Source organism: Emydura macquarii, unplaced genomic scaffold, assembly GCF_026122565.2.
Source record: "Emydura macquarii macquarii isolate MOO-44397 ecotype Brisbane River unplaced genomic scaffold, CSIRO-AGI_Emac_v2 contig_1363, whole genome shotgun sequence".
Taxonomy (NCBI): domain Eukaryota; kingdom Metazoa; phylum Chordata; order Testudines; family Chelidae; genus Emydura; species Emydura macquarii.
Genome location: NW_027131500.1, coordinates 17,289,625 through 17,361,713, shown reverse-complemented (window position 1 = coordinate 17,361,713; position 72,089 = coordinate 17,289,625). Strand labels below are relative to the sequence as shown.

Sequence of the window (72,089 nt, the reverse complement as noted above, 5' to 3'; positions counted from 1 at the left end):
CTCTCCTTCCTGCTTCTTAGACAAATTCACAGGAAGAACAAATATACTCCCACTGTAATCTGAACTTCTCTGTAATTGGATGCCACTAAAGGAACTAGTGAAGATTATAGAGTGGACTGACATCCTAGGTGAATGCATCCTATGCTAACTCAAAGCATGAGGCAAATAGGATGCACCACATTCAATGCATTCTAAAATATAATTTTGATTATTTTTTTAAATCTTTTGGCTAGCTGGAATCTAGCACCTACCTCAAGAGATGTGTCTTCCTACCTCCTCCCTTAAATTGAAATGCTTCCATGATATGTTTCTTGTTCATATTTGGTTTTAACAAAACCATAATTGCTCATATTTTATGTCAGTATGTCATAATGCAATATGAGGTGATATAACCCAATCTAAAGTGTAAAAGGCCTTTTACTAAAATATTGATTATTACTGCCAGTGTTACAAATCTAGCTGCAAATATTTCAGTACTTGCATTAAAAGACTACGGATGCCTCAGGGAGATGGGAATCTTACTTTATGCTTTTACTTTTATTTCTCATAAAATACAATGACTTTATCAAAATACTTTGTGACATTTTCAAGGTATAAGAATTGATTCTCATTTACACTAAAGTCCCTTTAAGCCATTCTGGCAATGCATAATGGACATAAAATGGATGTAATGTATATCCATTAGGACCCTTTCATGATACCAGGGTGGTATAAAGAACCTTTAGGGTAAGTGAGAATTAGAGAATCATAGCGTTTGTGTATAACAGTCTTTAGGCGGTCAGTTAAAATCATATTCAGAATGAGGATAAAACAAATAAGCTATCATACAGGGATCTGACAGGAATGCATCTTTAGTGACTTTGACATGTACAATATTTAGTTCTCGCACAATAATTTAAAAATTATACCCTCTTTCCTCCAGCAGGTTAGGAGTTATAAAAATGACTGTTAATGATCTGTCTCTAAATAAGATCCTTTCTTTCAAGGAGCATGGAACCTCTAAAACTCATGGGGGACTTAGTAATATGTTTGCTTTCTCCTCAGGTGAAATTCCAAAGGAGGAACTTTAATCCTGTTTGTGGGAAAATGGATTGAACAAAATGAAAAACACTTGTTAGAACAACAGTATACGAAGGCACATGACTGACACTGGCAATAACAGAATGGAAAGGACAGAAGCTGGGAAATGTCTCTTGGAAGAAATGTAATGAAAGTACAGACAGACAGCACCATCCTTCATACCAGCATGCTGGGACCTGCACACAAGACAAAAAGACAAAACAGTCTGTTTCAGAGGCCCAGAGCAACAGGAGACGGCCTAATTAGAACCAAAGTGACACCACTGAAAGACTAACAAATTAAGAGAGAAGTACAATGGTTTTTAAATGGTGTTTCACTTTTCCCTGAAAAGTCAAACAAATCTATTCAGATGTATATGCAGACCCAATGGAATGGTTTTGAGATTAACGATGGGAAAAATTAATTCCCCCCCTCCCATCCTCTGCAACCTATGGGCTAGAATAACAGCTGCTGCCATTCTGTACCTCTGTTTTCTGCATGATCTCTGCAGCCTCACCTTCTATCCCTCCAGCCTGCCTTCAAATACCCCTTATGCACTGGCGCATTTGAGACTAGCAGGTAGACTTCTTCTGCAGTGTACAGAAAAGGCAGAACTTTCTCCTCACGCCTGTGCTTCCTCTGTTACTGCATGCCCCAGTGCAATATCACGGCATAGCATGAATACACCAGAAATCCCATGCAAGGCCTTCCATGGCCCTGGTGCATTTCACCCGCCATTGTTAATTTACGTTTTGTGGAATCAAAAGCCTTCATAGAATTATTAAGAAACCTTAATTCTGGGAGATCTGTGTTGCTAACAGAGGAAAGCAAAGGTTCCAGTACTGAGAAAGCAGTATTAATTCAGTCACATTGCACACAATGAGCTAGATTCTCCTCCCACTTACTGTGGTCTATGTTTAGAATAAGTCAAATGAAACCAATGGAATTACACTAGTGTAAAACAAGCTTAAATGAGAGGAGATCAAGCCCAGTGTATGTAATCCTTAGCACTTATATAGCACCCTAATTAAGTATATAACTAACCTGGAAATGAAAACACTGCATGCATACATAGCTGAGTTCATGTTGCTAAGATGCTGCACCAGTAGTCATTAATGGCCCTTGCTAACAATACTTGGTTTCTAGCTGTCTGTACTTTAGCTATAGTCATCCAAACCTATAAAATAAATTAGGGAAAGAAGGAAGTAGTAAGCAACCCAACACAAATTCACTCAACATCCTAAAATATTTACCTGCCCCGTCATGCTGCAATTGCAAGAATTTATAAGAGCTAGGCAAAAGTTTTTGCACAATTTCTTTTTCTTTCAGAGAAAAATGCAGATTCAGCAGCACTGAAACATTTGTAAATTTGCATCTATTTCACCAAACTGTTCAAGTTTTTTTTTTTTTAAACCCTAAAAAATATCAAATTATTTCATTTTGGCATATTCAGAATGAAATGTTTGGAATTTTTTATTTGAAGTATTTTTGTTTTTCTTTAAAAGTTTCCTTTAATTTTATTAACAACCAATAAAAAACTGATTTAAACTTGTCAAAATCTAAACCGAATATTTCAATTTTGTCAGAAGAAAATGTGTTGAACCTGAAATGAATTTTATTTTATTTTTTGGAAATGGTCTCTGTATAATGATTTTATATAACCATATTAAAGTACCATGATATCAGATTTGACACTATTAAAGTCCAAAGTATTATATTACAATAAACCCAATAATCTCAATCCTACTTCCATTGATTTCAATGCAAGTTCTCATTGATTTGAGTGAAAGCCGAACAGGGCCTAAAGTTAGTTTGCTTATGTAAGCTCTCTATTGACCCTGAACGTCTACAAAAGAGCTCTTAGAGCTAAAATGCAATGAATATAACACTCTTGCATGAGATTATTTATTGATGATAAAGTCAAAAGCAATTTTAAGTAAATTGTCAAGAACAGAATTAGGCCAGAAGAAAAGAAAAGAAAGTAAAATACTTATAATAGGGTTAAAAAATACCAGAAGTGAACAAAATAGTCATATGATGTAGAAATAGGTAATTACTGGCAGTGACTCAGATGTTAATGATAGAGACTGGTAGATATCTAGGGCAGAAAGTAACTTTCAGCTCCCTCTTAACACATCGAGTTAGCATTAAATCTGTTCCCTAGTGATTCGTTTTTACAAAGTAGAAAATAAAAAGCAAGAGAGTTGCCTGTGAATTTTAGATTAAAATAAGGCCTTTTGAAAAGGAGTAACGTGGAGACTAGGCAGGTTGTGTAAACAGGGTCAAACTCAAAACAAGGTTGGTTTGGTTTTTTTTAAATCAACACGGAGAGTACTCAGAATATTGCACAAGGAGATAAAAGTCAAAATGTATTACTAATTTCAGACTTCAGCTGCATTCTTTTGATGGGGCTCTTTATTATCTTGGTAGGCTTGGGGTGGGGGAACATGTTGTGGACCTGGGACCTAACCCACCACCATACTAAATTAGCATTGACCAGCCTTGGGTGAAACTCAGGGAGGAATTCACAACTAAAATTGAAGAGAGCAGGGGGAAGAGAGAAAGAATGCTCTGCTCCCCACCTCAGGAATGCCCCTAACAAGAGACACACAGGCACTGGAAGTTTTAGGGAGGAGGATACAGAGAAACTTAAAAAAAACAGATAGTAGATGATAAGCTTTGATGAGCAAATTTATGCTAACCATCTGCACAAACAGGGAAGATCATAAATAAGTTACAATTTGGGCATGAGAGATAAGACCTGGGCAGGGAGAAGGAAACATTGGTGCCAGTGTGTGATTGGTTAAATTTTGTTACCTAGGAGTGTTGAATAATATGATAGGTTTAGTAGAAATAAAGGGGGTAAGTAGTTTTACCTATATAAGGTAAATGAAAAACAAGCTTTTTGGGGAACTTCAGAGTGCAGTTCTACAACAAGCTGCTAGAACTCATTCCTAGTATGACTTGTGATGTGCAGAGGCACCAGAACCTTCCCACAAGTGGATTCCGACTGGCCATTGGGTGAGATTAGTCTTATATTGAGAGTGATGAGCATAATAGCTTTGCTTGGCATATGTATTCTGTAAGGGTTGCTAATAAATGGATATTTAGAACACAGCTATGTAAGGCTCTTTCACTGGTAAAAGGTCCGCAAACCCATAGATCCCTGAGCCCCAGACAGGTGAGGGTGGGTGCCTTATGCCCTGAGCCCATCGAAGGGAAAGGGTGGGAGTGCCTAAATTGACCAGGTCAAGCCTTGAGCCCTTGGTAGGGTAAAGGCATGGTGCCCTAAATTGAGCGAGTAACAATCTAAAGTTCTTTGGATCATACTGTGTCTTTCAAAATGTCTGCCTGATTTAAACAAATAAATAAACAAATAAAGCAAAAACATAATTTTTTAAAAAAAAAATCTACCTAGGTAGCCAAATGTTCAAGATCAGGATAAAAATAAAGTTGTTTCTGCCTTGACTTGTTTGTTCATGTTTGCTATCAAGAATGTCACTGTGTATAAAACGACTCCAAATTATTCTGCCTGACAACCCAGTTTGCCACAAAACGGGTACGCCATATCCTCTAGCTGATTACATAATGGGAGACCTTACGAGTCTTTGCAGTTGGCTTGAGATAAACAATTAGTTCAACTGCTAGGTAGCACAGGTTGATCTGAACTGAACAAGTTACACCTGTTTGCTTTCTAAAGCTACTAGTGTACCTTCATTTTCTTTTTTTGCAGGAAGGACTAGGGACCCTGAGCAACTCATTTTCTTTCATCTGTGTCTTTAGAGAAAGTTGTTCCCTGAAGCACTGAGTCAGGATTATCAATTTGTCTAAGCAGAAATTGTAGCACATCCATTCACCGTGTCATAATTTGGTGATATTTTTTCCTCTTATGATTCTGTCTCTTAGCAGCAGCATTAACCCTAAGATCTGGAGAGCATTTATAATATCAGAGGCTGTCACTCTCCATAGCTGTCAATATCAGCAGGCTGTCACTCATCACTCTGTAGATCATTAATATGAACACCAAAGCTGCAAAGGCAGTGCAATCTGCCTGACTCTTTTCCCTAGAGAGCAAGTGCTCCACTTCTGCAGAACTCTTAACTCAATAATGATCGTAGCTTATTATAAGAAATGGATAGAAAACAGAAGGATCTTACAAACAATATTCAAACCTTGCATCACCATGGTCATAGAGGCCCAGGCTTTTAGAAGGATTTAGGTGTTGTTCGGATGAGTACAGCTCTGCCTAAACCCTTGGCCACCCACTGCTTAGTGGAATTTTCAGTCCCGTGTCTGCTCCATGCCCCCTCAGCTACCTCTAGAATGCATGGGGAGAGTTAATCACTTAAAAGAGATTTTCAGAAGCTGGCGAGCTGAATGAGGAGCCACCTACGAAAACCAGGAGTGAGGTGCCAAGGAGAGGAGCGTGGGTGCTTAAGCATTTGATCTGGTGAACCTGGCTGATGAGCCAGGGATAGACACCTCGCTCCACTCAAGATCCTCAGCTGCAAACTTTTCCTGGAGTTAGGCACCTAAGCCAGTTCATCTGCTTAGGTAGCCCATGCGCAGGCAAAACCATCTCTCTATTTTCTGCTCATGCTCAGTGCTCCTCTCACGATCAACCTACATTTCTCTGTGCTCCAAAATGCCTTTGGGGGGAGAGAAGGGGGGCCATAGTGTATCCCTTAAAATTACTGAACAAGCATACTGCAAAAGCACCTCATGAATGGAAGGTGTCCAAGGTCTTTTCATTGATGCCAATAGATAGAGTTCAAGGCTAACATCATAATTATGGTCTTTGGAGTGCAATGAGATTTAGTTAAATATTGCAACAACTATAATACAGTGACGAATTTTTAACATGCCATTTTCTTTTTTTCATTATACACTTTGTTGGAAGAATGAGCTGCCAGAATTTCTTGCATTTGATAATACACTTCATATAAGGGATTAGTATATAGTGCTGCTTTTTACCAATTTTTATTTGATCAGTTAACGAGCCAGGGTTCTACCTGGTCTCAGCTTTGCTTTTCTATAAGGTGATTGTGAAGTGTATAGCCAATCATGTTTCAGAACAACATATGCTTTAACAGATGACAAAAGATTAGAATCTTTTCACTTAATTTAAACATACATTTTTATGCAGTTCTCTCACCAGCACCACACGTGAAAACGACAGGTTGCTATACTGAATATGATTCACATCTTGGCAATCAGAAGCTCTCTGTAAATTATTCAACTCAAGCCACAAAAGTACTCCCAGGAAGTCTGGGCTCAGTATCTAGCTGTGCCATAGATTTCCTGCAGGATCTTGGGCAAATCACTTAATATCTCTGTGCTTCTATTTTTCAGCTGTAAAATTGAGATTAAACCACCTTTCTTCCACCTGTGTCCATTTTGTATATGTAGTTTATAGGTTCTTTCTTAGATTACAAGATCCTTGAGTAGTGACCATGCTTTGTTGTATGACCATAGAATCCCTATCATAATGAAACCCTGATCTTTGTTGAGGTCTCTAGAAAATTGCTGTAATACAAATATGAGCAGAGAATATCCTTGGTTTGATTAGTATACTCACAGGGTGAAATTCTGGCCACTTTCAACGGGAGTTCTATCATTGACTTCAATGGAGCAGGATTTCATCCTTGTAACCTTAAAATCCATAGGGATCACTGTGATCATTTAGTGTGACTTCCTGCATCACCCAGGCCAAAGAATTTCACCAAGTGATTTCTGCATGAAACTCAGAATGGCTGATTGAAAGATGTGCTCAATCTCAGTAAGAGCTGAGCAGTATCCAACCATGTTTTATGATGAAATTTCAGTACCACAAACTGACTTATGACTTGTACCACCTGGACAGCAACAAGATTTTTCAAGCTGTTTTTTCTGGTCACCTGGTAAGATGTATGGTGGGAAGCCTACCCCGATGTGATCAGAGGAGCCTCATGTGATCAGGGGTATTAGCTTACCTCACTGGAATCAATTTTCAGCTAATTTCTGGAGGAAAGAGATGGAAATAGAGGCTCCACTTCAGCTGAACTCTCTGAGGCAGCTGGAAAAAGTCCAGATTTTTTTTTTTTTTAATTATAGGCACCAGTGTTCTACAAACATCTGAATCTGTCCATTTCTAGACGCTGCTTTGCCTCCAGTCCCTTCCCTGCCCCCTCTCTCTTGCTTACATAGTCTTCAAATTAAAAATGATCAGGGGACTGGATGGCTTATGAGACTGGTAATGGAAGTCTCCATCACCATCTAATGGTTCCATGGTGGCCCGGAGCATATAACATATGATTTGGTGGTTTCAGTCCAGTTCCTGAATGTTAGTTGTAATGTCAGTCCATTAATTGGTCCCATAAGCCACCACCATAATTGACACTAATTGGCTGATAAAGGCCAATTTACATGCAGATTGAGCTACCCTCTCCTTTTATGAAATTGTTTCTACTAAATCAGGGATGAGGCCAATTGCAGGCATCATGGAGAAACTTGCAATGCAGTTTCCCCTGCTGTACCTGGTAAGTGGTTAAACAGAGGACTTTATTATGCAGAGCAGTAAATCTAGCACATTCACAAGCATTTCATTTATTTTTGAAATGATTAAGCAAAGTTATTTCCAAATTTTGTGTTTTAAAAAGAAGTCAGTGCTGGTCCCTTGCAAGCCAAGGTTCAGCTCAAAACATTTTATGGTTCAGTTGTTATGAACCCTGGATGTTAAGGATTTATAATGCAAATGCTGACACAACCTTAACTTTGGCCCTGTGAGTGGCACCATTATAATTAGATGACAATTTAATTATTTCAGCTGCAGCTGAACTGAACAAGCAGTGCAAGAAAACAAAACCAACGGCAGAATTTATAAAATCGATAGGTGAAACAAACTAGTAGCAAACCAAGGTGCACGCACGTACAAAACCTGACAGAAATCTTTTTGGGGAAAAAAGAAAACCTCTTCAAGAATCACTGACGCAAGAAGAACTTAGGAAATGAATAAATGACACTCAGGCCTGCTTTTGGTGTGGAATAGAAGAAAAAATCGTAATGCAGTTACCTTGTCCTTTTATTCTTCTCCATCTGAGAAGAATTTGAGGCCATCCTGAGCAACACAGGCTATGTTAAACTAGAGACCAGTGAGTGACTCATCAATAGATAAAAATAGATTTAAACTGAGAAACAAAAGCTGAGAAAAATGGGCTTGGTATTGGGTGGCAAATGAAAAAAAATCAAGACAGATGAGAAAAGTTAAAGAAAGAAGTAGGAGGAGGTGCTGTTTCCTCCCCTTTCCATTATTCTACACCCAATGTTAAATAGAATATTATATATCATGCTATTAATTATGTATAATATTGAAATAATAAAGATGATCCTGTACTGTTTGCAGTTTTGTCACTATGGCACTTACAGACAAAATTCCCATTTAGTGGGTATGAATGACATTAAAAGGCTCCTGCAATATAAGAGGAAGCAAATATTACCATGAGCATTATCTTTAACATTGCCAGAGGAAAATTCCTTTTCAGACTAATCACTAGCATAATTTGAGCTAATATTAAATATTTTTAAAATTATTTTTAGTATGTTTAGTGTGTTATTGTATTTGTAGTATGTCTGACATGTTGTACATGGTTTCGTAGAATGGAAATCTAAATGGAATCTCTGCTTTGGCACACAATATAGGGTGAATGTGTCATTTAGTACTATAGGTGCAAACCACAATGAATTTTCACACTCTGGGTTTGAAACTGAGTGGTAAGTGGCAATCTCTCCCTTTCAGGAAAAGGTGATTAAGAAAGCATGGTTCATCCAACACAGGCATAACTGGAAAGCAAGGACATTGTAAGTAGGTTCTAATCAGAGTTCAAACCTTCCTTTGGAGTTGAAAGGGGATTTAGATTAATAGATTTTAAAGGCAAGAACAGACAGTTGTATTTCATGTAGTCTGACCTCCTTTATAAACACAGGCAATAGAACTTCCCTGAAATAATTCCTGTTTTAATGAGAGCCTTTGTCATGATCTCCTGTAAGATTTACATCTATCTCAGCGAGCTACTTTGACATAACTTTGAGCCACTTTAGAATATTGCCGGTGTATATGAAAGAGTTGTCCAGTAGTTAGAAAGTAGTTAGTCCAGTTCTTAGAAAAGAAAAGTAAATTCATGGTGATGGTCAAGTGTGTTGATGTGGCATTTCCCAAAGTTCCATTCTATCTCACCTGTTGTTCAGTGTGTGTAATCTGAGGCCTTTTGACAATGTCATTTCTAATTCCATCTACAATATCCTTAGCAGCTCGATTAGATGAGTAAAAACCCTACCTAATTGAAATCCACATTGGGCACGGATTCTAAAATAAAAGAGGGCACACGCACAGACTTGTGCCAAAATAGGTGTGCATTGACATATGTTGTCCCAGAGCACACTTACCACCACCCTCTAGCCCAGGATGGCCTAGCAGGCAACCTGCTCTCAGTCTCCCCTCACCTCCACACAGTCCCTTAGCTTTTTGCAATTATTTATACTCATGCCATGGGGTCCTATTTACTTGGTCTTTTCCAAATACAGACTCTCTTGAGGACCTCAGGACCAACCCTTGTCCTTTGGTCAGGAGCCCCACAACTCTCCTTCTCAAGGCTGTTCTCATTCAGGTCAGCTATAACCTTAAACCCGCTTCATACAGCTGGCCCCTTTTTACTTAGTTCTTTTCCTTCCAAGGCTGAGAGAGGTCAGTAATCCTTCCCCTATTGGTATCTCCCTTGCTATGAGGGAAGAAGCAGAATAGACACAGCTCTCTTTCCTCTTCTTCTGGTTGGCTGGGAGAAACAGGAGCCTTGCGCCACCCTACATTACTAGATTCCTACTTCCTGGCCCATAAAGAGCAGCCTGTCCTCCCCCCTCCCCCCCCAATCCCACAAACACTAACTAGTCCCCTGGGACCACTTCCTCTCCCCCAACACTTGCCTCTGCCAATTCTTTTAGTCTAGGCTTACTTGGTCCTGCCTCAGTGCAAGGGGCTGGATTTGAGTTCTCAAAGTCCCTTCCAACCCTATATTTCTGTGAGTATCTAGGCCTTTGTCCACTGCAGAATTCCAAGAACTGTAAAGGCCCATGTCATGGAACAAGAGTTGGCTGACCCCTAAATCCCCACTCCCTTAAAGGGGACAGTCCTCTGTGTTGCCATGTGAATTAAAACACAGTTATTTCAGTTCCAGTTTGAGTGTAGACAATCCGTTAGCACAACTTACAACCTTGCCCTTTCCAATGGAAAACCATGTTTCATATGTATGACAAGATCCTTTCAGCTACATAATTTCCAATATTAGTTGTGCAAGGAACCCTCATTTTATTTAATCCATGGTGACCTCACAACTACAACTCTCACCCTCAGGATCACAATACTTGGTAACTGTAACTCCTTCTAACAGGGCTTCTCCAGTAATGGCAGCTTGTTCAGAATACATCAGCACATTTGTTCACATGGTTGAGTACTCTGATCATATTAAGGCGGCATTCTTTCTTTTCTTTTCTTTTCTATTCAGATTTTATTTTACCATGGATATGTTTAAACCAGCAGTGGTGATTTTTAGTTTTTTATTTTAATAGTCTAGGCCAAAGACTATCATCTTTGAGCCTGGGCCTGAAACACAGAGCCCAAATGTTTGTCATTTCCATTCACCTCTTATGAATCCATCCTTTGCATTTTAGATCAAGAGGTTGTGCCTTTTTTGTTTTAGGTACAAAAACTCGTATAAGATCTGATCCTCCACCATTAAAGTCAAAGTCATTGATTTTGGAGAATGTAACATCAAGCCTATGCTGAAATTTGTTATCCCCTTGTTTTCTCTCTCTCAAGGGGGAGATTTTCAAAGGCACAATAGATTAATTGGCACCCAGGCTCCGATCCACAAAGGGATTTAGACATTGCAATCCTAAAAACCTTGATGCCTGAGAAATCATAGGAAAAACACAGTGATCCACAAAGCCTAAGTAAGTTAGGCTCCGTATACAATAATGGGGGGAGAGGTGCCTTAGACCGCAATCCACAAAGCCAATTCTCTAGCCCATAGCAGATTCCAACAAGAGGGTTGTGTGCGAAACCCCACTTCTCTCTAACCACTGAGCACTATAGTCTCTCAGTACCAATGATTATTTCAGTGTTTGTCTTTAGTTGAACAGTCACTGGGCCAGAGAGAATGAATGAATGCATCTATATCTTGGTGGTTAGTTCCCCAACCTAGGAGGTGGGAAATTCAGGGTCCAGTCCCTCGTTCAGTATTTATCCACAGTGGGACAACTTCAATGGGAGAGATTAAGTGAGGCCCACAGCAGACTATTTCAGAGCTCAGTGGTTAGAGCACCCTCTCTGAGAGGTGGGAGACCCCTGTTCAAATCATTTTCCCCCCTCTGGCGGGGAGGCGGAGGGGAGAAGAAGGGTTAAACCTGAGTGTCCCACATCTCAAATGAGCTATCTCACCACTTAGCTAAAAGTTTAAGGTAGGCACCACCTTGTCCTTGGGATAGTTTGAATGGGACTCAATCTGGTAGGTGGCCTCTGAGCACACCTACCAAGTTGGGCACCACGTGTGAGATTGCATTCGTCCACCTGTCTTTCTCCAGTTCAAGAGTTGCTCTGTGGCTTAGGCAGGAAATAAGCATCCGGATACCTCAAGCACAGTTTCTCAACCTGTGGTACACGTACCCCTGGGGATACGTGAGACACAGGCAGGGGGTACGCAGCGAAAAATTCAGTGAAGGGAGATGAGTGGCAGTCGCTGACTTCTGGGGAAGTCAGGTTGCAGCCGCCTGCTTCCTGGCCAGTCCCAGCTCCCAGCTGGGAGGTAGATGGCAGCTGCCCCAGTCTTAGGAAGCTGAGCGGCAGCGGCCAGCTTTTTGGGATGCCAGGCGGCAGCCGGAGGCTTGGGCAGCAGCCACTGGCTTTTTGGGAGGCTGGGCGGCAGCTGTCCGATCCTGCCTGGTCCCAGCTCCCAGGTGGGAGCCCAGTGGCAGCATCCTGCACATTGTAAGCTGGGCTTGCAGATGGGTGGATGCCACCCACGCCCCGGCTCTGAGCTGAGAGACAGCCTCCCGTGCCCCAGTTTGAAGACAGGCAGCAGCTGCCTGCCCACATCCCCGGATCCCAGCCTGCACGGAAGCCTCCTCTGCCCCAGCTCGGAGCAGGTGGCAGTCGCCCACCTCCAGAGCTGTCAGCCAGGTGGCAGCTGACTACAACTTGCCCAGGGGGCAGCTCCCCTCCTCAGCTGAAAGGCCAGTGCCCAGAAAGCCAGTTGGAGAGCCCAACGGCTTGCCCAGTTCTGGAGCTGGGCTCTACCTGGCAGGCTTACTTGTCAATTTCACTGTTCTAGTTGAACAGTGAAGTTGACAACTATGATAGCCCCAGATTTTACCTGTATAAAAATGTTAAGAGGGGCTCATACAGTGTGATTTGCCCTAGGCCAGCACCCCCCAGGGATGGCCATGGGGAACGCTGCTATCCACTCTGGTGGGCTGCTAGTGCCTGCTCATACCTCACAAGTTCCCAACTATGTGAGGAGAACACCACATGACCCCACCATCAGCCCATAGTGATTGGCTGGCATTGATCTTTGCTCCTATATGGAGGAAGGGGAGAAGGAAGGAGGGGAGAAACAGCAGGGGGGGGTTGTGATCTGCCACAGCACTGCAGAACTCAGAACTCTCCTGCTTTACGAGAAATACAGTTGTCTAGTGGTAAAGGGGGAAAAGATTGCATTTCTCAGAGTTGGAGTACTTATTACAATTTTCAGAAGTTAGGAGGTACTTACTACTTAAAAGGTTGAGAAATACTGGCCTAGAGAGAGATAATGTACATGTCTGAGGCAGAAACTCAGGGGCCACATGTGTTTAGGCACACAGAGGGTGCAGCAGGAGTTCTATGGATTGCAGTGGAGCATAAAACTGAGATGTAGGCAGGGGTATACATTTGTGGATTGAGGCCCCAACTTCCACTGACATGCAATGCGAGTTGGATGCCTGAACATTCCTTTGTCCCTTTGAAAATCATCCCCTTCATCTTTTCTACTTTAAAAAAAGAAATGCAAAACTAAGTCTTTTCCAAACACGGGGCTTTGTTTATTGTTTTAGCTCAATATCCATTACTGTCATCTGCCACTTTATTTTCCTCTTTCTTCTTATATTTAGACCCCTTTCATTGGCTTTGCATACATTTTATATGAGAAGATTTTTATTTTTATATTTCATTTGCTTTTATCATTATGATTCTTAGCATTTCATAGAGCATGTCCCATTCCAGGGACTCAAAGTACTCAAATATTTAGGGCCAGATGATTCCTTTAAGGCACCATTTAGGTTGCCCCCTGGCCAGTTTTTATTGGCCCTGACTGGTTATTGTACTGCCTTGCCAGTTAAAAGATTTAATGTGCTGGGTTGTTATTCAGCTGGGACACATTCGAGCACTCTACAATTCACACTTCCATAGCCTGGACTACAGAACCATTTGGAAAAGTTAAGAAAAATGATAACATAAAAATGCATGTGAGAAAAAGAGTTCTTTAAAATATTTTAGTAATAATTCACTATGGTTAGCCCTAGAACCCTTTTTGTCGGTGGGGGGACAGTGGCTGTGTTATTCTGTATCTCACAGGGGCAGCCCTAACCATACCAAGATGCAGTGCACAGCTGTACTACTCTAGGAAGAGCATGATGTGTCCTAGAGCTTTCTGGCACACTAGGGGAGGACACCCAATGCAAAACAACTTAGAAGGGTGTTACATACTCTCCCCTGTAGATCCATTCAGCTCTACCGGCCATTGCACCAGAGTGTGGCTCCATGTGCTCCCTAACCCCACTTAGGTGACTAACAGGGAATGGTAGAAGGAAGCAGTTCCTGAGCTCAGGAGAGAACAGGGACTGCATTTGTGCTTGATATCTCCATGTTGGAAGAGAAGGAAGAGAAAGCTCTCTGCACCTTCTTCCTCTCTTAAAAAGCCCACAGACCTGCATATGACAGAATAAACTGGAATAGAACAACAAAGAGTCAGTGTGTGCCTAATATATTGAGCCTCAACACCTGACAATGTAATGATCATGGTAAATATTATTGCCATTTTACAACTGTGGCAAATTAGATGCAGAAAGGTTAAGTACAATTTGTTCAGTCACACACTTATTCAGTGTCAGTGATGGAATTTTAATCTGTCTCCCTCCCCCCCATTGGTTTGATTTGCTAGTCGCTCGACAACACTGCTTCCTTTTTTCATGTTGTAAAGCACTTGAAATGGAGGGAGGTTATTTATTATGAAAAAATTAGAACCCAAACTGTATATTGCTTTCCTGGATCAATCTAAACAACAACAATATCTATGCAACACTGGCCATCCTGGTGGGGATGAACTTAAAGCTGCATTAAAAAACATCAGTGTGACTATAGGCATTAGTGCCACATGGCAGATTAAATTACTGATGAACAATAAATTGAAAAGGTAAAGATAGCAATATAAATTATAAGTGGCAGATCATTGATTAGATTATGATCACTTCCAGGCTAACAGGTACATAATTAGAGAGAGCAGTCAGTCAGCATGAATGAACAGTAGCAGAATGAACAGCAAGCCACAGGGGGGAAAAGGGTGTGCATGAATAAGTACTGAATAAGGTGTTGGAAAAGCCAGTAGTACACGTTGTACAGTTCAACCTGCTCCTCAAGTCATAAAGGAAAAAAGAAAGGTGGAACAAACGTACAATGGCACAATGTAATCATTCAAGTGCTATTTTGGACACACACTTTCCCATCTCTTCTTTCCATTTCTCTTTCAGCCTCTCAGACACAGCATATGTCTCAACTGCAATGTAAGCCCAAGCTCAAGCCTAACACCCCTTGCATCTACACTGCAATTGCACTAACCGAGGGCTTGCACCCAGGGTCCCAGGGCCCTGAAGGATAGAGGATCCAAAGCCCAAGTCAAACTGGGACCAAGGGTCTGAGCCCTATGGTTCTGCAATGTAGATGCAGCCCTCCTTGACCCAGGTCCTCCTGGGTTTGCCGTGGAGAGTGAAATAATCAAGCCTTTTTACAAAGTGAGCTGCTTCACGGCCATGGAAGCACAGCCACATTTTGGTGAATCTCTGGTGCAAGGCCAGTAAAATGATGGACTTTAGCAAAAGTACCAGGAATGACCATGCGTACCAGCGGATAGCTAAAAAAAACTGGAGTTTAAGAGTACTGGAAGACCAGGAAGAGGAGCTCAAGCAATTTGCAAACATACCCATTTTACGACCACTTTGACCAAGTTCTGAGCACTGCACCCAAGATGGAGCCAGCTGTGCTGCCTGCCCTGATGGCCCCTGAATGCAGCATGGGAACTGATGGGAGCCAGTCCCAGAGCAGGCTGTGGACCAGGATTGACAGCAAATATTTAGTCCCTAACTGGAAGAGCTGTTTCATTCCTCCCTCCACTCCCTCCCGCAGCAACAGCCTGTGGCCGAACCTGCAGAGAACCCAATGCAGACAGAAGCCTCCCCAGAGCCCAGTAAGTGTATGACTCAAATTTCGAGTTTATTATTACAGTAATGGGAGGGATTTCTGCTCTAAGAAGTAATGCAAAAATGATAAGTTCTGGCTAGCAGCATTTGGCAAATTGTATCAGAGCCGAGGTGCCCCCCCGGACCTCCACCACAAGGAGGTCAAAATGGTGACTTAGAATTCCAAACATTCATGAACTGTCAAGGTTATTTTAACTGTTAAGTCTCAGATGTTTGATTGGGTCATTCTTGTTTTCCTTTTCAGTAATAAGAAATTTGCCACTCTGTACTCCTCCTGGGTCTATGGGGCCACTTGTAAACAGCGAACGGAGCATGTGTGTTTGGGGAAACAGTATTCTACTTCCCAATCTAGTCTATTTCAGTTAGCGGTTATCCATGTAGTCTGCAGGTCACAAAATCATTTCTCCAAAGCATGAATGTGGTGTCAGTTTTTCCCCAGAACGGTACTGGATGTGGACTGGAGTAAAGCTAAATATTTAAGCCATGTGTGAGGTAACGCAGCATCATGTTAATCCTCTCATGGATTAAGATCCAATCCTGGCTGCTGATAGCTGCAGACTTTTCCTGAACCAACAACTTCAGATAGTCAGTCACCTTGCGGGGAAGGGTGTATTTTCCAGCCCCTGCACCTCTTCCCATATAGTTAACAAGTCCATAATGACTGCAAGAGCACCAGGTTCTGCTACCTCCCCAACACCACAGCATGATCATCCTGCAACATACCCTCAGTCTAGCAGTAGCTTGCACATCTCCATGTCAGAGAAGCCCATGCATTCAGGACTCATGAGCAGCTGGCTGGGCAGGGCAACTACACCTTCCTTCTTCAATCCCTCTTTTGTGGAAACCTCCACTCACCTCTCCTGCTGCCAACTGAGGGGAAAATGTGCCAAGAAGGGACAGGAGAACATCAGGCGAGGGGACATGTAGTGGTAGGGGATTGTGTTGAATATTAAGTATTTCCTGCCGTGTGTGTGTGGTTTTGTAATGGCAGCTGGCCTACTGAAGACTGAGTGTTTTAATCTTTTAAGACATGTTTGCAATTGAAGCATGTTATGATTTCAGGAAAGATTATTGCTATCACTGCATCACATACAATCACGATTTGAGTTAATACAGCTAAAAAACACATTCAGGAGCAATTAAGCATTAGTAAGCAAGCAAGCCGTATTCCTCTATTTAACTAGGTACAGCCATTCACATTTCTATATATTCCATCTGTACACCTGTTCGGCCCTTCCTAACCAAATTAATTATTCATCATGTCATTCAGACTTACATTGCATGGCAAACAAGCCTACACCCCTCTCAAGCACTGCCCCTCCTCCCCAAATGAACCACTTATCCCCCACACAAGCAAGTTTGCCCCTTTTCCATTGGGTCATGCAAGATCCATAATGTGAGAACACAAAACATCTCTGACTTCTGCTGCCTGTGTGCAACCTGCTCCCACAGTGGCAGCTGCACTTTCTGGCTAAGGGAACCGACCCAGTGTCTCTTCACTGTCAGGGGGAAATGGCTCACCTCTGGCTTCACAAAAGTTGTGAAGGGTACAGCAAGCCACAGTAATGCAGATGGCATTGATGACACTGGCATCCAAACAGGTTTGTAGACACCTCTGATATGATTTTAATCGTCCAAAAGTACATTCAGCAACCATTCTGCACCTGCTAATTAAACCTTTTTTTTCCAGGGCCTCTGAAATCCAGGTACAGTTTCATAAGCCAAGGCAAAAGGGAGTACGCAGGATCCCCCCAGAATAACACTGGGGACAGTAACACTATTTATGTCAATGTCATTTGGTGGGAACCGTGTCCCATCCTGTCTATGAATGTAGATTCCTGCATGATGAAAAATTTTGGCATTGTGAACTTTTCTTGTACAGCCCACATTGACATTCATAAAAATGCCTCTCTGGTCCACTAGTGCCTGCATAACAATGGAGTAGTGTTTGTGTGTTTATGTACTCATGCTTCTTGAGGAGGGCAAACTATGGGCACACGGGTCCCCTCAATAGCCCTGGCACAGTTAGGAAACCCCATTTCTCAAAACTAGCAATTACCTCCAGAATTTATTGAATGCCTGTCACCCTGGGGTAAACCATATGCCTGATTGCCTCAGAAACTTCTGCCACCACTTCACCCACAGTCAGCTTTCCAACCCCAAATTGTTTAGCAACAGACCTGTAGCAGCCTGCGGTAGCCAACCTCCGGATGGCTATAGCAACCCACTTCTGGGCTGGCAAAGGTGACCTCAGAAGGGTCTCTTTACACTAGAAGGTGGTAGCAAGCTGCTCACAAAGAACTTTTTTCATGCAGAAGTTCTGGACCCACTGCCAGATATCCCAGATCTGCATGATGATGTGGTCCCATCTGTCTGTGCTTGTGGCCCTGTGGGAGTCTACATAAGGGGCACCAGTGGCTATGCCAATTATACTGAGCAGCATCTTCCAGTGAGAGTCTGTAGTGCCAGGGTATTACTCCTCCTCTAGTTCCTCCTCTTCCTGCTGCTCCATCATGAAAGCCATCAGATACATCTTGTGGGACAGAAAAGAACATTGAAATGTCCATCAGTGACTTGCAAATGCTCTGACAGTTTCCCGCCACAGGAGTGAAAGCGAAAGCAAGGGAAGTTCATCAAAAGGCACCTCCTCCATGATGCTGGCTCCAGTAGCTGGGAGTGCACTGACCAAAATGACTGCTCAGCAGGCTGTGTTGATGTGCATGGTGGGCAGTAAAGTTTTCCCGTAGTGCACCATGTTCCCAGGGCTAGAGTGGGCACATTTCAGGAGAAGGCACAAGGGACTCTGGGATATGGCTGCTTTCACTCAGGTCTGTGCATTGAAGTGTGGACACCAAAGCCCTAGGTTTAAGCACAGGTTAAAAAAGTCTTAATTTAGGGTTAAAATACAGTGGAGACACTTAAACCCAAGGTTCCCTCACACAGGCCAGTTGACTCGAATCCCACCAGCCCTGGAATTACATGGCTGTGGGTATGTCTACCCTGCAACCTAAGGCTTACCTAACACAACAAAACAAAACCCCATTCAGTTGGCATTATTGTACCATGGTTCACATATGCAAGTTGTGTTTTAAGAGCTCCGCTGGGTCCTCTGTTTAAAAATGCATGTTTCCTTCTCTCTCAATATACTGATTTTTCAAGGATTCTTTTAGACTTCTGAAGAATCAATTGGACAAATAAAAAATGGAAGCATAATCTACTGGCTAAAAACAGATGACTGAGATCTAGGGCTCTTGGGTTTGATCCTGGCTCTACTTTTAATACTCTGTGTTATTTTAAGTAAGTCCCTGTTTCAATTTACCTATCTATGATACGAGAATATTACTATTTCGTTATCGCAAAGGAATGTCAAAGCTTAATTAAGTTTGTAAAATGCTTTGTGATCTCTCAGATAAAACATGCTATATGGATGTAAAATAATGACAGCAGGCTTTGAGTGATTTGATCTCATGTTAAGAATACAGAGAAAAGTATTTCACCTACAGAAATTAATGCCTGTGTGTGTGTAATTTGCACACATGGTATTTTATATTCTGAAATTTCTAATGATTCTTTTCCCCAATACCAGTTCATAGGATTATTAGAGGTAAAATCAATAGCCATATGTTTATCTGCTTGTCTTTAGCTTGCTCTTGCTGTTATTTATCCAAAACTCCCATTGACTCGGATAGGAATTTTGAGTTAGCTATGGACTAGAGTGCGATTAACAGTGCAAAATGTAGCAATAATTATCTATACAAAATGTTCCCAGAAAACTGCTCAGTTTCACAATGAAAATGACATTTCCTTATCAATCTTGTAACTCCACCAATTTTGTGTATAGTATAAACTGCATTTGCAGACATTCATAAAACAAATATACATGAAGGGATTAATTTTCAGAGATACAACTGGCACTTAGCTTACCTAAATGCCAGTTGTACCTCTGAAATTTTCCCACTGTTTAAACCTAATAGGCATATGCAAAGCAAATATCATTGACTACATTTCCATTCACAGATATGATCGTTTAGCTCCTTGTTTAAATATTTTTTACTCAAACTCTACAGTGACTGTCTACTTAAATGAATTTTCAATTAGTAATACCAATTTACAATTGTTTCTTACTGATGGAAATGAAAAAACCCCTCATCTAATTTGATAAAAAGTGTAACCAGGATATTATATCTCTTGCAATAGTTTGACAGGATTGAACTAACATGGTTTTCTTAATATCCTTCCTAATTATCCCTTCTTGATGTAAATGAAGATGAATCCCACTGTTTTTTACCCTGGTTAATTTTTCATTCCTCTATGTTTGCTACTGGTTCTCGGCAGATTTTACTAATCAAAATGCACATATCTTAATCTCTTAGGCTAGCATTTTTGTCAAAGTTGTCACTTGTCAGAACTAAAAGTCATAGTTTTAAGTGTATATATTCTTGCACTTTAAGGAAGAAAATACCATTAAGAATTAACAGTTGTATGACTTAGAGTTGGTCAAAAAAATAATGAAATTACATGGATGAACATTTTCTGAACAGCTCCATTTTATCTTAGAGGCAGCAATTTCATTCACCAGTCTCTTTTACTAGTCTAAGACCTAGACCTTCAGCCTCATTCTCAGTTATTCCATCCCTGTACTTATGGACCAAAGCTTTAAGCCCCCACTGTGCTCTTCATATTCTAGAACCCCCTACTTCCTGTGGCCCCTAGAAAGTAGAGGGGTTCTAGAATAGTGTAGTCTGGTCACATCCAAAACAGCTCCACACAACAGGCCTTTCATTGGCTTTTCACTAGTTAAAGGAGGACCTGCATGGGGGTGTTTGCAGAGACCCATTTCCATCCACCTTGAGACCCTTTTGTAGTGCCATAATAGCATACAAAAGACCTTTGCATAAATGAGAATAAGGCCCACTGTCCAAAGCTAAAGGTTCCCAACCTCTGATTAGACCCTGTGCAAATCAATCAGTGCCACCAATCTGCCTCAATGGGTGGAAAACGTGTTGAGGCCCACAGCAACTGGGACAACCCCAGTTGAAAAGGCGAGGAGAACACATTCTGAGAAGTTCCCCTTTCCCTTCAGAGTCTTTAGTAACTCATTGGTAAGCCTGGAAAGGAAGATAGCTGATTGGTCCCTTGCCCTCTACCCATTAATTTAAACCCTAGCATAGGCTATGTGGAGCCTCTTTTTGCTTCATTCTAGGAGCAGCAAGATTTGCCTTTGGTTGGCTTCTTTTCAGGTTCCCAGGTCCAGGATACCAGGACAAAGATATTGAGGTGGGCTCTGCCCCTAGAAGAAGCAGTGCCAGGAGAGTAGATAGAAGCACTGGGACTCCCCCCTCCCATGTATGTGGGATGCATTCCAGTGGAGGGGTCTCTGGCCTAGTGCAGTCTCAGTCACACTAACTTTGGTACACATTTTTTCAGGACTGAGACAGCAACATTGGGAGCAGTGGAGGATTTTGACTCTTGCCAGGTTCAGGCAATAGGACACTGGGAATCTAATTGTTACAGAACTTATGTCTGCCCCAGAGGAAAGGTTACTGGAAATGATAATAAGTGTAACTAGTCCTGTCTGTTTCTGATTCCAGGGGATATACAAAGCACACTCAATGTTTGGATTTGCAAGAGCTTCATAGCCCATTGGACTCACAAGAAGGTGACTAATCTGCAGGTGGTTCACAGCTGCACTTCAAAGCTGAAGGTTTACAATTTCAGTGGTTCGGCAGAAGAGGAATGCTGTGGAATCAGCTCTGCCGCTCCTGCACTCCGTGAGGAGTAATACACTCCCACCTAAAGTCCTGGTTAGTCATCTTGAGGATAATCTTGAGACCTGCATGAGAGTCAAGTTGAGGAACAGAACTTAGGGGTATGTTGGACTAATTAAGCAACCGGGTCCAGAAATGCTCACAGAAATGCGGGTTTGGCTGGAAGCTGTCAAGTCAGCCCATGTGGATAAGTCAGAAGAAGGTGAGCTGTGAGGTTACCAAAATATTCTTGGAGACTGGTTGTTTTGTGGTCCAGCATAGGGACTAACCAGCCTGAGTTTCTAGGTTCGATTGAGTACGTTTGTTGGATGCAGGGGCTGACCCCTGGCTCAGAAGTGTGAGAGAATGGATCAGGCAGATATTGTGAAATGTGTGTGTGTGTGTATGGGAGAATGCAACCAAACTACTCACTGGCACCTTTCCCCCTCCACCCTCGGTGACCTGTTTCCAGTGTGGTTAAAAGGAGCAGTTCCCAGAAGTGAAAGACCTGGTATTTTACTGTTGTGCTTTGTGCATATGGGAGAAGAGAAGACCTTGTGGGCCTTTGTGGGCCAGGGTCCCCTCTGTCCCCCTCATGGAAGTGGGAGCAGGGTGTAGGACTCAGAAGAGTAAGCGGAGTCCTTGTGTCTCTCACCAACAGAAATTGGTCCAATAAAAATATTCCCTCACCCACCTTGTCTCTATCATAATTAGGCTGTTTTTAAAGTCCTTAAAAGCATATTTACATAATAGACCATTATGGCTCTAAAGCATTCATTTAGATCTACCACAAAACAAAATGCTTTTCATGATATGCACTTACCAAACTGGCTCGACATGCATTGATAAGTCTGCCACGGCCATTATGATCTGTTATCAGATAAATGGGGTGAGGTTTTGTTTTGGTTGCTAATTTTTGCACCGCTGAGAAGACAGCAGAGTAGTTATTATATTTCCTATGTATCATCTACCCACAATGACCCAGTTGAGTAGTTAGTACCCACACAAGTTAGCATGGAGGGAGTAGTGGTGAAGGAGGGAGTCTGTATATAACAGCCTTAATGCTAACATCTGTCTTGACTTTTCATGTGATCTCCAATTTTGGGTTTTATAATCACACATTTCAGTTGGCAAGACACAATGAGTTCTCCATGATGTCCACTTGGAAAGCAAACAGAAATACAATGTTGTAGAGGGTTTGTTTTTTTAAAAATAGATATTATTCTCATAGTGCAAAGCACTATAAAAATCACATCACATCACAACAAACAGTAAACACAACATAGGGCAATCATCTTCCTCCACATTTCAAGCACACCATACCAAATCCAATCTAGTCAGCCACATTGTCAAACCTCATGCACCATTGGCATTCACTCCCCTAGCATCTGTCCCTAGCATCAGACCCACACGTCCGGCAAACTCAAGTTTTCTTCATCGGATCATCTTGATGATGTCAGGTCTCACTCTGGCTCTGCTGTACATTTGGATGATTACCGCTTCATTGATCATGTGAAAGATATAGCTAATGTGCCACAATTGCCTGTAGCATTGCAGTTTGAAGGAAGTCCAGCTTCCTTAGCACAAGTCTCTCATGTGTATTGGGAAAAACAAGAGACTGAAGCAATTTCATTTTTCAGTTCATAGTAATACGTTTGCCTCTTTGACTGGGGCTGAGCATTGCTAGAACGGCAGTCACGAATCTAATTTTATGCAGGATCTCAAAGGGATGTTTAGCAGTCCTTGTAGTCATGCTACCCAGATAATTGAAGTGCTCAGTGCACTTTGATGCCTCCTCAGATTAAAGTAGGAATAGCTTTGCCTTTTCGACCGTCTTAAATGTCACCATAGTCTTTGTCTTTTCATGTGATATCTTTAGATACAACTTCTTTGCTTTCACCACTTTCTAGCAAATTTTGCACCTCTTCTTACAATGACCCAATCAGGTCAATATCATCGCAAAGCACAGATGACTAATTTTTCCATCCAGGAACATGTATATTCTCATGTAGGTTTCCATCAGTGGCTCCTCTTAAGATTTGTTCAAGATAATAGTTGAAAAGGATCAGTGATAGCATGCAGCCCTGCCTGACACCTGTCTTCAAGTCAAACCAAACTACTTTGCTCACACTCCACAAAAACTGAAGTCGTTTCCACATAGATTTTGTATCAGCCTTATTATATTTTCACCAACTCCAGCCAGACACAGGATTGGCCAAAGAGGTTTGAGCCATATACTGTGAAATGCCTCAGCAAAATCCACGAAGACATAGACCACCATCATTCTCCAACACTTATGTATCACAGGCAGATTGAATATTTGCTGTACTTCACCTCTTTTGGCTCTAATATACTTAAAACCATGTATTTTAATACATTCAAAACATAATAAAAAGGAGCAGGGAAAAACACGTCTTAAAATATTTGGACAAATTTTCAGAATACACTTGTAAGTTTTTTAAATTAATCTGAAATCATTTCAGAAAAATATATTTTAGGCTGAATCATTTTACAACGTTAGCCCTATATTCTATGAATAGTTCCCAATTAAAAGTTGATCATTTCTTCTAGTGTTATTCTCTGCACTTATAGGAGGATATTTGTTAAAGGGCAGCTGACCTCAGTAAATGAAGTAGGTCCAACTTCCCAGTGCATGAGCAGGTGCTCCATTTGGCCAATTAAGAGGGTGGGGCAGCACTTGAGGGCTATAAAGGATCAAGGGAGAGACCCAATGAAGGGAAGCCAGGAGACTCAGTGAGAGACAGACCTGGTGAATCAAAATCAGTCAGGAAAAGGCAGGTGAGAGCTGCCTGGCAGTGAAGGAGGAGGCAGGTGAAAGCTGCCAGAGACTATATGATTGGGATCTTGGAGAAGACTGAAGTCAGGAGAACAGCAAGAGGGGATTGCTGGATGGTGTCCCCAAGCCAGAGAGCCAGGGCCAGAGGGCTGAAGGCAAGAGGAGCAGCAGCTGCAGAGGAAGATGCCTGCTGGCTATAAGCAGACAGCTGGAGCAGGGACCCAGAGAGGGCTAAAGGCAGGGAAGCAGTTGAGGAGTTTACTTGGACTTCTCCAGTGACAGAAAGCTAGACCCAGAAGAACTCTGACAGAGGGATGTGGGAAATGAGGGCTGCTCCCCTGGCAAGAATGCTCCTCAGCAGAGAGACTGGGGTGGGGGGTTGTCACCAAGAAGATCAGACTTGCACTTCAGTAGGAAGAGCTGGGGTAGCTGCCCTGGTAAAACGACAGGTGAGGACTGAGTGTCCAGACATGGTCAATGGCACTAGTGTGAAATGTGGAGCATCTTGGGACAGATGTTGGGTGACTTTAATGACTGTTGTACTAAGTAATGATTGAACGATATGTTTGGGACTTTCATTATGAACTGACTTGAATTATTTTCTGATAGTAAGCCATGTTGATGGACCTGGAGTTATTAGGTAATCTGAGAGAGGAAATTGAGACAGGTGTACCTGTTGTGCCATCAGCTGCTGCATAAGGGTGCTCGAAGTCAGGCCTCCCAATTACAGTTCTTTTAGAGAACAAAATCCTATAGCTAATCTTCAGGCCACTCACCTAGGTGTGATGGGGTATAAAGTTCTGGACATGTTGAATAACTTGAAGAAAGATTCCTTTACCAAGATGTCCACTATAAAAGTAGAATAATATAGATCTGAGGCCTGATTCTCCATTTACTTATGTCTGTTTTCCCTAGGGTAATTCCACTGCCTCCAGTGGAGTTACTCTTAGATTTTCAATGAATTTACTTAGATTTCAATGCAAGTTGGAACAGAATAAGAGCCCTGCTCTTTTAGGACATATTTTCAGAGAATGGGTTATATATACTAGTCTGTGACACTATTTTAAATACAGTCACTTCAGTGAGGTCAGTGGAGTCACTCCATACTTACACTGGGCAGAGTTTGGCCCAATAGTTTATGTAAACTTCTTCCAAAACAATTTTAATATTCATTTAAAAATCATCTGTATAAAATAGATTCAAAGTAATTTTGTATGCGCTTGGGTGGCTTTTCCATTCAAGAAGCACTCTGTAAGTGGTCTTCACAATGTATATCTGAAAGGTTTTTGTATTTTCATTGAACCTTTTAACAATTGTGTCCTCTAATTGCAAGTGTCTTCTATTATGTTTGATAGAACTCCAGAACTGGCGGGATTGAATTCCAACTTTTCATCTTTTCCTGAAGTGAGTGAGTCAGTCAGACAGCAGCTAGTAGATACTAATGGGCCACTGACAGGGCAGTTATCTATTGCAGTTGGTTCTAGGTTTTGATCAGTGACTAGCATTCCTGGTTTGGACCATCCATCCATTTGTATGAAAGTAAACTATTTGGCAAATGCCTTCATTACATTTCTCTGACTTGATTCTTTTTTGTTAGATTCTTCTACTCCTGTTTACTGGGTTTCAGCTGGTGTGGTATTCAAAGTTTACTTAGATTTAGATATGGGCTGAACTTGTTTAAAAAAGCTTGCTTATATAAACATATTACAGGGCATCATTTCTGACTTCCCAACAGTACTTCTGAAGCATTAAGCATAAGTCAAAAATTGGCCTACACTGATTTAAATACAGACTGTTTTTACAGTCTTCCATGTATAGCATAAAAAAAGCCCACTACCCCATTGTTATACTGGAAATTTGGAGGGCACACAAGCAGCTGGATATTTCAATCCCAGCTCTTTTCTTCCCTCATCTTGTTAGTATGATAGGATGGAAATTTCAAAAGGATCTAAGGGAATGAACAGTTAAAAGACATTATCTATTTTAAAATCTACATATGTGGGGGAAGTTGTTTCCATGTAATATGTTTTATGATAGTTGGAAGGAAGCTTATTAGAGTGAGTTTATTGTGTAGACAGGGACAAAAGGAAGGTCAACCTTTTATTGAAAGGACTCCTGTACTGGGAGTGAGAAGCCCAGCTAGAGCAAACTCTCCCCCCAGCACCACCTGCATCCCAAAATGTGCAGGGGAGACTCCTTCTTCTCTGGGGACATTAAGACCCTCTCCCCACCCCAGGTGGCCTTGTGGGAAAAAACTGCAGAGACACCCAGAAGCTCCAGCTGATAGGAGCAGCTGCAGAAGCTTTCAAAGCAGGATCCTTCAGTCATTCAGAGAATTTTCCACCATTTTAATTGGACTCTCTGCCCTTGGCTGATGGGTTGTTTACTCCAACCCTTCTCCTCCTTCAGTCTCTTCACATTAGATTCATTCCACACCTACATTTGGTTTCCCCCCCCCCCCAGCCCCTTTCCCTTCCCATGTATCTGTTCCCCTCCTAACTAAACCCCTCTCTAAATAAAGTCATGGAACTAATATGACAGTTGCTGCCATCACATTGCTCGCTCTGCCTGTGTGTTCTACTCCTTCCACCTCCCTGTGTCAGTCTTGTCTATTTAGATTGTAAGCCCTTCAGGACAGGGACTGTCTGCTATTCTGTGTCTGCCCAGTGCCTTCCATAATGGGGCCCCATTCTTGGTTGGTCCTGAGGCACTACTATCATAAAAGTGACTAGTAAACAACATTTTACTAGTCTAGGGGCCAGAATCATCCCTCATGTAACTCTGACTGCCGTGGAATAATACCCGGAATGAATTTGTCTCAGTAGCTTTTTGCTGGCTTGTTTACTAATACCAGTGAGCTAAAATGGAATATGACAAAATACAGTCAGAGACTTCTCCATTGACAAGAAATGCAATCAATAAGAACTCACCAATTTAATTATGAAAAAGTTGACATACATGGAAGGTGAACAATGAAGGTTAAACAGCGTTGGCAAAGTCCCAACAGCCTGAAATGCACCATGAAGATGCTTCACAGGTTCTGTTTAGATAGGTGATTGGGCTACAGCTAAGCCAACATTCCTATTAATATTTTTAGCACCGGTAACACTTCTGGCAGAGAAGCAGTGCTAGCTTTCTGCTTTGCATCTTTTTTAAAACCATCTTGACCTACTGTTAAGATATTTCTTACATTTTAGAGTTAGATACTGATATATACACACATCTATATCCTGTCCTCCACTGCTGAAAAATAAAATAGTTTCCATGAGGTCAACAATTTTCTATTTCATCTAATTTATGCACAAAAAACATTCCATATATACTCACTCAAAGAGTTATTGGTCAAGACAAAAGTAACCATGACTAACTGGTCTGGTTTTTACAAGGTACTCCCTGTAAAAGTTTCTTGCATTTGGAACTCACTTCCCTTCCCACCTTTGTTAACCTACTAGACATGTTGCAAACAACATGATGGTAACATACTGTATGTAAAACTGTTACTGTTAACAAAACTGATACAGTTGACAACTTTTTTGTTCTTACTGGGAACAGAACTGGGGCTAAAGTGCCTATAATTTAGATTTTACTAATATATTGCAGGGTAACCAAAGACATTTGAAAGGCATCCATTGTAGCAAACAAACAATTGCAGATTCTGAAAACTAATGAATTCAAATGTAATTGGCATAGTTCATTTAATGTCATGTGATGAACAGACATTCTCCTATAACAGGCAAAGTCTCCTTTGAGACTACTTCTGTCCATCGTGTTTAAAGGCCAAGTCAGTCTCCATATTGACTTTATCAGCACAGATGGACCTTTCAAGGATTGTCACAATATTTTTCTTTTTTGCTATTAATTCATTCATTATAAAAATGTCAAGTCAATTACTTGAGCAGAGCCGGTAAATAAGATTCATAGTGAATCTAGACCTTTTTCCTGTTCACAAACCAATCTTGCTTTCTCATAGCATATTCTGTGTATGTAAGTATTTGCCCAATAGCATATGTAACTTTTCATTCTATAGGCGGTTCACAAACTATTCCTTTGGACTATTTGCTATTTATGGTATCTGACTGGTCACTTAAATCATATGGTATAGCTTCTGCTCACTCATTAGATGACTGAAACTTACTATTTGATTTCTATTAAATGATGCACTTCCAGTCCACATTTTTAAAATAGTTAATTCATAAATTAACTCCCAAATAACACTCATTCCAGCCCACTTAATATCCACTCCACCTAATTACGTGATTACCTCTATCAATCAATCTATCCTCTTAGAAAAAGCTTCGGAAGGTATATAGATTGCTATAATGGGGCAAAGAAGCCTCCATCTGCCAGTGACCAGGACATGGGTGATCGTGCCTAGGGGTCAGAGCCAGAGTTAATAACCCAGAAATTGGAGCTCAGGGTCACAGCTGGAGTCAGAGTTCAGGTGACAGAGCCATGGGTCAGAACCAGGTTACCTGGAGTGAGGCAGGGTAGGACTAATCCAAGGCTGGGAACAAGCAGGCGCTATCGGACTTCTGGGTGACTGCTTTGAGCAGCTGCTAGACTAGTGCTCCTGGGTTTAAGAGCTAGTCTGCTGATTCTTCCAACCAATCAGGCTGTCTAGCCAGTCGGGCAGACTACTACAGGCCAGCTGTCCTCATGAGGTTGCCTGGAGACTATCTTTGCTGCAGGTATGGTGTCAGGAATCAGGACAAGGCAGGAAGGGATTGATGGGCTACTGACGATCCAATTAGCTCAAATTAAGACACAGCAGGCTTCCCTGGAGAGGTTTAAAATGAAAAACCCTTAGAGCAAAGCAGGCAAAGAGGCTACATGTAGAGCTCTCACTGTGGGACAGCAAGCTGGTTAAGGCCAGAGGCTGGCATAGACTGGTGCGTAGCAGATCTCATGGAGCATAGAGAAGAATTTACGTTTATTCTGACTTGTTTTGGACTTTGAGTACCCCGAAAAGGATAGAACTGTAAGTGGCCCAGCAGGAGGGATGAGTCTCTGCAAGGCAGAAGGCACTGGACACTGGGTTGAAAGAGCAGCTGGGAAACTGATGCTGAGTAGCCCTTGCACCCCACAATGCTACAAGCGGGTGTTCTGAGAAGGGTGCCCTAGAAGAACTATGCTCGTTGCTAGAGCTTTCTAGATGACAACACTGTTTCACAGCAACTTTTGAGGAAGTGAAATACTTGGTTTTGTTTTGCAGGGCAATGAAAACAAAACCCTTTGAATGTTTTCATGGAATAGAAGTGTGTGGAAACATCCACAGAAACCTGGGTTCTTTGGTTCAGGTTTTTTTCTCTCTCTCTCATATCAGATGTAACCAGAGAGCTCTGGACCAAAAACTTTTTCCTGGCAAAAATTTCATTGAAACAAAGTCTCTGGGTAACATTCTGGCTTTGATGAAGTGGCATACTTCGATGAAATTTCATTTAATCAAAAATGTCCGCTGAGTTGTTACCTCATTATCTAATTTCACAGTTAATGGATTTAACAGCCTGTTCTGGAGGTCAAGAAGTTTGGGCTCAGTATGACTAAAATGGGGAGTAAATTCCAGAGTCAAGGATGCATCATTCATGCTTCAAACTGCTACAGGTTGGTATCTGTGATGATTGTGTTGCTTTTTACAAGTATCTGGGCCCTAAAGATTAAAACCAAAACCTCAAATTTTACCCACCAGGTAACTGAAAACCAGTGCACAGAACAGAGCTCTAGTGGTCTCCTTGATTTAAAACACTAACAATTAACATCTGCATTTGTAAAAGCTGAAATTTTCTAGTCATCTCTTGATACAGCTTCATGTTGAATACATTTTTGTAATCCATTTTTGAGGTGACAAAAGCATAAGTAGTTGCAATGTTCTCTTTGATGTGAATCATGATACAATCTTATTGCCAAGTGCAAATGAAAAATAAACTGTTATTGGCTACTGCTTTAATTTGAACATTCAGAAACTGAGGATCCAACAGGATCGCTAGATTGCAGATCTGAGTAATAGTAGGTATACTCCTTCAGTTGAAGAATATTTGTGGTTGTTTCCCTAAATCTCAGTTGTTATGCAGAATAAGTCCCATCCAGCTAGATCTCATCCAAGCTCCAGCCGCAGCTAGACACCTACTAAAGTATTCAGGGTCCTTTCTGGGTCTGATGTCATAGAAATGGAGAGCTTTATAATTGCTAGGCATTTTGCTGAAGAAAGAATGGACATGAGTGGACTTGAAGAGCTAATGCAGCTTTTCAGTCCTTTTGAGAGCTGGAGACTTGCCTTCCTCTAAAGCAATGAACAGGGATCACTATTGCATAGGATTAGGTGAGTATCCTTTTCCTCTGATGGCTGAGGTTGGATTCTGGAAGGCTCTATTCCAATCATCTACTTCTTCTACTCTCTTAATGATGTTATGCATTCTTCTACAAAAAGGTCCTGAAGACAATTGCTACTTCAAATTAGCATTGACATTTTATATCAGCGTCTGTGTTTTTCTTAGGTATTCAGTCTGTATGACATTATTTCACTGCCCTATGGTAAAAAATTATATATATTTCACTGATCTTCCTACTGTTGCACTAAAACCATAATACTCTGTTTCCTACTGCCAGTTTAAAAGTGAGATTGCAATAAAACACTATTTTTCAGCTAAGCATATTTAAATATTGCATGAACCTGGCTCCTGTCCAAAGCACATTTTATTAAAACCAGCTGTGAGGTAATTATTGAACATGCTAAAAATGGCTTTTGAGAACAGAATATATGAGTTTTGTTCATTTTCAATTCACAGGCTGAGCTTTGACTAAATTTCATATTCCAGGAATTCACTAGCCTCTCACAGCAGATCAGCTTTATACACTGAAGCCTCTGAACGACTTCAGAAACATCATTTCTGAGAACTGCAGGAAATCTAGGTCAAGGTCTGATTGTAACAGAATTTGCTTACATGAAGGAGTGTGCTCTTTATGAAATAAATAATATGTATACAATCTTTACTGAAGCCAGAGTGCTGAATAAAAGCTAAGTAATGCAATTATATTTTAAAATAAAATTATACAAATAGGAAAACTAAATTTATATACATAAATTGTCTGATGTTCTGAAAGTAAAACATCTTCTTTTGGATTTGTAGCCTAGGCATAATCTCAAATACGTTTCCTCCATTTCTGATGAATTGACCACCTGTTATATTTTACAAAAATTCTTATTCATCTTCCTATAGCATACAAAGTTCTAGGAGGCACTTTCATCAGTGTCTCCAAGACATTCAAATTTATGTACATCAAATAAGCTATTTTCTCTGGGGACAGCATAATTTAATTTTGACTTCTTTATGATTACTCATTTGCAAAAAATAATCTGAATAATTCTAACAAGGTTATATATGGGTCTGCATTTGCATACAAATGGACAACAGTATTTCAATTTTTACAGCTATCTTACTTGCTGGATACAGCCCACCTGCTCAATGTCAAATACGTTGATTAGAAAATAATATTACTGCATTCACAACATGAGAATTGTAATATATGGATAAACATCATTCCCAAGGGAAGCATGCTTGTGAATACTGTATGTAATTAGTGCTCAAGGGGAACAATGTAAGAAGAGGGAAAAAATACTGCAGCTGAATGCATTCTGCAGTTGTGTTGTTGTTAAAGACAGACTAATGGTATGTATTCGTCTAGTCAGCAGAATCTGTGACTCGGCAGTAATGGTGCACAGAGAAGATCTGGGATCTGAAGTAAACTGGGGCTACTCCGAAAGAGTTCTATGCAGTTCTATTTATTGTTTTATGCTATGCCGATCACCATAGTATTTTAGCCCCTTCATATATATAGATAATCTTTGTACTATATAGTTTCCTTTTCCCACAATAGTAATGCATATGATCTCAAGAAGAGGCTTGCACCAGCATTCCCACCAACCATATTGGGTGACTTCTGTTGATGCTGCTACTCTGTGTTCCCAACCAATATAAAATTTGGAGCTAGAAATTGCATACCAAAGCTAGAAGAACAATATCTGATAAAGAGTTGAATGAACCCCCTGAATTCAAAGCTATTGTCCAAAATAATTCTCTTGCCATATGGCCTTGATTTGTAATGTAGAGGTCCACTTTGAAACACTATGCTTAAAATAAAGTATCGTCGTAACATACAGCACACTACTAACACACTAGAAAATGGAGTCTAGCATATGCAGTGTTCAATGTTTCAAAGTACATCTGTAGATTCTTGTCAGATCCTGCTTCCTATCCTATTGCAATGAAATTACTGTTGATATGAAGAGGGGAAGGGTAAATCCACTACATTGCCGCCTGTTGTAACTGTATGAGCCAAATCCTGGCCTCCAAGGAGGCTGCTCTAACCCAGCATTCCACTGGTACAGGAGAATCCCCAGCTAAGGTATACCTGGCTGTATTCCGCTCCTCCCAGGTCTGCTGGGGAGCAGGCATGTTGGGAACAAAGGGATCATGTCTTGAGCATCCTAAGTTCCAGCCACCCTTGGCCTCAGTAAAGGCAACCTAACCATTAGGGGAGCTCAAAGTATCTTAGATACCTTTGTCCCCTTCTTCAATGGCACCATGCAGAGCTCTGACATAGCTGAGATTTTGCGTCTATATATATCTTTAAAATTTCAGTCTACAGCTCTGAACAACTTGTATACCCAAGAGGATAAATTTCAGCTGTTGAATAAGATCTGATGTGGACACTAATTAAAAAAAAAGGTTATTTTTGTTTTTTCCAAATCCCTGTGAGGACTTATTTTTCCCTGAAAACACAAATTACAATTCTGCAAAAATATCAGAGGATTCAGCCCAATTGTACTCTCTCGCTCCCACACACGCCTCTTTTTCCTCCCTATAATGAAGTTATCATGAGTTTTGATTGAGTAAAAACTACAGGATCCTACGTTAGTGAATACAGAAATAGCTTCTCAATATTTAAAAACTAAAGACTGACATATGACAACAAAAATTAACGAAAATAAATCTTTAGATTGCCACTTAGAGAGAAGAGTGGATAGTTATGTTTGCTTTAGAGAGTATCAATTCTGGCATCTGATGAAAGTCATGGGAGCAATAATAATAAGTCGAGGAAAGACCCTTTTGTGGTCCCATTAATCTTCTGCTGCATTTGTTTTATATTAAAAACTAAGCTTTCTCAGCAGAAAAGCAGGTCTTTAAAAATGTGAAATAAATGAAGGAGGGCAGTTTTTTTAATACACAAATGTTGTCCCCATTATTTACTCAAATATGTACCAGCCTTATCTGGAACACACTGAATCCACTAATATAAAAAAGTTTCCTAAAGTTCACTTATTTTCTGTTTTTCACTTCCCCAGTATATGAAAATATAAATAAAAAGTACTTTGTCCAAAAAGGAAGAGAAAATTGCCAATAATATAATTTTCTGCTAACATTTTTGTTTGGGGGGAAAAAAAAAAGGCTATATTCATTCTAATAGTTGGGATGAAAAATTTCATCCCGTTCTAATGGTTAAGTGATAAGAACACTCAGGCAAAAAGGAGACTCTTTTGACCCAAGGAACCTATCTATTTTTAGTATGCCAGTCACGATGTTCCTGAGGCACCAATGGCTCCGACCACTGATAGACTGTGAGTAAGAAGAAGTCAAGTCACTTTATCTCTCTGTCTCAATACCCTTATTAGAAAAGCTAAACTAGTAATATTTACCTATCTTTTAAGAGAGCTGGGGGAATTAAGTAGTTCACATTTGTATAGTGCTTTGTACATGTAAAGTGCCATATAAATATTAAGTACTATAAATTATGTTTAGCATTGACTTTATAGTGATTGTCATCATATGTCATCACCTTTTTCCTCCCCTTGCACTGTTTTGAGGATGTAATATTTCTTGGTCACAGACTTTCAGGACAAAACAGATAGTAATCTGACATGGCTAATTGCTGGTTTGGATGCTACAGAAAATAAAATTAAGCTGCAAAACATTTTTTCCATCCCACATAGAAACAATCAGTTTATAAGTAAATAATACATATGTTCCTTAAACAATAAAAGGGCTTTTCCTGCCCTCTTGCCACAACTAATTGCTGAACTTCTCAAATGAAAGAAGGTGTCAGATATTGATTTAACTGGCATCTGAGTTCAACTGCAACCAAAAAAACATGCCATTTTTGTTAGACGTTATCCCAAAATGGGGAAGCTGTAACATGCACTACTAAGACCAACACATTTCATGACTATGGCAAGTATCAATTACATGCCTCGGACTTTCACATCTTATTAAGATCTGTTTGGGGAGAAGTATATATCATAAGCCTTTTTTATTTTTGGCCTATAGCCAGTCCAAAACGATTCTTTAAGGTATTGAGCATCCCAAAACAAAACCAAGTTTCCATATTTTTGGACATTCTACCTAAAAAAATAGAATAGGAAGTGTCTTTTGCAAACCAGAAGCTCACAGTTTGGGAAAACAAATTTAAAAGGGTTGTGTCTGATTTTTATTAAGCTTTTTTTTTTTTTTTTGCTTGCTTTTTTTAAACACAAAAATGGCTATGTGGCTGTTGTTTTTTGACAAGGCACAATTTGACTGATTAAACTAGGCTGCTGCACATATAATATGCAGCCAGTTACTATAGCAACAGTTTTACTGTGACACACAGCTTAGCTTTTTTTAAAGAACATACCCTGTTATGCCAATTCTGAACATCAGCATTTTTTCTCTCAAAAGAAACGCAAGAATAAAAATTTAAATTAGTTCAAGAACAAAACCTAAGATGGATCCAGCATCTTAGTAAATCACATAAATTAGAGCTGGAAAGGCCTATTAGGCCATCTATTCCATCACCTTGCCAGTGCAGGTTTAGTTCCTGCTAAATATCACAATTCCATTAACGTTTTATTTCTTAAATGCAATAAATTGCATCTGTATCAACACCATGTAATGGATGTACATAGTACGTCAGGTAGTTCAAAGTTATGGTTCCCTCAACAACTGTAACTCAACTGTAACTCAGCCCCCTTCTATTGCTTGCCTAAATATGTACAATATGATACAGGTACATTTATCTGGAAATCACAAGTTTTTTAATTTGACTTGTGTATATCATCTCATCTATAGCTTACCATTAATGTATAAATAAATCAAATAAAACTTGATTGACACAATGTTAGAACCAAAGTTCATAATGAAATAAGAATTAAAGATTCATTTTGATTCCACTCAAAAGGCAAATATAGATTTGCTTTCTAACAGATGAAGTTTCAGTACTTAATCCAGGTTTTCTAGCACATTACTCCCATCCTGAAAAAAACAAACAATGTAGGGGAGGGAAAAAGCAAGGAAAATTTATGGTTATAGAGGGACCATCTTGAATTAATCCTTAGATTTAAGGATTATTACCCCAGAGATGAAAATTCTAACTAAAGTTTTATGTTGAGCCATGGAGAACCATCAGCCTTGATCTCTGAAATACACCAGATTGGAAGGAAATGTACCTGCACTAGCTATTTTAGAATCCTACAATTTATACTTTAGTCTTCTCCATGGTAGTACTCACAAACCACCAATATATGGTCACAAGAGACATGAACATGCCAACATGGATGAAATAAGAACTGACACCAATCTCTTTGTTGCAGAAAAACTGAACCAAATCCTAAACTGAGTTTTTAAAAAGTTCATACACTTGTTCAACAGTGAAGATGGGGCAGCAAAGTTGACGACAACTCTGGATGTATCCACTTTTGAAGATTTCCTCTTGCCCTAATTCTCCAACCATCTGCTCCGCTCATGGAGTCCTGACTTAAAGGAGGGCCTTCTGAAGGGCCTGGGGAAGGTGATACTCAATGCTGAGAAGATGGTTGACTCTACTTCAGTGCAGGATGGGAGAGATCTCTAGGTAAAGGGTTCATTCTACATGTGGAATAAGTGAATCGGTTCTTCCATGATTTTCGGAACAAAGAATTTCAGAAAAGCACCTTAATTGACTCTTCAAGCCTTCTAAGGCATTCCTATTCATAGAATATTAGAGTTGGAAGGGACCTCAGGAGGTCATCTAGTCCAACCCCCTGATCAAAGCAGGACTAACCTCAGCTATATCATCCCAGCCAGGGCTCTGTCAAGCCTCAGCTTAAAAACCTCTAAAGATGGAGATTCACCACCTCTCTAGGTAACCCATTCCAGTGCTTCACCACCCTCCTAGTGAAAAATTTTCCTAATGTCCAACCTAGACCTCCCGCCCTGCAACTTGAGACCGTTGCTCCTTGTTCTGTCATCTGCCACCACTGAGAACAGCCTAGCCCCATCCTCCCTGGAACCCCCTTTCAGGTAGTTAAAGGCCGCTAGCAAATCCCCCCTCACTCTTCTCTTTTGCAGACTAAACAAGCCCAGTTCCCTCAGCCTCTCCTCATAAGTCCTGTGCTCCAGCCCCCTAATCATTTTTGTTGCCCTCCGCTGGACTCTCTCCAACTTGTCCACATCCTTTTTGTAGTGGGGGGCCCAAAACTGGACACAATATTCTAAATGCGGCCTCACCAATGCCGAATAGAGGGGAATAATCACTTCCCGTGACCTGCTGGCAATGCCCCTCCTAATGCAGCCCAATATGCTGTTAGCCTTCTTGACAACCAGGGCACACTGCTGACTCATATCCAGCTTTTTATCCACTGTTACCCCCAGGTCCTTTTCTGCAGAGCTGCTGCCTAGCTCGTCGGTCTCCAGTCTATAGCTGTGCATGGGATTCTTCCTTCCTAAGTGGAGGACTCTGCACTTTTCTTTGTTGAACCTCATTAGATTTCTTTTGGCCCAATCCTCCAGTTTGTTTAGGTCACTCTGTATCCTATTCCTACCTTCCAGGGTATCTACCACTCCCCCCAGCTTAGTGTCATTCGCAAACTTGCTGAGGGTGCAATCTACTCCATTCTCCAGATCATTAATAAAGATGTTGAACAAAACCGGCCCCAGGACCGACCCCTGGGGAACTGCGCTTATGACCGGTTGCCAGCTAGACATGGAGCCATTGATCACTACTCGTTGAGCCCTATGCTCTAGCCAGTTCTCTATCCATTTTATAGTCCATTCATCCAACCCATACTACTTTAACTTGCGGATAAGAATACTGTGAGAGACAGTATCAAAAGCTTTTCTAAAGTCAAGGTATATCACATCCACCGCCTTCCCTACATCCACAGAGCCAGTCACCTCATCATAGAAAGCAATCAGGTTGGTCAGGCATGACTTTCCCTTGGTGAATCCATGATGACTTTTCCTGATCACCTTCCTCTCTTCCAAGTTCCTTAAAATGGATTCCTTAAGGACCTGCTCCATGATTTTTCCAGGGATTGAAGTGAGGCTGACCGGTCTGTAGTTCCCTGGATCCTCTTTCCTCCCTTTTTTGAAGACAGGCACTATATTTGCTTTTTTCCAGTCATCAGGGACCTCCCCCTGTTGCCACGAGCTTTCAAAGATAATAGCCAATGGCTCTGAAATCACCTCAGCCAACTCCCTCAGCACCCTCGGGTGCATTGCATCCGGCCCCATGGACTTGTGTATGTCCAATCTTTCTAAATAGTCTTGGACCTGTTTCTTCAGCACTGCGGGATGTTCACCTCCTTCCCATTCAGTGCTGCCCTGTGCAGTAGTCTGGGAGCTGATCTTGTCTGTGAAGACAGAGGCAAAAAAGGCATTGAGTACCTCAGCTTTCTCCACATCCTCCGTCACTAGGTTGCCTCCCTCATTCTCTAAGTGGCCCACACTTTCCCTAATCTTCCTCTTGTTGGCAACATGCCTGTAGAAACCCTTCTTGTTCCCCTTCACGTCCCTCGCTAGCTACAACTCCAATTGTGCTTTGGCCTTCCTGATTTCATTCCTGCATGTTCGAGCAGTGTTTTTATAATCCTCCCTAGTCATCTGACCAAGCTTCCACTATTAACAACAACCTATCTGGTTATTTCTAGGTTTGATCTTTTTCCTATAAACTTTGCCAGCACATCTGTAAATATGAATCCTATGCTCCCAGTAAGTCTATCTTTTATTTGGGGAATGAAAAGCTGTACCCCAATACTGCTCCCTTTAGTACTGTATTCAGTGCTATCTGCCTCTACAACCCAGCTTCTTCTATCATTAGAATCTGCAGCAATGAAACAAAAGGCATGCCTCCCTCCTGCATTTATAAAAGTAACTCATTTTACTAATGTAATTAGTTCCAAATCCATTGACGGTCACTGCCATCTGTGCCATAATTGCTTATCTTACAAGTTAGTGTACTTTACAGCACTGTGTCCAATACCAGTTAGTACAGATTGATTACGCGCACTGCTCCATGCCTGCCTGCTTTCTGTGTTATCACCCCAAAAAGTCACTAGATTTGTTAAACACTCACTCTGAGAAACCCTATAGGCTATAGATCAGTGCATATTTCTCCAGGTGTTTTGTGATCTCTCCCCTTTTTATGTCTCTAGGATCCTCTTTGCCACAGAAGTTTGACAGGAGGAGCGATCTATAAACACTTCCAAGGTGCTCACCAGTTCATGCAATTGTAACAGCAAGTTCTATCCAAAAATCAGGTTAAAATCCTTCACCCTTCCAAAAGTGCCCAGCTGTTCTCCCATTCCATTGTTTTGGCAAGAGAGGGTGGCCCAATTCAGAGGTAAAATTTGCAAAAGTGTCTAAGGTGCAGATTATCTAAAGTATTTAGCTATTGTTCCACTCAATACTGCAATGTCTAGCCCTAGCCCCTGGGCACCTTGCTCCCTAGCGGAAGCTTCAGCCTCAGGTTATGTGCCCAGGCTCCCCATACAATGCATTGGGAGAATTAGTCCCTTATGTAAGGGATCCTCAGAAGCCAGAAACCATACCTTAGCAGCTGAATCTCTGTCTCCCCTGCTCACATTCAATACTCTGCCATGCTTGCATGACATTTCCCTGTGACCCCCGTGAGTTTTTGTGCCAGCTTTATGCTGCCCTTTCACCTATCAGTGACCTGCACCCAGCCATCCTGATGCAGGGTCTGACAGATATCAGGTCTTCCCGTATTGTGCCCTTGTATCATTACAGATAATCTCACTTTGGGGCCTAGAGGGCTTTGGCTTGAGCTAGAGCTCCAAATAGCTCATAAGGTAGGGGACAATGTCAGGGTTTAGGTAGCTTTGCAAAGACTGACCAGCAGAATTAGGAGCCACGAGTTACATGGCAACTTAGTGATTATGAGGATGTCAGTGGCACCTGAATGGGGCACTTATGTACCTAAATACTTTTGTAGATCCGGGACTAGGGACCTAAGTCACTTTTGAAAATGTGGCACTTACATGTTGGGTAAAATTTACAAAAGCACCTGTAAGTTTTCCAATTAGTCCATCTTAAATTACTGACTGCATGTAGAGATTTCATCTTGTACAGTATTTGTTCTAGCATAAATTATTTTTCACTCTCTCTCTCTCACACACTCACAACCTTTGTTGCAAACAAAATCTCAGTTCTTCCGTTGTATCCAGTTCACTCCATTAATCCTTGTTAATTCTATAACATTGCTTATCAATAATAAATATATACTAACTAAATTATATTCAGATTTGCTTCCTGAATATTGAATCCAAACATCCAAAGTGGGATTTAAGATCCAGGCCCATCTCTGCTCAGTTTGAGAGAATGAGAGTGTCATTTTGATTCTCTAATCCATCAGTTATTTAAAACAAAACCCCCACACCATTATTTGTTCATCAATCCTTTATCTCCCTCTTTCTTGTACAGCTTTTTTATTGTCTGATTACTATAAAGAAGTCCTAAAAGCTATCGGCCTCAGTCGTATCCTTTTCTATTGTTTGTGGGTGATACTGTAATTTCTTTGAGCTTACATTAGACAGCCTTATTTCCCCTCCATCTCTCTGCCCTCTTATTTCCATTTCTCATTTTTTTCCCAACCTCACTCCTAACAAATGAAGAAAGATTCTTTCATATTTTATTCTCTTTTCTCTTAATAAAGCCCGGATGCCACTTTTTTTTCCTGCTTTCTGTTTCTTACATTGACTAACAAATGCAGCAGAGTATAGAGATCGCTGGAACAAATGTATTTTTAGTGCAGCAGCCATTTTTTGTGCTTCATACAACCACAAAGAGAAACAAAATAGAGGAAGCTACATGTTTTGTGACTGCTATCGGGGGTGGTGGGGGGGGGAGGGGTGACTGCAGGCATGTGAGGGGGAAGATGTTCTCCACTTTGCCTCAGGCAGCAAAAACCTATGAGTGGGCAATAATGTCATTAAAACCCTCACATTTAAATATAATAATGGTTAGCACATACCACACAACACTTCTTAGTCCAGCAGACACTCTGGTCAGCCTTGCATTAGGGTCTATACAAGGTTTTTGCTTTTTTTTTTTGTTTTGTTTTTTAAAAGGTGATTTTGTATCTCAGGAGCATACATTTTAAGAACATGCCTGGTGACATCATCACTCTTGAACATTCAGAATTAGCAGCATTTCATCCCACCCTTGCTACCCCCACCACCTCTATAATCAGAGTTTACATGATTTAGGGCAAACAAATATCAAGACAGATTTCTGATACACAAAATGCATATATTTAACATTAGCAATGTCAATACATATTTGAATATGAGGGCTATTTGAGGAGGAGGATTGGTACACTGACCACTCTAATGTGAACTCAAATTCTCTCTCTGCCCTCAACCCAAAATTGTAATAATTTTAACCAAATCATCATTTATAATAGTTCCAAAACGAAGTACTAGTGTTCACTCATTCAAACTGCAGCTGAGTATACTAATATGAGTAACACAGGTCACTTTTTGTCATCACTGTTTTCATCTGCAAATACTAAAACTGATTTTGTCTAGTCATTTCCACATACCACACGTCCTTGGTGTGCACAGAATATGGTATAGGGTAATTGGACACTGTTATATACACACCTTGTACATTTACAAAGTGCATCAATCTCACAAAAACATTTCATTAACTTCAAAATACTTGGAGGGGCAATCATGACATTGCCCAGTACAGTTTTTTGAAAGACTGAACTGCATATCTATCTATACTGCAGTGGATCAAGCTGGGTTATATCTGGATGCAAAGCATTTTTTTCCCCAACACACATGCCTGAAGATGTGCTCATTTTACATTTTCTACAAGTGCTTCAGTTATTGGATATAAGGAGTTGAGCTTTGGTACCTTTGCCAATTTTTGCTGCTTATAATTTCTAGTACGCTTCTAATATTGTGGCACAATTTGATGTCCATAGCATGCAGCCATGAATGTGGTTGCCAGCATGCCCTTTCTGCATGGATGTCACCCAACACTTTGCCCAGGCCAAGACCAAAAACTACTGTAGCGCAGCCTGTGCGTGTATGGGCAGCTAACAACCTGATACAATATCTTAGTGTTGCTCTACAGTAGAATGGATGTCTATTACAGCTTGCACTGGAGTTTCCATAATCATTAAAGATGTTAGGTCCTGTTTAAAGTAAATAGTGAAAGATGAGGAGAATATGTCAGTGTCAGCTGGTAATACTGATATTCCAACTGGTTTCTCTTTTGCAACCATTAGCATTCATTGTACAAGGATGTTTTTGGCTTCCTCATGTGAGATGGCCGTATATCTTCTTTGCTAACCACCACCCCATCTGGTTTATTTTAACTGTGGTGTTGTCTCTGCCTGTGATGACTAGCTTGTGCATTAGTGCATATTGGTAAAACTTCTTGTCTTGACTGAGGTCTCTACAAATGAGGTCAATCAACTGTTTAAGTTATTTTCAGTAACAAAGACAATTTTCTCTGGAGGTAGCTGTGTACTTGTACTCAACTGATGCACTCTGCTTGCTTCTCTAGGTCTGTTTGATGATACCGCTTTGCTGGCCAGTACACTACTCAAAGAACTGTGGAACCATCACTGACTGTGAAGGAGACTTCTTGTGAAGTACATTTAGCCGAGACTGCTGGCTGTAGCTGCTTTTTTAGATTAGACTTAGCCTTGGCAATCTTCATGTCATCAGAGTCAGTGAACACTGATGTTGGTACAGAAGCCAATTCATATGACAAAATATTCTTAATGTCAACCTCATTTAGCTATCAAGTTAGTGTCAGATACCTTTGTTAGATAAACCAGTACATGCTTTTTGTCACTGCCAAATGTCTCTACTATCCCTGGAATTGCGTCATAAAACCCTATGGGCCCACTACATTCAAATTCTTGCATTTGGCAAATACAAATTGTAAGTGTGCTGTCTATATTGACCAGTGGTGGCGTCCCTCTACCACTGACGTTTACTGGCTGTTGCCTGTGGGTGCTTAGTGGTGTCTAAGGGATCAACGCACAGTTCTAGCTTCTTATTAAAGACTTCTCTATCCCTTTCATCTACAGCAACTCTTGACTTCACTTCTTTGTGGATCTCTTATATTTGTGCCTCATTGGTGTAAGTTATGTTTGTAATGTCTTCCACCTACCAGCCACATATGTGGAGGTTAAGAGCTCAAGTCTTGAGAGCCTCTGATTTCAGGGCGATCCCAATGATGCCACTATAGCCTTAGGCATACCTCACAACAGTGGTTTCAATATACGTCACTCCAGAAACAAAAGCTGATTGAAGAAAACAGCTGAGCATGTGTTTTGTTTATAATCGGTTATTGTCTATAATTGTCCAGTATTTGAAAATTAATTTTCATGAGTGAATAAGTGAATTGTTAAGTGAGCATGCTAAGAGCATAAGAAGAATATGTCTTGTGTCTGGGTTGCGGTGGTTGGAGAAAGAAAGGGCATCCTAGCAAGATGTAATGCTAATTCAGACATAAAACACTCATACTTCCTAGATAATTATGTTACATAACAAATTAGTGTGAAGTTTTCATTTAAAAAAATGGAAATTAATTGAAAGTAATTTCATTGTCACCTGGCTTGTGAATCAGAATGGTTAAAGTGCTCATTTCAAAATGCTCAATAATGACAAGGTGTCAGCCAGTTTCTTTGAATTTAGAGTTGTGCAATTCACGCGCACACGCACACACTATCAAGACTAAAAGAAGGCACTGACAAAAAACTTGTATTTAGCTACCAGACTATTAGATTTTCAGTGTTATACCAACATAGCTAATAAGTCCTCATGACTTCCTCTGTCATGGGGCTGTTATCTACCCACTTTTCTGAAAGAGAAATTGAACAGAATCTAAGTTAAACCTTTTTCAGTCCAAGTAAAAGATACATCCCCTCTCTCTCGCTGTGAGTCATCTTCAGAGGCAGGCTCTCTTCCTTCCCAACCAGTCTCCCTGTTCTGTTGTAGTAGAAACCAGTATAAACCTGTCCTAAATTAAATGAACTGATCTCTTTAAAAATTTAAAGACTCCTTTCATCTTCCCAGAATTTCTATTCCAGAGCACATTACAAGATATCCATTAGACTTCAATTATGATGAAAATCACTGATCTTGAGGAAAGGGAGTAAAAAATGACCTGGTCTTGAGTACTGCAGGATATAACTAACTATCTTGTGATATACCTGGGGCAAAAATTATGCAGAAGTACCACAGTGTCTAATTTTAAAGAATCATTCAATAGGCTCAAGAGAAGGAGTTCTGATCTGTACTATATCTGGCCACTGATTGATGAGGAGACAATTCTGTGGCAGCAGTGATTTAGACCACGTGTCCATCTCTATTATTTTGTCATTTGGGCAGATGGGAGAGTCTGGGGCTTCTATTGGGATTGGGGAAGGAACTGAAATGGAAGGAATGAACTGGAACTAGTGTGGGGCTCCCAAAAGGCTTTGATTCAGGAGAGCATTTACATCTGTGCATAAGTGTAACCATGTGCTTAAGTGATTTCCTGAATAGGGGCCTGGATATTTATCTAGGAAGCAAGCATTCAAATGTTTTGAAGCTCTGCTAATATGTTTAATTTATCCTAAAAACCATCACTCCCCCTTCCTGTATAAAAATGTGTGAAAATGTGAGACAACATTGCAAGTCAGAACAATCAAAGGACAATGTTAATTCATTATAGAAGTTTAGCCACTCTGACAATGAACTTCAGGCTTCTATGCATTTTCCCACCAATAAAAATAAATAAACTCATTCCCACAACATACATAGACCTAATGGTCTAATGGAACTGTATAGCTCTAATCCTGCCTCTGCCACTTCTTCACTATATGGCTTGGCACAGAGCTACCTCAAAACATACAACTGTTATATATGAGTATTCTAGCCCTATTGCATTCCTTAACTGGAAGGTGTATGCATTTTCCTACTGAATGTAAAATTGCTTGTTACATATATCTCATTTGATTGCTGTTGTGACGCTGGTAAATCAGGTGCCAGCTCTCGCCAAGTCTGTAGGCATCAGCTGAGCACTGACAAATTTAAATTGTTGCATGCATTAATCTCACTTGTAATGTCTGTATTCCATGTTACAAGGTAAACTGTGTGTGTCTTATAATAGTAAAAACGCCTGCTCTGAATTTGTGAATTCGGACAGGAAGAGTGCCCCCCTCAACCCTTCCAGGAGGGCTATCAAAATTAAGCGGACCTTTGCAGGACAAAAACTTTGTTGTTTGCCTCATGCACCCATGGATAAGTATGTGCAGAAGGCCTCCTCCCATTGGTTTTAATGTTGGAAGAGAGAAATAAAGATAATTGACAAAGATTTTTTTCATCTCTTTGCAGTTTGGACTCTTACAAGGGCTGGTGCTAAGACTAAAACAAAAAAATCAAAACCACCCCCCACAAATCTCCAGGATCAACCTGACTTAGCCCTGAAAAGTCATTCAGTGCTGACAGATTACTACAGCTGTCATCTTTTGGAACCATAGACTGAACTCATTTGTGTATATATGTTGCTTGCTTTAACCTGTAAACAACTCATTTTTTTTCTTGGTTAATAAATCCTTAATTAGTTTACTATAGTATTGGCTACCAGCATTGTCTTTGGTGTGAGAGTACAAAGGTACAAATTGATTACTGGGTGGGTGAAATCTAATTATAGAACATACCCCATACTGGTGGTATCTGCACTGTTTTTGACAGTCTGTCCTGACATAGGCATTCACGATCATGAACCATTCTAGGCAGCATAACATTTATCACTGTCTTTTCACTTTCCTTTTGATCCCTGTGCTTTCCACTCCCCTTCTCTTTTCCCATCCTTTGTACTGCTCTTTCCTTTAGTGTCCCCCTTGCATTTTTCCAGCAACAAATTTAGGAATTTAGCATCTTAGCATGCTGCAGTGAAGGATGTTAAAATGAAATTAAGTGAGATAGTAGTGAAAGATCAACAATACTGGATGCACATTTGACTCTTTGGTTTGAGGAGTAATCCAATTGTACTAGCCAAATTGAAGCAGTCTTTACTAAACCAAGGTGTAGCCAATTGTGTACATGAACATAAGAGGTGTAATACATTTGCTAGACTACGCATTTTCAAAATTAAATTTCTCAAGGCATTCTGGAGTCCAATAATAACTATTCTATACTCTCAAATTAAACAAAATGAAGAAGTAAAGGATTTCTTTAAAGGAAAATAAAGGATCAGAACTGGAGTCTTATTTTTACTTATGTCTGGCTTTTAAGATATCCACAATTGATGCCCAAGTTTCCATTTGCAGATGATCATTATCATTATCACATTCTGAAGCACTTGTGACAACGCTAATCTTTCTGGTAGGGCTGGATGCCCCATAGCAATTACACTGAATAAAATCCAATTGCAAGACAGAAAAATGATTCAGTTGTTGGTGAGCATGATGTAAAGTTACAGCAAATTGAAATGCTATTTAGAAATTTTTCAGGATTCCTCCTACTCAGACCAGCATAGTTATTTAGCTTGTTCTCATTACCTCCTTTGATGCTAGTATTTGATAGTTTGCTGCTGTGCACATTATCACACTACATTGGCAATACTTCGCAGTTGCTTTTATTGAGGAATCATTTAAAAGTATTTTACAGCATTTCATAAGAAAATAAAATAATCTGTGAAAACTAAAAAGGGACACGGCAGGAGTTCAGTCTCAGATCTCACTTTTGCAATTCAATCTATGAGCATGGAAAGGCAAAATCGATAAAATTATAAAACTATTATGTTCTATGTCACTGAGTACAGTTATTACTGTTACTGCAAAGGTACTATGCTCCACTGGCAACTTATTGATAGCAAACAATGAGCTGAACTTTGATTAATATTCATAAAAACATAAGAAAGGCCATATTGGGTCAGAGCAATGGTCCATCTAGCTCTGTATCCGATCTCTGACAGTGGACAGTGCCAGGTGCTTCAGAGGGAATGAACAGAACAGGTAATCATTAAGTGATCCATCCCCTGTTGCCCATTCCCAGCTTCTGGCTAACAGAGGCCAAGGACACTTCAGAGCATGATTTTGCATCCCTACCCATCCTGGCTAATAGCCATTGATGGACCTACCCTCCATGAATTTATCTAGTTCTTTTTTGAACCCCGCTATAGTCTTGGCCTTCACAACATCCTCTGGCAAAGACTTCCACAGGTTGACTGTGCCCTGTGTGAAGAAATAACTTTTTGTTTGTTTTAAATATGCTGCCTATCAATTTCATTTGGTGACCCCTAGTTCTTGTGTTATGAGGAGTAAATAACACTTCATTATTTACTTTCTGCACATCAGTCATGATTTTATAGACCTCTATCATATTCTCCCCTCCTCCTCCGAGTCATCTGTTTTCCAAGCTGAAAAGTTCCAGTCTTATTAATCTCTCCTCATACGGAAGCTGTTTCATACTCCTAATAATTTTTGTTGCCCTTTTCTGTACCTTTTCCAATTCTAATACATCTTTCTTGAGATGGGGCAACCAGATCTGCATGCAGTATTCAAGGTGTGGGTGTACCATGGATTTATAAAGAGGCAACATGATATTCATGACCACATTTTATATGTTGATTAAGCACACTGCTGATTCTTGTAGCAGGATATTCAAGCCTGAAGTATTGGCTCCAAATAATATATGGGATGGAGCAAATAAATAAAAAACTGGAGCTGCCTTGAACTACACTGGAGCTTGCAGTATCATCTACATATAATGCAGAATTCCTTGGAACAACGAAGATACAGCAACCTGTCTGCACCTATGTATCATGAAACAGATTGATTCTCTAGTGGCACTTAGCCTGGCTCAGCCATAAGTACATTGGTACCCCAGGCCAAGATGAGATTTAATGCCCCTTTTCTCCATTGCTTTCTAACTTTCTCCCCACCAGCCCACTCAGTGTATTGTAATTTCTTTCTCCAAAGGCTGTGTTCTCTGTCATACACAGCAAGCATCTACACTTGTAAAATATTCCAGAGAATTCTTTGCATTTGACTACAGTGATGTTTCAGAAGAAATATCAGGGTTGCCAGCATAAAGAATTCTACGTGCATGTAAAACCAAGAAGAGCCCATTGCATCCAACAGAGCAAAAACAGGGACAGCCCTTTTGGTGGTGGAAACATGGGCACAAATTCTAGAGGCAACGAAGAGCCATTCAGGATGAACTTGTTAGTGATATGGGTGGTCAAACAAAAAGGTAGGTAGAGGAATTGTGAAATTATTTTTACATTTTCCACTCTTTTCCCCCAAAATTAGAAATATTGCCATTCAGAATGGTCAAAATTAAAATCAACTAGCTCTATTGGTGAGTGAAAGCAGTGATTCCAGTACAAGAGGACTGGTGCTTCTTTAGAAATATGAGAGCTCAGATGACTGCCTACCTAAATATACGTGGTCCTCCTCAACTCAACATGGTCCTCCTTTCAAAAATATACTGCAATCTAACAAGGAGTTAGACACCTCCCCCAAATGTGTAGGCAGTATCTATCTGAATCAAGGAATGATTTTCTTGGTTAAAAAAATAAATAAAATTAAAAAATAAAAAAAAATGAATGTTTAATAAACTGATTGTGGTTGCTTTTTTTATGTGGTTCAATCTCGACTGATGCTCAAAATCTTCACAGTTCACACACAAAGAAGTTCAGGATGCAAAACGATGTTACATGAGCTCCAAGATTTTCATTTTCCCCACACTCACTGCATAAATTCTTTGTCCCTCTGTAGGCTTTCGCATCTGACCAGCAAAGTATGACCACGGAGTTATAAGGAAGACCACGGAGATCAGTTTTGCACTTTCAATAACACTGTAAATCATTTAGAAATATTTCAGAAGAAATCAGCAGCAAAAGGCACTTGAGATCTTTTTAGTAATGCCAGGCTGACTGTCAAAGAAAAGCTAATAAAACAACCAGCTTTAAATCTGCAAGAGAGGAAATGATGTTTGCCATTATTCAGCTTTAGTTTAAATTTAATCATCAATGATCTGGTCACATTGGATATATTTGTAAGTATTTTGCACTCGGGCCTTCATTTATAAAGCATTATTTATGGGGACCTAATGGAAGTGCTTTGCTTGGAAATATGTGAGGCCTGGACTCCTTTCTCCAGGAGATTAGGGTATTTTTGGCATTGCTTGAGGGGAAAAACCTCTATGGCTAACAAACAGCATTAGTAGTCCCATTTATTCTTCCTAAACCTGGGCCACAACATAGCTCCTCAGGTGTAGTGGAAGGAAAATAAGGGCTGCTTAGCACTCCCAACAAGGGCTCTGAGGGCTGATCAGAGACTGAGATGTGGGGAACTAGGAGCAACATTCATAATGACAGCGACCTAGCTCCAAGAAAAGACCAGTTGATGGCAGGTCTTCAGTGTAAGGTCTCCAAGCCTGCTCAGAAACAGTAAACAATATATTTTCCTCTTTAAAAAATGGTTGATATATGTGCATTTCATAAGCACAGGGAAGATAGCCAGTGGAGCTAGGCAATTCTTGTGGTTAAAAAAAAACTTACTAATTTTTTTTGTTTGATTGGTCTAAATTAACACTTTATGCAGACCTATTTTGGGTTATAGCTCATCTTTGAATTAATCTTTTCTATGATTGATAGATTTTTTTTTTTTTTTTTTGGTGTCTGGTCACCTAAGTCACATGGTTCTCTCTCATGATTGGAGGACTGAAAGTTTTATAAACAGGAGAGAGATTTCAAGATGGCTGTGTAAACATTTCTGGCCCAAACTTGTGTGTCACAAGAGTGCACAGGAATACTCAAAGCCCTCCTTTTTTGTGGACATTTTTAAGCAAAAAAATTACTCCATATGCATGTCAACAGAAAACTAATTTAAAAGTTTCATGCTGATGCAAATTCTAGGTTTTTATTTTGAAATAATGGGTTTCAGTATAAGTCCAGTTCTTGTGTCTAATATAATGGATAAAATGCAGCTGGGAGTGTAAACAGGTTCATTCTAGCTCTACTCAAGCCAGTGTACTAAACGTTGCAGCATGGGGGGTGAGGGGAGACCACATGGGTTAGTTGTGTGGATTCAAGCCTCTCTGGGTCCGAACTTGGGTTGCTAGCACATACTGCCGCTCTTGACAAAATGGCCACACTGCTATTTTTAACACGCTAGCTTGAGCAGAGATAGCATGAGTCTGTGTAACTGGATTGGGAGACATGCTTCCAGTTGCAGTGTAGACCGCCTTTAGTGATTTAGGAGTCTCAAACAGTGTCTAGGCTTAAAAAAAATTAGATCAGCCTAGCTAGGTTGCTCAGGACTATGTAAAATTTCACACCCTGAACACTGCAGTTAGATTGACTTAATCCCCAGTGCAGATGCAGCTAGATCGATGGAAGAATTGTACTGTCAACGTAGCTGCCACCTCTTGAAGAGATGGATTAACTACGCTGAAGGGGAAAAAACCTTCAGTATATGTAGGAAATGTCTATACTGTGGAGCTGCAGCACTGTAGCTGTGCCATTGTCATGTAGGCATGTCCCAGATCCCATTGATGTGACTTGTATGAGCAGTGTCAGATTTTTAAAGTTCTTTAGATGCCTAAGGCAAAGATGGATTTTCAAAAGCACATAAGTTGGATTTTGAAAAGTGCCGAATTCCAATTTTTTGTTTTTGGTGGGTTTTTTTGGGCCTCTTGAAAATCCCATCAGTTGCCGATCTGCATTTTTAAGTCCTAAATAACTTTAAAACTGTGCCATTAGGACTTGCGTTCCTCTAGAAAATGTCTCTCTTTTTTTGTTATCAACAGAAGAATTTTTTCATTTGTACTTTTAAAATTCCATTTTATGGATTATTAAGATCACTTAAATTTTTTTTGGGTCTATAGCTCATTAGCAATCCATTTAATTCCCTCTGGTTATTTCTGAAAAAATAGACTGACAAGCATTTTTAAGGTATTTGGATTCTGGGGCTAATAAAAGATTATATCTGAGGATGATCTCATTGCTGGTATTTCTCAAAAGGTAGGGAATTTTATTCCAAAATAGATACTTGACAGGGACCCCTTCACACTGCCGTAGAATTGCTTCAAAGCATTGATATTATCTTCTACCAGCCATTAAGTGTTGTCAGCTCTGAATCTGAAAGCATATTGATTTGTTGTCTGTATGCGGCACATACTGGACGGATCTGTTTTTATCTTGAGAATACAGAATCTGATTTCACTTCATTTTCTTGAGACTGGCAGTGCTTCCAAAAAGAGGCAAAACTCATCACTCTGACAAGTAATTGGGCTTTCCTGGAGCATTTGACATATAAATATATTGAAGAATAAAAATATTTCATCTGCTTTCAATAGTAACAAGTATTTCCATTGGTGGGCTGGCTTAAATAATGCTGTTTTTTCCACTCATATACGCGCTTTCTTCATTCACACTACTAATGCTGTACATTCAGTCAACATTGTTCATTGTTCCCAGCCAGGCTAGTTAAGTTGCCATGGTTAATGATTAGGTTAGGGTAAATTTTATCTTCCGGTTTTTCATTTTTTGTTTAAACACAGTGTATATGTGCATAAACTTGACAGAGAGAGAGTACATATAACTGTTTCTATATCTACAGTAACAAACTCTGAAGCTGATTCTGATCTCACCGGTATTTTTCAGAATCAAGTCGTCTACTTACACTTCACAGATTTCTAATCTAATTGCGGTAGAGTGAACTGCATAGTGTGAGTGAGGTTGTCACCTTGCTACAGACCACATACAGGAGCCATAAAAAACAGTGGGGATTTCCCTTGATATGGGTGTTGTGTAAGGCCACTCTCAGGAGCCCTGCACAGACCCCCTTCCAAGTCCTGGTGCCACCATTGGTTGGGCTGGAGTGGGCATGTCAGAGGTTGGGCCACAGAGCTACAGGCATTCTAGGCAGCAGGGCAACCCCTAAAATGTTAAAGGATGGAAGCAGTAACTATAACAGCTTGCTGAATTTGTTATACTGGAAATGGAAGGGTATAAGGGCAGCTGAAACTAAAAGCCACCTTTATCTTCTCTCCCCCAAGGCAGTACATTCAGTGCAAGCACAAAACCTCATGTCTTTTCTCCATACGTTTGGATCAGAAGATACAAACTTCTTCTTTATTAGAGGCTGCAGGGAAGAAGACAGAGTGTGGGGAGACGTTGGAAAGATCCCATGTGGCTATTGTTGGCAGAATAGGCTGTATGTCCTTCTAATGAGAGCTAGTGAGCCATGAAGCCCTAGAATTCCTGTCTAAAACCAGCAGCCCGAGTAAAAGACCCTTTACTGTATATATTAATTACTATCAAGTCCTTACTCATTTCTACTGAGGAGGACACTGCAGGGTGTCTGAAAGCTCTCTTGGTTTTTCTACTCTTGTATAAATAACCTTTACAATACATGATATGTTTGTCTCTGTTCTGGACATGGTTTTTTTAAAACAGGTCTTTCTAATAACTGTAAAAATGAACATGTAAGAGAAATGAAGATCAGAATTTCTAGTTAGATCTGCTTTAAATCTAAACCTATTGTAGAACTGACACTGCTTAGATTTATGCAATGTCCTAGCCATGATGGTCTCAGGATATTAGAAAGACAAGGTGGGAGAGTAATGTTTTTTATTGGACCAACTTTGGTTGGAGACACAAGCTTTCAAGCTTTATGCATAACTCTTCTTTAGGTCTGGGAAATGTATGTACTCCATGTTACAGCTAAGTACAAGGTGCAACAGATTGTTTAGCATAAGTAAACACATTTCAAGGGACTATTCAAGGTGAAATGGCTCATTAACATCTCCAGTCATGTGGGGAGACAGGAAAAAGCTGGGAGTGGAGTGGGGGGAGGGAAGTTAATGTGTTTAGATTATAGTAATAAACCATAAATCTAGTATCTTTGTTCAACCCATGATTTTTAGTGTCTAGCAAAGTTATCAATTTAAGCTCCCAGGTTTGTTGTTTGAAAGTGTTGTGCAGGTTTGCTTTGAAGATGAGGACTGAGTGGTTAGATATAGAGTGACTGCTTTGTGAAAAGTGTTCACCCATAGGTGACATGGTGTTTCTGTCTTTTATCATTTTCTGGTGTGAGTTCATTCGAGAGCATAGTGATTGTCTGGTTTCACCCACATAGTTGTTGTTGGTGCATTTTATTGTTTGCACTGTATAAGATACAGCACCTACCATAATGTATAGGTAATGCATTTATAGGACCCCTGGATCTTGAAAGGTGTGTTGTGAGGGATGTTGATCATCATAGCAGTGGAGACATTCTACAGGTGATTGCTCAGATTATCAACCAAAAATTTCTCTATGCCAAAAAAAAATGATCTGTTATGCAGAAATACATAATTTAAAAAATATTTTAAAATAGAAATATTAACTGTAAATGAAAGATGTATCTTATTTGAGTCACTGCTTGTGCATTGATTTTTAGTTTCCTGCTGGGTTGCTTTTGAAGTATATAAGATCCTAGTGTGTTGACCATTAAAAGGAAGCTAAAATGTATACTTAAAAGGTGTTAACCATATTATGTAGACTCCAATGGGGTTCATCATTACTCAGCGGAGTATTGATGGCAGCATTTGGACCATGTGCCAGCAAAAATTTGGGGGGGAGCGATGTCGCTTTGCAAGGGAGGGGCTTTTTCTCTGTTCTTATATTAGTTTCCTATCAGTGGGCTGACTGTAAGAGCTGTAATCTTGTACCACTTGATGAACAGGGAATATATGGAGAATGGAGATTTATTTCAAAGTGGCTTCCATCCCGGATACATTAGCCATTTAATCTTGTGCAAAGGTAATAGAGTTATCAAAACATAATGGCCGCATTTTACACCCACGTTGCATCAGGCAAGAGCCAATGGAGGATCAGACTTACTATCAGTGTCTAGCACAGTTATGAACAGCTTCCAGGCTCGTCTTCTGAAAGTGTTGTGCAGATTTCCTTTGAAAATGCTCTTTTCCTTTTGCTCTTAATCGAATCTTTGCCTCCTAACTTTTCTGTTCCTTTCTCTCCGCATGCCCCCTTATCCATGCTTCTGTCACTTGGACATCTTCTCCTAGGGTATGTGCTTCCCTGTTACCTGGGCCTACCTTACTCACGTGCACATACTTCCTAGCTGATCAGTGCCTTCTTTCCTACTTCTCTGTATGGGCTGGCCAACTGTCCTTCTCCCCTTGGTGACTGGCAGCTTGCTTTGCGGGTCCCTGTATTAGATGCAGCTACTTTGTCTCATCCACCTCCATATTTTCAGAAGCGTTTCAAAAGCTTCCAGACTCTTCTTCAAATTGAAAAGACTGGACTGTAGGAGTAGTTGGTAACCAGGCCAAGTTACTGCAAAATGATAGGATGTGCTTTATGGACTGAAGTTTGACAATCACTGTTCCATATTTATCAGCGTTTCCTGTGTATACAATCTATTTTAGGTACTTGTGTGGCCCTTATTATCTGAGTGCCTCATGATTTTTAATGTAGTTATCCTCCTAGCACTCCATGAGATAGGGAAGTGCTATTAACCCTATTTTACAGACTTGCCTGAGGTCACGCAAGAAGTCTGAGGTAGAACAAACTCCGAGGGTAGTTAATACCCTAATCAGTGACCCATCCTTCTCTCCTACAAATGCTTATTTTCACACTGCTCATCCTTCTAGCTGAGGGCCTGATCTTTTGGTTTTAAGCCTTCAGACTGGCCTTTAGATAATTGAAATGCCACAGTAATTATTGTGATAAAAGGGTAAGATGTCATAAACACAGTTAAATGACTTCATTAATGGATAAAGCAAAAGAAACTGAGTGGTAACGGAAGAGATCTTCCTAAAACTTGGGCATCTTTAAAACTAGAAAATGGAACAGAAAAAATACAAGGCAAGTACATTTCTTTTTAGGTCAACAATCTTTTGTTTTCTTCAAAATTAATTCAGTTTGAAAATCCCACTTTAAAAAGTATGGAGATAAAGATGGAAATATCTGAGTAGGCACTGTTGGGAAAAGATAATTATTTTCCTTCAGTACTAATGTAGGTAGGATTGAGCTGTTCCTAACAGGTTTTGGTTATAGTAAGTGGAATTTCATTTCTAAGCATGATTACTGTGCCCACTAGTTTGCAGAGGCTTGGATTCAGTAACTGGCACAAAAAATGTTTTAATCTTTTATGCAAAATAGTTTCAACTTCACTAATATTGTTCTAGATGTGTGGGGTTTTTTTATTATAATTATAATCTGCCATTTGAATGCATTTGAAGACCTAGATATGAGTGAAGAAATCTTGCAATAAAAACAAATATTAAATAATTTCAAATACCCCTCTGACATCACGAACATTGATTATGACGCTAAACCAGGCTTTTCACAGTTTAGGCTCCCTCAGAAAAGAGTAAGAGACTGGCTGGTAGCACAATACAGTATCTATTATTGCTTCCTCAGCGTTCCACACATAAGCTTACTATCAGTTTAGCATCAAAATGCTTATTTGTAGCATGCTACAAAATAATATTCTGTAAAGGATAAGTTAATTGAAATATCTAAAGCAAATAAGAATAGCCTGAGTAAAGCAATGACATACTGCAAAGTTATAAGGAAGACAAGCAGTATTTATATACAGGGTTTTGATGCAAGATTCAAGTGCATTTTCACATGGACTGTCTAATAGCCAAGAAATGAAATAAACGTTGCTGCATTTACTTCCATATTTAGCATTTCAAATATATACACATATATCCAAAGCCCTGCGGTTAAGAATGTAGTGGAGTCATAGAAGCTACATGTCCATGTACTAACCTGATTTACAAAACAGTTTCAACTTTTGTTTAGAAAGACTACATCTTTCAGTCACTCCTGCTGCATTGTATTATTTGAAGCACCCAGGGTGAAAAATGTCAAACTTAAATGTAATTTTACCAAAACATTTACCTTAAACTTAACAAGCAGAAAACATTTCAATCCAAAGTGTAATTTAAGAGTCAGGGCATGAAAGAAAGTGCCATCTTGACAATAACCCTCATACAGATGTAATGGAATATTTTATAGTACATGTAAGGGGGTTTCAAAGGTAGTTTGATTCCATATAAAGCGAGCGTGATGCTTGTGACTTGTTTCCTCAGTTTTCAGCAATTTGCCAGCTGTTTAGTTCTAACATTCTGTACTGCATTTAAAATGGATGCAGCAATATTGCTTTGTATTGTAGCCTATGCTATAGAAAAAGCATTTGTACCAGTTTCTGCATTGTCTAAGGTCAATTAGATTTATAAGAAACAGGAAAGATATGGATACACGTAGAAAGATTCTTTCTACAAGAGATAAAATACTATTGATAATGCAAAACCATGCATAAAATGGGCACATTAGTAACCATAAAACAATAAAAGAAGAAAGTGAAAATCCATAAATGAAAGCATTGAAAGTGAAGGATTCTCAAACATCTAAGATTATTTTGTGACCTCCTTTTGTAATTTGTATGACAGTTGTGACAGACTGACAATTTCCTTATGGAATTATGATAAAGTTAATTCAATAAGGGTTGATAGCTTCAAGATACATTGTATTAAACATGCAATTGTGTATGTGTTATTGTGGAATTGTATGCACTTCCATAGGAAGGGTAAATTAGAGAAAAGCACAGGGTGATTAGGACATCTTCACAGAAAATCACCCCCTGGAAAGATATTCAGGTACTGGTTCAAACAGGATTCTCCCAGGATCAACTGACAAAGAAAGGGTTTTTGGATAAATAGCCTAGTTTTAAATTAGCTCAAGGCCTTCTTCCTGATCCAACAAGTGGACAGGATCCCCGGTCCATGGAGCGCCCCCAATCCTTAGGGAAGGGTTGGAAGGACTGGGCCTACTGTGGTCTCATAAGACTGGGTGTTTGTTCTGAGCTGAAGCTGTGTTGAGCTTGTAACCACAAAGGGCTCCCCCTTGGGTGGGGGCATTGAAGGACTGCTCCTGCCAGAATCCATGTTAGGGTTGGGAGGAGCTCTGGTAAGCATATTAGCATGTGTGTAGGTTCTTTTATTACTTCTAATAGGTTCTCTCTTTTATGCTTTTTTACTTTAAGAATAAAACGGGCTTGCATACGAAGTGCTGTGTGTTATAACTAGCAATTGCATCTGTTAAACAGCTCTGAAGAGAAAGCAAGCAGGTGTCCTTGGTCAACCCGTCTGTGCTGGGAATTAAAAAGTGAAGACAGGGAATTGTGCAGCCTGAAAATACCCGTCAGAAGGAAGAGAGATGCAGATCTCCACCCAGAAAGGCAATAGCTGGGAACTGAAAGCCTGACAATGGGTGCCCTTCTTGGAAACTGAGGGGAAATATAGGTGCTGTTGTCCTGAACTGTGACAGACAGAACAAAAGAAATCCTGTGGTTTTAGAATTCTGAAGTGTCTGCTACAGTTGGCATTGGCAGGATGCTGAGCAGATCAGCCATTTGCCCTTTACTGTTCTCTAAACTTCCTTCAAAAGACGAAATTAATAAGCAAGAAGCAGTTGTTCCTGCCAGCAGGATGACATGCCTGCTTAAATCAAAAGCAATTTCAAGGGCTCAGTCCTGCAAACACTTATGCACATGAGTATCTTTACTCAGCTGAATAGTCCCATGTGCATCTCTCCATAGATTGGGCCCTTGGTATTTGCAGATAAGCTTCCCCTCCCCCCCCCTTAAAGCAGGATAAAAATCAGGGGGGGGGGGGTTGTTTTTTTAAAGGTACAGTTTGAAAAGCACAAATAGATAGCATAAAACCAGGAAGTTATTCAACATCTTTTTTCCTGTATGTTTAAGTTCTCACATCAGGAAAATCCCTAAGGTAATTGGCACCATCCTGAGGCATTTATTATTATTTGTTATACAGTAGCACCTAATGACCCAAAACAGAATCAGGGTCCCCTTGTGATGAGCTATGCAAAACCAATAGGACGACGACAGCTTCTTCACCAAAGAACCAATAGTTACCAGTCCCGAGTCTACAAACACGTATGTGTGTTTAATTTTAAGCCAAAATATTGACTTCAATCTAATTGATCTAACAGTTTCTCAACCTCATATTACATCATTTATCAAAATCAGTTGCGTAGCCTATAGTTTCTGGCCTGAATCTCTCGAGAGAGTATAACCAGGTCCTTTTTTCTTATTCTGTTTCTATAATATTCATCATAACTAAATTCATTTGACAGTAATATGGATATCAGACTCTCCCCAATCGTAATTCCACTGTAATCCATTGTAAATTAATGCAGTATAATAGCGCTATCTGATCACATCTCTAGTCTTGTATAAGTGACATCTTTCCTACCTTTGATGAGAATAGTATATTGATAATTAATATTGTGCCTCAGAGGAAGAAAAACATGTTTTTCTACTTCAAAATGTACTGTATTATGACAGCACTTTGTATTTTGAAAAAAACCATCAAGATCTCTGTGTAAGTTCAAAAGGGTGTCTCTCATCAAACAGGAACTGGTCTAATAAAAAAAGATATTACTTCACCCACCTTGTCTCTCTTAGATCATCAGAAGAAATCTTATAGCCTTCATTCCACAGCAAGACTTGAGTGACAGCGCAAGATCCTGAGGATTATCATGGAGTCAAGCTCTCTTCCTGCTTGAAGTGCGGGCAACTAACATCTGTATTGCTCAGCAGCATCCTTTGCTGCAAAGTCTCCAGCTGCTTCTCTCTCAATCAAATGCATTTGTCACTAGATGTTGTGAAAAGTTCAATAATCATGCTGTAGATACGTCCTAGAATGACTGGGTCAAAGTGCTTCTGGGTTACTCGAGAGAGAAAGAGTACAGCTTTCATTACAATTAGAGGTGGATGGGAATTCAAGCATAAAAGACCTGCAACCTTTTCAGAAGTATAGTCAATGTGTATGTAGACAAATATAGCATACATTTTCCCATGCTTACGCCTCTTGAAATGATCACCCTCAGTAATACACTTCCTTAACTGACTTTATATTTCATGTGTTATTCTGTCTCAGTAACGTTGCTACTGCTGTTGAGGAAATTCGTTTAAATAATTATTTTCCTCTCTCTCTCTCTCTCTCTCCTGGTTTTCTGTTAATTTGATAAATGAAGTGCTTTAACTATGAACATTTCAATCCTTCTTCACCTAACCTGAGGCACATTTTAAAAATTGAAGTATATTTATCCATGACAATTATTTTGCAGTCACACTGAAGATACAGAATAGAGTAGAAAAATTACATTGTGAATATATAATATATTATTGTGTTATTTTCAATGGTATTTAAGAATGATCCACCTATCAGAAGATCTACAAATGATCATTTTTATGTGATGGTTGCTGACTTCATGGCCCTAAAATGTAGAGATATAACTAGCTTCATGACATGGCTCTAGGAATTATTTTGGGCAAGTTCTATTGCCTGCTTTATACAAGAGGCCAGACTAGATGATCACAATGGTCTCTTTTGCCCTTAGAATTGATTAAAAAAATCTACATAAAATATATATTCTTATGCTATACATCCTGTGTTAGACAGAAAAAGAATAAGGCAGAGGAAGGATATAGAACTGGAAATAAATGATGTTATTAACAGAACAGTTATGATGTTCTATCTTATTGCCTGAGTGCCAAGTGGAACATAAAAGTGGGAGCAAATATGTTTTAAAAAATAAGCAAATCAGCCCTTGGAGACAAAGGATAATGTTAACCCATCTATACATGCAACATTCAGGAGTAACAGTTAAAAAAGATGCTGAAAATGAAGTTGTGCACTAGATGACAAGCAATGGGCTGAAGAGTGCAGAATTAGAGGAGCAAAAGGCATACAGAGATTTTAATGTCAAATTTTTGGATGCAAAAATGGCAGCCTCCTGGGAAGAGGAAAATGAAGCACATGAATTCTCAGAGGAGATTATTCTAAAGTTCTTATTTGCTTCAGTTTTAATTAGGTGGGCTATTTTCTTTTGCATTCACAACTCCATGGCTAATGAGGTTTTAGCTCACACTGCTTCCCATCATTCAGACTTGATTACAGTTTATTTGTTTTTATAGTTGTTCTTTGAGGGAGGGAAGAGGGAATTAATGGAAATACAAATAAAAGTGAAGACTATAAAGGATCTAAGATGATGTTGTTCTGGTATCAGAGCTTACATTACAGTAAGTATCAGAAATCACAGAAATGTTTGAACAGCTAGTAGTTCTAGCTGGTTGGTAATGTTCACAAGGCAGCATGTCTGAGACAACAAAATGCTTTGGGGGTATCAAAATGGCAAGACGGGGTTATTAATCATTTGTATATTATTTATTTACAGTATATATGGTACTTATTCCTGAGAGAATTAGGACCTTCATAAAAAAAAAAAATCAAAAAACAGGATTACATACCAGCCACATCGGGCTGCCTTAGATAAAAATCAATATTACCACCACTGAAAAAAATAATGAAGACATTTGGGTTATCCATATAACTAAACAAATCATTTGGCACCTAAACATGCTGATGGTTGCCCTAATGAGTCTGAAAAGCTACAAACAAACAAAAAAATCCAACCAACCAAGGCTAAGCAAAACTAGGATTTTGCCAGCAGGCAGACTAAAACAGTTACAGTTACAAGGGCCAGATCCCCAGCTGGTACAAGTCAGCATAGCCCTAATGAAGGCAATAAAGCCATGCCAGTTTACACCAACTTTCCTAAGTATGTTCTACTTGGTGCAATCATGCACAAGATGCCACGATGCCAACAATTGTCCTTGAATTCAGGTCTTTAGAAAACTTATCTCCCACCCCTATTGAAAAAAGATAGAGGATCCAAATGCACCTAAAGGCCTAGCACATTTCTAAGAGATGCAAGGTGCAGAAGTCCTCACCAAGAGTATTTCCTTGACTTTAATGGGCATTGACACAGTCCCTAAATATGCTTTTTCCCAGCCCACACATTCTCAGGGCAGCCTGGGCAAATGGCCAAAAAGCAGCTGCACCAACTAATTTACTTTTCAGATCAGGAATTACCTCACACAAGATTTCCAGCTGAGGCTTTTATAACAGTCTCCTCATTATAGGGCAGGACTGAACTTTTCCACAAAGAAGTAGGCCTTGTTGATCTGCCCTGCCCTTCATTTAGAAGTGACAGGGGACATGCACTAAACATCTTTTCTCAACGGAATCACACAACCACTGGAGAATCAGAGAATCATGCTGCACCCTTTGCCCCTTTAACTTGAGAATGACTACTCAGTCACTTCCTTATATAAAAACAGTTTGACTAATTTTTTTTTAAACAGATAATATTGATTTCTTACATAAATCTTCAGATTATTGAACAATACTTTTCGAACACCCACACTTCTCTCCCATTCTGAAATTTAGGATAATTCATTATTCTTAACACAACATATTTTGCTAACAAAACCATTGATCTAACTGTCCTGTTCAGATAAGGGAATTTAGTATAAGGGAATTGCATTATCAGCTAAATTAATCTATTGTGTTCAACAGTGTGCATAGATCTTACATTGTCATCTGTACTGTGCAAGATAGTGGGAGATAAGATATGAAAAAGCAAGCAGAATGGCTGATTTATTAACTAATCTTTGACAACAAACCTTGACTTTGGGAATATTCTGAGTTAAGATCATCTGCAAGGGTACTTTGTAAGCTTACTTAAAAATAGCATCTTGTATTTTTTTTATTTTTTTTAAATGTGGCTTCAGAAAGGAAAAGGGTGCCACTCAACCTTTTGAAGAGAATGGAAATCATCACTACTGGTGGCTTAAGGAACAGATGTAGCCTATATCTTCACTTTCTTCTGCTTATTACATTGCCATAATGGTCCAATACATCTTACCTGATTTGTAGCCAGTTGCGGTCCCCAAGGTAGGTCTAGCTCTGTGGTTGGTACCGCTGATGGGGCTAGGTTTACAGTTACAAAGGGTAGTGAGTGACCTGGGGCCAGCAGGCTCCCCAGCCTATGGTCAGTGCTGCAAAAGATAGTTGCTTGCTGTTGAAAGTGTTGCTTGTGCTAGGGTTATGGCTGGGGTCATTAGGATTCTCTGATCTAGGATTAGGGTTACATTGAGCTAGGCATTGTTCAGTTTGCCAGCAGAAGGTTAGGGCTCAGGATGGTAGGGCTTCCCAGGCAAGTGTTAAAAAGGGTAGGGCTCCCTGAGATAGGGTTTAGGCTGCGGCCAGTATGGCTACCCAGGCTAGGAATACAAAGGGTAGCGGTCCTCAGTCTAGGGTTAGTGCTGGCACCAGTTGAGCTTCCCAAACTATGTTTAGGCCTAAAAAAAAAAAAAAGGGATAGGGCTTCCTGAGTTAGAGATGGAACCAGATAGACTCTTCTGACTAGTGTTAGTTACAAAGGTTGAGGTTCCCTTTGTTGGAGTTAAAGCTACAAATGCTAAAGTCAGTAGGTTGGGTTAAGGCAAAGGCCTGTGTGACTACCAGGGCTAAGGTTAGGGCTGGGTCCAGATAGACTCCCTGGGTTAGGGTTAAAAAGGGGAGAGCTCTGTAAGCTAGGGTTAGGGCTGGGGCCTGTTGGCCTCCCCTAGCAAGTGGAAAACCTGGAGCTGTTTGGGCTCTGCAGGCTAGGGTTAGATGTATAAAGGGGAGAGCACTTTGGGCTAGGATTGGGATGGGAGCAGGTCAGCTTCCCTGGGCTAGGATTAGTGTTACAAAGGGTAGCGCTTGAGCTACTCCATGCTAGTGCTAGATGGTAGGGCTCTCCCACTCCGTCCCCTCTCAGTTCCCAGACGCAGTTCACCAGAAAGCAACAGTCCAGAGTCCAGGCTGCAAGCACTCTGCAAAGGGTTTATTGGGGGTTACACTGACAAGCTTAAAGCCACAACCGTACCTCTAAGCCCTTCACACCCATTGGGCTTATTTCTCTATATGCCAATACAGTTCCCTCCCTCTCCCCCATAGCTCTATGCGCCCATAGAACTCTCTTTCCCTGACCCTGGTTCTGTCCCTCTCCCTCTCCTTCTTCTTGCTATGGTTAATTATACCGGTAGGCCCCTACCCTCACTACCACCCCCTCCAATATATAGTCATGTTTTGTTTTGGGGGTCATAAGTCTGGGGTCTTTGACCCAACCTCCTTTGTACCTCATAGGAGAAACAAGTAGAAGTGAGGTTACATTCAGTCAGGGTCAGTATTTGTAATGTCACCATCTTTCTCCCTCCCAGCTGCTTGATTAGCAACTCCTGCTTGAATCTGTTCCCTTATCTCCTCTCATACAGAAAGGCAAAACTTTTACTCTGTTTGGGGTAAATTCAACTTTATGCTTTCACTCACATTCCTTTTCATTTACATCCTAGTCTATCTGGGTTAAAAATCAAGGCCAAAAGCAAGATTTAGTTTTTCACCTTATTTGCTTCACATTCCCCTAACACTAGGGGTTGCAACAGGTAGGACTTCCAGGATAGGATTAAGGGTGGGGCCAGTTGGGCTCGGGTTAGCGTTACAAGGAAAAGGGCTCCTCAGCATTGGATAGGGTTACAAAAGGAAGAGTTCCCTTGGTTAGGGCTGATTGGGCTTCTCAGGTGGTGTTAGGGCTGCAGAGGAATGACGTTACAAATTTTCCAGGTCCCTTGTCCCTGGGCTAGGATGAGGTTTAGAAATAGAAGGGCTTCCCACTCTTAAGAGGCTTAAAAAGGGTAGGGTTACCAGGACTAGGGTTGGGGCCATTTAGACTCTTCAGGGTAGGGATGGAATTGGCTGGACCCCCCAAGGATAGGGATATGGGTACAATGGAAAGGCTCCCTGGACTAGGGCTAAAGCTGGTGCTGGCTTCAGTGCCTCAGTTTAGGGTGAGTGTTACAAATGGTTCATGTTCCTAGGTTAGAGCTGGGGCTGGTAGTTCTCCCCAGGCTATAGCCTGGTGGACTCCTCAGGCTCGTCTTACTCTTTTCAAGATCCTGAGTCAAGGGCCAGTATTATACAGGGTAAGTGCTCAGTGTAGGGCTAGGAATGGGGCCAGATGGGGTCCCTTGTCTGGAGTTAGTGGTACAAAGGGTAAGTATCTTTTTTTTTGGGGGGGGGCGGGGGGGGGGTTGAATAAAACATTTAGCATTCAATACTTTTTTTAAATCATCGCTAACTAGTTGTGTGTCATACTTACATAAAGACATTTACTGTCTTCATTTACAGATATTTGCTCAGTAGAATGCACTCAACTTAAAGTAGATACATACCAGACAATGTTTCAAAAACAAATTATTTTCTGTGCCACTTGTCGTTTACAATTTATGACTTACAAATAATCATATTTTTGTAACTCATTTGGCTTCCCTAATGACTCATATCCCATTCAGTACTTTCACTGCTCTTTTGTCTCTGACTGAAACTCCCTGATGTTTAACACATTGGCATAACTGATGACAATTGACTGACAAGTACAGTCAGTCCACTTTGGGCAGGTCTAGACTTCTTAGCAGGAATTTACATCTCTAGCTCAAAGGAGATGTACCTGAACTACCTTGGATTGAGCTAGTGCAGTGTATCTCAATTATATTTCGCCGCGGAACCCTTGCGCGGCCATGCCATACCCTCCGCCGACAAGACCAGGAAATTTTCCCCTTTTCGGCGGCGCGGTGTAGGCTGTTTTCGGCGGCGCGCTCTCTAAGCCATTTTCAGCGGCGCCCTAACAGCTGATCGGCAGCGCGCCATTTTTCTTAATTTCGGCGGCGCGGTTCCGCTTTTTCACAGAACCCTTCAACTCAGCCCACAGAACCCTAGGGTTCCAGGGAACACTATTTGAGAAACACTGAGCTATAGCATTAAAAATAGCATAACTGTGGTGGCACAAGTGGCAAGAGGGGGATAGCCACACCAAATATATGCCCATCTAGAAACACTACTCATGTTCTTGGGGTGGGGAGTCTCTCCCGATGCTCACTGCGTACACTCTCTTTTTAGCAGGCTAGCTTCACCAGAGCTACATCTCCAGTTTGAAGCAGCGACATACCCGCAGTGTGTTCTAAGCAAATGAAACTGCACTTTGAATTCCAAAAAGAATGGCTCGCCTGGTAGGGCAGCACTATCAGTCTTCGTTACAGAGAATTATTGTAAGGTTTGGAATCCATGAACTAATCAAATATTATTTGGCACAACAGATTATATGGGGATTCCTAATGTTAGCACTCTTAACTAGTGCATTTTCAGCTTGAGGATTCAGCAGCACACTCCCTGTTAACTTTAATGGAAGGCCCAGGACAAAATCCCTGTACACGACAATGAAAGTTTACCTATGAAAGTGTTTTAAATCATTGACATAGAGCCCGATGTTTTCTGCTAACTTCAGTAGGAACTGAGGGTGCTTAGCACCTACTAGGAGGAACTCAGTGCCTCAAATGATCAGGCCCATAATAATCCAGTCTATTTCTCCATTAGTAACTTCACTTACATACAGGAGCAAAGACCTAAAAAGTGTGACGGAACATAGCTACCGCAAAATATCTAGTATGACATGGGTAACGTGAAAGGGATGGAAATTGAGATCTAGTAAAGGTTTTACACTTAAAGTACAATTAAGTTAAACACCTGTTACTGAGGTTGTTTTTATAAAGAAATTGCCCCCAAATGCAATTTAAATGTAAAGCTCTGCTGAGCAGTCTCTCTTGACTTTGGAACGAAGCCAGACTGACTGGAGATGAATATGTACCACAGTGAAGTGCCTTATGTTAATTTGCTGCTACTTCTTCAGTAATTTTGCAGTCCTGGACTACCACTAATTTAGGTGCAGATTACCTCATATTAAATAATACACTCACTGTTTGTTTTGATGTTATGTGCCAAAACATTTCAAGAACAATAATTCCTATGTTACTACTTGGAAGGCAACATTTTGACTGTAGTTGGTTCTTTGAGTTCTTAATAACAAATTTTTTGGTAGAGATTTGGTCCCTGGCCCAAGTATTTTGTAATAGAGACTTTGGGTAGGTCTTCACTCACAGCAGCACTGTCGGCCCCACCGGACCGATTCTTTGTGCTCTATTGAGCAGCAGTGGAGACCTGCTCAAATCAATCCAGAAGTCGACTCAATAAATCCACCCCCGCAGATAGATTAACACTGCATCAACAGGAGGGCATTTCCTGTCAGCGCAGCGTAATTGGAAATGCTGCGCTATATTAGAATTTAGGAAGTCAACGGGAGATACGCAAGCTACGCAGAGTAGCTTGCGTATCTCATTGACTGCCACTGAATTTCACAGCAAGCGCAGACTAGGCCTTCGTCTGGCAAAGTGCCAAGTGCCCACAATTTCTATTGAGTTCTGTCTAGGTATTTATACTGTGCTTCATTAGCAATAAGAGGTATGGCAGACAGAATTGTACAAGGCTAGTGTTACATGCTGACAGGACTAGGTCTCTTGCAGCCTGGCCACAAGCTGGCAATCCTGCTGTCCAGATGTCACCCCAAACCAGGTCCTTCCTGAAACCTGACCCTCTCTCTCCAGTTCTACTCGTTACATAATCACCACTGTATCTGATCAACTTCCATATTTCTGTTTTTTTATTTCTTAGGGATAGAAGATACTGAAAAATGAATAATGAGTCTGAAGGAATTTAGCAAGGACCTCCCAAGTGGCGTTCAGAGACCACTCAGCACTTCAGATGCTTGCAAGAGCTCTGCTTTATTTAGTGTCTGGTTTCAAGTGGCTGTGCATAAACAAGAGCTTCACAGTGTCCTGGCCATAGTGTCTCTCTGGAAATCTCAGGTCTTAAAGGCCTAGACTCCCAATACAATACCACCTAGGGTGCATACATTTTTAAAGAGGCAGCTCTTGTTCAGCTACTCACCCTAATTGGTTAGGACAGTTTCAGGGTTCTCCTCCCACTGCTATACCAGCATAACCGTACCCTATCCAGCCTCTCCCCATCAGAACCCTCTTTAAAAGGTGACCCCGACCTGTTCCCTGAGCTCTTAAGCAGAAGTTTAGTGCAAGAGCGACTAGGTGCTAAGCACCTCTTGCAAAGTACTGGTACTAACAGGATCAGGCCCAAATTTAGGGCCAAGTTTTGCCCCCCCCACCAAAAAAAGATGACCACCTTCCAAATGCCAAAGGTTCCCACTGAGGTCAGGGAGAGGGCTCCACCATTCAGGATTTGGCTCTTTAAATATTTTAAAAAGCAAATACAGCTCCCTGAGATCCCTGCTGTTCTGATCTTGCCATTCCTGCCTTGTACAGCTTCCCGGGCAAGGACCACTGTTTTTGCCTCAAGTTGTCTGAAGTCGTGGTTAGAAGGGTGAGAGAGATTGGCAAGTTATTTTTGTCTTGCATTGTATTCTCACTTTTCTGACTCATTTAAAAAAATTAAGAACCATTAACTGAGCTTGTCAGACATCAGGCACACCAAAATTTTGCTTCAGAGGTATTTATACTAAGTGCTGTCTTGGAATATCAACTTTCTGAAACACTGTAAAGGAAACAGTTCTCAGTATCCATTGGTTACTACAAGCAAATGAATCAAAAAGGGTACTTGGGTGCAACTCACAAGCTTGCTTGAAAATCCCCCAACAGGCACCAATCCCCCATGGGACCTGCAGCAGACCACTTGTATCTAACACTTTTCAAAAGCTTGTGCAGCCATAATGAGCAGGGCCTAACCCTGGCTCCCTTGAAGTCAATGGGAGCAGGACTGGGACATCATTTAGTACAGAGATGCTCCTGTCTTGTCAAAATGATGTGAGAAATTCCCATAAAGGGGTATCCTTGAATCTTTGTATTTCCTGTCAAGTGAGGATATTCTCTTGCCCTGTGGCTCCCAAACTATGGCTTGCAGTGCACTTGCTGGGAAACAATGGACAGCTGGTTGGTCAGAGTATTGTTATTTGTACTACAGTAGCACTTAGCCTTTGTCACAGGCTGGGACCCCATTGTGCTAGGTACTATACAAAACACTTTCTCCTACTTGTTGCCAAGCTAAACAACATTAAGAGACACTAAATATACATTAAACACTTTCCTCATACTCCTTTCCTATATACAGTAAGCAATTGCTGCAGTTCCTACAGGGATATTATGTGGCCATGAACATAGGCGGACTGGCCATCTGGCAGTTTTGACAAATGCCAGAGGGCCCGGTGCACTCAAGGGCTGGTCGGCCAGTCGGCCTGCTACGGAAGCCTTTCAGTCAGGCCCTCCACCTGGGCCTGGCCAAATGCAGCAGCCACTTCCCTGTTCCGGCCCCGCTCCCACCACGTGGGCCCGGCGGCACACTGGCCAGTGTGTTTTAAATGCCAGGGCTGATTTTTAGTCCCAGTCCGTCATTGGTCATGAATGGACCTCTTCAAAACAATCCAAGGTCTGTACTATGCTAGGCAAGCATTTGAGAATCCCTGCTATAGATCCAGCACCTAATTATTCATTTACACATCACTATACAATTGTGAAAAAAGATAAGGGGGTCCCTACCAAAAAGAGCCTATGGTCTCTAAAAAGGCAGAAACAGATGAAATATGGTATCACACACAAGAGCGAGAGAGAGAGAGAGAGAGAGAGAGAGAGAGAGAGAAGTGGGCAATGTAGTAGGACATCTTTGAATGGAATTTGTTTCTGGAGATTGGAGACATGTTTTGTCTGTTAGACTTTTGCCCTCAAGTTTCCCTATTGTTACCACCTGTGTCCTTCCATTAGCAAGACCACAGATGGGAACTGCACCAGTGACAAAACACTAGTGGTTACCAGTGTTGATACTATTGTGTTCTCTAGTCTCAATAGAATGACGTGCTGGATAAAACTCTGACTTCCAGTCTACACTTTCATTCCCACTGTGGCTATAACTCTTTGGCCAGGTGTTGTCAGCAACAAGAAGGACCAGGTTCGATTATCTAGGTGTTTTCAGGAAATATTACAGACACCACTGGCTCAAGCTCCCACCCAGAAACCCTCTGCCAATATAAGCACCCTTCACAGGCAATACTTCCCCCACCCCCCCAACCACTAAATCTGTTTTACAAACAAAGGAAGTTTGGGAAAGCCAGTAACCAACCAACAATACCTGTAAATATCTGTTGAGTAAGAACCGCACCCAAGGGTGTCAGTGCAATAGCCTTAAACTGAGTCCTGCACTTTCAGTTGTGAGCATACAACCCAGTCATCTGTTCCTGCAATAACTGTTTTTCTCCTCCTCCACTGTGCCCCCCACTCACTGTTTGTTGTTCAGGTTTCAGACATGTCTATCTCCAGCCCTTGAGGGAAATGCTGCCTGACTGGCTGCAGGGGCTCCACTACCTAGCACAGCTGAAGTGATTATAGCTCTAATTGCTGGCTAGGGGGCCCCTCACTGGAGTTTCTCAAATAGCTACTGCCCTGTTTGGCAGCAGCAAAACTGCTGCAAGACCACATCTGCACTGTCCATATGCCTCAAAGCCACATGCAAAGCCATCTCTTGTTGGAGAAGCTGCCTTGGCATCACTTCTTTGCAAAGTCTTTAGAGAAGATCAGGGATGTCAGATCCTGAACAGAATCCTCATCACCAGGGGTACATTCCCATCAAAATATAGGAGCCCCTTTCCTTTTTAGCTTTGTCCAGGCACTGCTACCCAATCATGCTACCATTTTGGTCAGTGACCCCTTCTCCCAGGCACATTTGGTGCGATTCTTTTGTCCTTTAGTTATCCATCAAGGCAATAGCATTTGATTACCCTAAATTCAACAACCAACCAAAATGCCCTAAACAGTCACATAACTGAAATGCAAGTGAGGCCATTCTGTTATTTTCCCTTGCTCACCAACAGATGCTGGCAAGAAGCTTTTCTCCCCTACGGAGCCTCTGCCATTTGGAATTGTCAAGCAGCTTTGATCCTCCCTTTTCCCTGTGCACCTACAGGTGTCTACTGTTCGCTCCCTATTCTGGAGGCCATACAGCTAATCCACAAAAGGGTTTAGGCACCAACAGTAGCTTTAGTCACTTAAATGCCACAGAGATCCTTACAACCCCTGCTCATCTGCCATCAACCATGGAGATGCCTAAATGCCTCCACTGAAGTCCCAGGGGTGCCTAAGTTTCTGCAAGTGAGCACGCACAACACCACTGGTTTCATAACAAGGTCCCACCAGGATCCTCAAACTGGGCATTCCCCATCTATCTTGCCTGGCAGGTGGGGCTTGATCCAGTAACTCTGGTTTCAACATGTCAAATCCCACACAACAGCAGGGACAGGCAAGGGGCAGCAGTGACAGTTTTCACCCTTCCACCAGTGATTAGGGCACTCTTCCACAACCTGGAAGACCCATGTTCATGTCCCCCTGAGGAGGAGAAGGGATTTGAAGTTTGGTCTCCCACATCTTAGGTGAGTGGACGATGGAACATTCTGGAGTGCGTCTCTTTGAATCTCTCCTATTGAAGTTGTTTCACTGAGTATAAATCATTAAACATGCATGAGAGAGAGAGAGAACACACTACTTTATATGCCAATGATCAGGACACTTGCATATGAAGTAAGGGAAACTCAAGTTCAAATCTTTTCTCATACAATATTGAGAAGGAAACAGAATGAAGGTCCCTATGATGGGGTGCACCACTTACTGCTAGGATGGTGCCTCCTCCTAGGCACTCTGGGAAATAGCTCATCAAGCCAACACCCCTTCCTGCAGTTATATGCAGTCTCTCCTCCTCTCTCTCTGGATCTACATCCCCTCACACCACAACCTGCTGCTTCTTCATGACTCAGCTCTCTAGCCAGGTCACAAACTGCACTGTCCCCTTCTGGGATATCAAAGTCTTCCTTCAGCAATCCTGGGCAGTCTTCCTATTCACTGCTACATAGTGCCACTCCCTCAGTGGCTAGCTAGAGAACCCAGGCCTGCCCTCTACTTCAGGTTCTAGCTCAGAGACCCTCTAGCCAGCAGAGAAGACCTGTTACCTCTCCGACCGACCGACCGACCAGCCTGCCTCACCTCACCTCGAGCTGAGCCTTCCTACATCCACCTAAATGCACCTCCGAGGGAGTGACTGCAGAGTTTCACCACAACCCCCTTTTCAGCTTCCAATTTCCTGTTTTTGTAAATCCCAGTCCAGTTTGTTTCTCCCCAGCTGGGCTCCCTCTCTCAATCCAGGGATTACTTAGCCACCTGATTCCTCTCAGGTGTGGCCTGTTGGGTTAATTAGCCCTCTTCTTAGTCTTCATTAATCCTTTCAGGGCTAGTATGGGATGTGCACTTCATTACATTTCCCAGTGTCCTAGGTGCATGCCCTAACCACTAGACTAAAAATATAAGGGAGGCTGATTGTGGTGGTGGTGGTAGCAGCAGCAGCAGCAGCATCATTGCTTAAACACCTAATGCCAGGAGAGGATTCACAGTGGAGAAATCCCAACCAGAGATTAGTGCATAGCTCCCTTAGAGGAGTGGTACTTAAGACTCATTCCTCTCCTTAGCATTTCCTACTGACTAACTTAAATGGCTCAATTTGCTGGTTTTTATGAATTACAACCTGGTCTACAAAGGGATTTAGCACCTAAATCTGGGGTCCTAGGTGCCTATGTAACATCTTTTTGCATGGTCTGAGGAGTGTGCTGGGCAGTAGGTATGAAATAGGTGTCTAGATACTTACCGGAGGCAGCAATGCATGTGGAGGGACTTTGTGGATTACTGTAAGTGCCTGAATCCCAGATTGAGACACTCAGTCCCTTTGTGGATCTTGGCCCGAATGGCTAGTACTGTAGACACAATATGAATAGATAGCGTGAAACAATAACTTGTAGTGAAGATCTCTAGTGTAAACCCAAAGGTTCCAAACTGCCTTTTCCTCCTCATGTATGCTGATTGGAGAATTTTCTGAGAACAATTTTATTTCAAATGGGCTCAAAAGAAAGCTCTGATGGATACAAGCATATCAATTTCAAAAGGTATGTTACCTCTCCAGGAGCTTCCAGAATATTATGACTTATGCTACCATCATGAGAAAAAGCCCTGACTACCTTATCAAAAGTAAAGGGCAAAGATTTGTAAGACTGGATCCTAAAATAGGGTTCTCACAAGAATTAGCAGGTAGATTTCTAAATTCAAACCTTTCTCTGGCTTTTTTTTCTGCTCCTTGGTCTTAGTATTTATTATATATAAAAATGTATGAGTATTTAAAAAAATGGATTACTTAATCCCTAGAAAGTCTAAGTATTATTTGAATATATGAACCATCTTTAGAAAAATATTTATAAACAAATAAAACCAATTTGATTTAGAGTAGCCAATTACCATATTTAGTTTTTCATCTAAAACATAATTAGGATCAGATTTAAATCAAAGCAGATTAAGTGAAAAGAAACCAAGTGATAGAAAGCATTAGCAATTAACACCTTCTCCTTGACCCAAGCTGTTTTGTGAATCAAGATAATATGCTAGTTTCTGCTGTGACATTGAGGTGTTGAGCTATGCAAGTAACTATTTTTTTCAGTTTGGTGGTTGAAACAAATATATAGTTTCAGATTTAACCAAAAAGAAACTTTTAAAATGTTTTCTTCTTAATTTAAAAAAAAAAAATTCTCTTTTAGTTCTGAAGAACTTTCTTTAAAATGTTTTTAATGAAACTGAAGGAAGTTCCAAAACTACTTTTCACTTCTGAAAAATGCTTGTTTCTTTTCCTTCCTCCTCTCCCCTGTTGAAAAAGATTCACTGAAATCAACCCAAGTATTCACTTTTCAGGGGGGGAGGTGTTCTCCTTAAAAGTGGAAAGTTCCTCTCTAGGGAAATCCCAGAACCTGAGGCCCAAATTT

The 72,089-nt window shown here is 40.8% G+C and overlaps 1 long non-coding RNA gene across 1 annotated transcript; it reads right to left on the bottom strand.

The window, feature by feature from the left end:
- Positions 1-16,641: 16,641 nt before the first annotated feature.
- On the bottom strand, positions 16,642-58,139 carry LOC137155603 (uncharacterized). Its single transcript, XR_010920569.1, has 2 exons — positions 57,896-58,139; positions 16,642-18,450 (listed from the first exon to the last, which is right to left on the bottom strand). It is a non-coding gene; the product is annotated as an uncharacterized lncRNA (long non-coding RNA).
- Positions 58,140-72,089: the final 13,950 nt, after the last annotated feature.